This window comes from Erpetoichthys calabaricus, chromosome 4, assembly GCF_900747795.2.
Source record: "Erpetoichthys calabaricus chromosome 4, fErpCal1.3, whole genome shotgun sequence".
Taxonomy (NCBI): domain Eukaryota; kingdom Metazoa; phylum Chordata; class Cladistia; order Polypteriformes; family Polypteridae; genus Erpetoichthys; species Erpetoichthys calabaricus.
The window spans coordinates 162697413-162769501 of NC_041397.2; the positions used below are offsets into that span (position 1 = coordinate 162697413).

The window sequence follows — 72089 nt, forward strand, 5'->3', positions numbered from 1 at the left end:
GGTTACTTTACTTTGGTGACGTTAAAGCGACACAATTTGCAAGTGCACGTGAACGTGTTTTGTGATGGGTTGGTTGGTTCTTGCATTGTGCTTGATATTGCTGTGGCCTGTAAATTGGTATAAACAAGTTTATAAATTGTATGCATAGATTTGAACTGTACACAACTGAATTTTTTAATTGAATGCCCTTTTTAGTACATGAATGGTTTCCAACAGTGATTGCCTTTACATTGCTAATGATTACGGCTATTTATTAGTGTTCTAATGAAAAAATTGAGAAGTAAATAAGTGTTATGATATAACAACTGAGAAGCATTTTGTTATAAAATATATAGTGTAAAAGTAAACAAAACTTTTTTTTAAATTATTGCTTTAGAGTTCATTGTATATAAAACGTTTCAGATTCATTGAATGGCTAGTTTCACATCTGTGTGAGAATCCATCCTAAAATGGAATCATGTTTTTTTGCTTCTTTTTTACATAAATCTCACTCCTCACATAAAACCAGTAGGCTGTTATGCCCTGGGAGTAATCTAGGCCAACCAGGTGGGAGGTAACCTATGTTGTGATTTTGCTTTTTTATGTCCTTTTTTTATGTCCAATGCATCCTTCTTATCCGATCTGATTGAACTTTTGACCCACCTAAGCTCTTACTCTCAGAGACACCCCCACGTCTAAACTGAGAAATGAATTTCTATCCTTACTGAACTGTTTTGACTTGACACAACATGTTGATTTTCCAACCCACTCTGGCAGTCATATATTGGATCTGATCTGCACTTCAGTGCTGTAAATGTTGGCAACAGATAGTCCAGATTTTGGACTCTCTGACCATAAAGCAGTATTTTTCACTGTTTCACTGCCTTTCCCTCCTCATACCTATAAATGACAAATTTCTTACAGAAACCTTAAAAATATCTGTCCCTCTCTATCCTTTCTGGATCCATTTCTGATCTTTTACTGTCTTCAGCTATTCCATCAACACTAGATAGTCTTGTTGACCACTATAACTCAGCCCTTCATTCAGCATTAGATAAAACAGCTCCTTTAAAACATAAGGAGGTTTCCTTTAAACATTCAGCTCCTTGGTATAACTCAGAATTGCGATCTATGAAAGCAGTTGGCCGACGCCTTGAGAGAATGTCATGTAAGACTGGCCTTACCGTGCACATCCAGGCTTTCTCTGACCACCAAAAAGCTTACAGAGAAGCACTAACTTCTGCCAAGAACACCCATTATGGCAGAATAATAGAAAGTGGCCATGATAACCCAAGGGTTTTGTTCTCTGTAGTTAATAAACTACTCGAACCCGCATCTGGCCCAACTACCTCTTCTACTGAAGTCTGTGAGGAATTCCTCCACTTTTTCCGTAAGAAAATTAATGATCTAAATAATTCAACTAACATAAATACATCATCTGTTTATATCTCTCCCTGTTTTCCCACTCCATCCAGCTCCTTCTCTAAGTTCTCACCAGTCACATCTGCGTTTGTTAATAACCTGCTTTGTAAGATGAGGCCGACTACTTGTGTACTGGACCCCATCCCCACCACACTACTTAAATCCTGCCTTCATGCCATAATCCCGACTGTTATAACAATAATAAACTCATCCCTTGACACTGGCTCTGTGCCACTCACTTTTAAAATTGCTTCTGTAACCCCAATGTTAAAAAAGTCTGGTCTTGATGCTGACAATCTTGACAATTTCCGGCCAATTTCCCACTTACCTTTCCTGTCAAAAGTTCTTGAGCGTGTTGTAGCTTACCAACTCGCCAATTACCTAACCTCTAATAATTTGATGGAACCCTTTCAGTCTAGTTTCAGGGCGCGGCACAGCTGTGAAACTGCTCTGCTAGGGTAACCAATGATTTGCTTATGGCAGCAGACTCTGGACAAACCAGCATATTAATTCTGTTAGACCTCAGTGCAGCATTTGACACTGTCAGACATGACATGCTACTGTCCAGAATGAAGAACATGCTGGGTATCTCTGGCACTGCCCTCCAGTGGTTCAAGTCCTATCTGACTGATAGGCAAGAGTGTTAGTCTTGGCAACAGCAAATCCAGCTCAGCGCCGGTCACACAAGGAGTCCCTCAAGACTCTGTCCTCGGTCCTCTGCTTTTCTGTAGTTATATGCTTCCCCTTGGCCATATTATCCGTAGCTATGGACTGGGTTATCATTTTTATGCAGATGATACTCAACTCTACTTCAATGTTAAAAGTGGAACATCATCAGAGCTTTCTCAGCTCACAACCTGCCTTAGTGAAATTAAAACCTGGATGGAGCAGAACTCTTTAAAATTAAATTGCAATAAAACTGAACTCCTGCGAATTGGGATTAAAATGAAACTTAATAAAATGAGCTCCTTCCCAGTCTATCTTGGCGGGGATCTCATCAGACGTGCCTCTACTGTAAAAAATCTTGGTGTCATTTTTGATTCCTCCCTCTCTTATTCCGCCCACATAAATCACATTAAGAAACTTTCTTACTTTCACCTCCGTAACATATCCCGTGTTCGCTCCTTCCTCTCCTTCTGTAATGCTGAGAAACTTGTCCATGCTTTTATCACATCCCACATCGATTATTGTAATTCCCTACTGGCAGGTGCCTCTTCTAATCTTATATCACAGCTCCAGCTTATTCAAAACTCAGCTGCAAGAGTCCTTACACGGACCAGCAGCAGTGAGCATATCACACCCATCCTGCTCTGTCTTCACTGGCTCCCTGTGTCTTACAGAATCGAATATAAAATCCTACTAATAACCTACAAAGCCTTAAATAACCTCGTGCCAAACTACATCAGTGACCTTCTTCATCACTATGTGCCTGCCCGCCCACTAAGGTCCTCTGATTCTGGCAATGTTGTTGTACCCCACACTAATCTACACTCCATGGGTGACAGGGCCTTCAGCTGTACAGCGCCCAGACTCTGGAATGACCTACCGAAATTAATCAGGTCAGCTGACTCCATGAATTCTTTTAAAAAACAACTCAAAACTCGTCTGTTCAGGAAGGCTTTTAGCTCTACTTGACTTTATTACCCTTCTCTCAGTTTACCTCTCTGTCAAGATGCTAATGTAACCTGTGTGTGTGTGCTATGCCATCAATTATGTTGTCTGGTTTTTTTCCAGAATTCACTGTCTTGATATTCTTTATTTATTTATCTGGTTTGTACAATGCTATATACTGTATACACTGTCGTTCTTTATTATATTCTGTAAGTGCCTTGAGCATGGGAAAGGCACTATATAAATAAAATGTATTATTATTATTATTATTATTATTTGATGGACTGGTATTCTGTCCATAGCTGGTTTAATTTTAGCAAAATTCTGAACTGGAAAACTGGATAAAAATAATTAATGAAAAGTTGCTAACAAAAGATGGATGGTGCACAGACCTTCAAAGTTTATATCAACACAGAAATTAAACTACAAAAATGTTTCAGTTAATCACCACTGAACTAATTTAGATGAAATATATGGGAACTTTGACAATACTGTAATTTTAGTGAACCAAATCAAGTTTTTGTTTAGTTAAACAAGATATAGTGCTCTCTTTGTAATGAAAAAAACACTATTTTAAAAATGTGTATAGCACCCTTGACAGTACAATTCACTAATAATGGGCTAATTTAGAGTCGCCAAATCACTTAACATTTACATCTGTCCACATAGACTTGTACAATCTTTACACATTCAGCTGGGATTCAAACCAGAAGAATCTATAATGCATCAACATCAATACACCATGGTAAATACTGGAATTACAAATACAATTTCAAAAACCTGATTAGCTATATTCTTGCATGCTAGTGGTACAGTACATCCAGAAAGTATTCACAGCACATCACTTTTTCCACATTTTGTTATGTTACAGCCTTATTCCAAAATGGATTAAATTCATTTTTTTCCTCAGAATTCTACACACAACACCCCATAATGACAACGTGAAAAAAGTTTACTTGAGGTTTTTGCAAATTTATTAAAAATAAAAAAATTGAGAAAGCACATGTACATAAGTATTCACAGCCTTTGCCATGAAGCTCAAAATTGAGCTCAGGTGCATCCTGTTTCCCCTGATCATCCTTGAGATGTTTCTGCAGCTTAATTGGAGTCCACCTGTGGTATATTCAGTTGATTGGACATGATTTGGAAAGGCACACACCTGTCTATATAAGGTCCCACAGTTGACAGTTCATGTCAGGGCACAAACCAAGCATGAATTCAAAGGAATTGTCTGTAGACCTTCGAGACAGGATTGTCTCGAGGCACAAATCTGGGGAAGGTTACAGAAAAATTTCTGCTGCTTTGAAGGTCCCAATGACCACAGTGGCCTCCATCATCTGTTACTGGAAGAAGTTCGAAACCACCAGGACTCTTCCTAGAGCTGGCCGGCCATCTAAACTGAGCGATCAGGGGAGAAGGGCCTTAGTCAGGGAGGTGACCAAGAACCCGATGGTCACTCTGTCAGAGCTCCAGAGGTCCTCTGTGGAGAGAGGAGAAACTTCCAGAAGGACAACCATCTCTGCAGCAATCCACCAATCAGGCCTGTATGGCTGAGTGGCCAGACGGAAGCCACTCCTTAGTAAAAGGCACATGGCAGCCCGCCTGGTGTTTGCCAAAAGACACCTGAAGGACTCTCAGACCATGACAAAGAAAATTCTCTAGTCTGATGAGAAAAAGATTGAACTCTTTAGTGTGAATGCCAGGCGTCACATTTGGAGGAAACCAGGCACCGCTCATCACCAGGCCAATACCATCCCTACAGTGAAGCTATTGGGATTTTTTTCAGTGGCAGGAACTGGGAGACAAGACAGGATAAAGGGAACGATGACTGCAGCAATGTAAAGAGACATCCTGGATGAAAACCTGCTCCAGAGCGCTCTTGATCTCAAACTGGGGCGACGGTTCATCTTTCAGCAGGACAACGACCATAAGTACACAGCCAAGATATCAAAGGAGTGGCTGCAGGACAACTTTGTGAATGTCCTTGAGTGGCCCAGCCAGAGCCCAGACTTGAATCCGATTGAACATCACAGGAGAGATCTTAAAATGGCTGTGCACCGACGCTTCCCATCCAACCTGATGGAGCTTGAGACGTGCTGCAAAGAGGAATGGGCGAAACTGGCCAAGGATAGGTATGCCAAGCTTGTAGCATCATATTCAAAAAGACTTGAGGCTATAATTGGTGCCAAAGGTGCATCGACAAAGTATTGAGCAAAGGCTGTGAATACTTACAGTGGTGTGAAAAACTATTTGCACCCTTCCTGATTTCTTATTCTTTTGCATGTTTGTCACACAAAATGTTTCTGATCATCAAACACATTTAACCATTAGTCAAATATAACACAAGTAAACACAAAATGCAGTTTTTAAATGATGGTTTTTATTATTTAGGGAGAAAAAAAATCCAAACCTACATGGCCCTGTGTGAAAAAGTAATTGCCCCCTTGTTAAAAAATAACCTAACTGGTGTATCACACCGGAGTTCAATTTCCGTAGCCACCCCCAGGCCTGATTACTGCCACACCTGTTTCAATCAAGAAATCACTTAAATAGGAGCTGCCTGACACAGAGAAGTAGACCAAAATCACCTCAAAAGCTAGACATCATGCCAAGATCCAAAGAAATTCAGGAACAAATGAGAACAGAAGTAATTGAGATCTATCAGCTGGTAAAGGTTATAAAGCCATTTCTAAAGCTTTGGGACTCCAGCGAACCACAGTTAGAGCCATTATCCACAAATGGCAAAAACATGGAACAGTGGTGAACCTTCCCAGGAGTGGCCGGCTGACCAAAATTACCCCAAGAGCGCAGAGACGACTCATCCGAGAGGTCACAAAAGACCCCAGGACAACGTCTAAAGAACTGCAGGCCTCACTTGCCTCAATTAAGGTCAGTGTTCACGACTCCACCATAAGAAAGAGACTGGGCAAAAACGGCCTGCATGGCAGATTTCCAAGACGCAAACCACTGTTAAGCAAAAAGAACATTAGGGCTCGTCTCAATTTTGCTAAGAAACATCTCAATGATTGCCAAGACTTTTGGGGAAAATACCTTGTGGACTGATGAGACAAAAGTTGAACTTTTTGGAAGGCAAATGTCCCGTTACATCTGGCGTAAAAGGAACACAGCATTTCAGAAAAAGAACATCATACCAACAGTAAAATATGGTGGTGGTAGTGTGATGGTCTGGGGTTGTTTTGCTGCTTCAGGACCTGGAAGGCTTGCTGTGATAGATGGAACCATGAATTCTACTGTCTACCAAAAAATCCCGAAGGAGAATGTCCGGCCATCTGTTCGTCAACTCAAGCTGAAGCGATCTTGGGTGCTGCAACAGGACAATGACCCAAAACACACCAGCAAATCCACCTCTGAATGGCTGAAGAAAAACAAAATGAAGACTTTGGAGTGGCCTAGTCAAAGTCCTGACCTGAATCCAATTGAGATGCTATGGCATGACCTTAAAAAGGCGGTTCATGCTAGAAAACCCTCAAATAAAGCTGAATTACAACAATTTTGCAAAGATGAGTGGGCCAAAATTCCTCCAGAGCGCTGTAAAAGACTCATTGTAAGTTATCGCAAACGCTTGATTGCAGTTATTGCTGCTAAGGGTGGCCCAACCAGTTATTAGGTTCAGGGGGCAATTACTTTTTCACACAGGGCCATGTAGGTTTGGATTTTTTTTTCTCCCTAAATAATAAAAACCACCATTTACAAACTGCATTTTGTGTTTACTTGTGTTATATTTGACTAATGGTTAAATGTGTTTGATGATCAGAAACATTTTGTGTGACAAACATGCAAAAGAATAAGAAATCAGGAAGGGGGCAAATAGTTTTTCGCACCATTGTATGTACATGGGATTTCTCAGTTTTTTTATTTTTAATAAATTTGCAAAAACCTCAAGTAAACTTTTTTCACGTCATTATGGAGTGTTGTGTGTAGAATTCTGAGGAAAAAAATTAATTGAATCCATTTTGAAATAAGGCTGTAACATAACAAAATGTGGAAAAAGTGATGCGCTGTGCATACTTTCCGGATGCACTGTATGTCCTCTACGACTCTTTCCACCTACCAGTATCACTGCTATGTGATTGTATGTCTTCCTGATCAAGTGCTGAAGAAGAATGCACCACTGCTTGACCCATGATTTCATCCTCAGAAAGCTCCAGATTTTGGATCAGAAAGTAGGTGGACATTTTTCCTTTTCCTTTAACTTCTATTTCTCCTCTCTCATGTATTTCAAAAACTTTCTTTTTTAGAGCACTATGGAAAAAAACAATACATTGCCAACTATAAAGTGAAGTGTTTATCTGCTATATACTGTATGGTAGACATCAAAATTCAAGAATACAGTTACAAAAATATTTTTCTATGGCTGTTTTCATTAAGTCTGTATTGTAACAAAACTTCTCAAGTCATTTAAAAAAAATCCAGTCAATATTTTATATAGTCCATTTTGTGTAGAATATTATGACAAATTACCTTGCCATGACTATCTACATTATGCAAAGTACAAGGTATGCAAGATAAAAATAAGATACTCTGTTCTTTTTTAAAAATTAAAAAACATACATGCAGGAAAAATAACCTCTGGGTAACTATGCACTGAAACAATGTACAAAAAGTTATTATGCTGTCATATGTTTTTCTTGTTTGTGTATTGCTATTAGAGTAAGTGCTAAAGGCTTATAAATTGTTTGTGGCTTTTGTGATGAGTATGTTTGCTGCATCTAAATTAAATTTAGATGCATAGAGAGTCAGCTAATTAGCAAATTATTATAATAGATGTTTGCTGTGAGAAAGTGTAATTTCAGTCTGACATGCTGGCTTTTTGTGAACGGATTGCTGGTGACATTTACAAAAAAGCCTATCAGTTAGACCACAACTACCTGTTATTAGATGACTGGCTGTGTTACTAGGTCTACTGACCTTTCCTATGTAAGTGACTGATGATCTGTGGTCGGCCTCATTCAAACAAGTGACTATTTTAAAGTGGAATGCTAGTACTGTTTAATTTTGTGTGTAGTTCTGAGAGAAACTTTACATGACTAACTATTTAAGTTGTGCTGTAGTCTGCATGGTACCGAGCACTAGATGTGAATGAATATGCTGTGTCACAAACAGCAGCTCTGGTGTGGCTCTCACACATTCTGTAATAGTGGGTTGGACATATCCAAAAGAATCCTATAACCAATAAATGCTTATAGTACTTCTTATCTGTGCTAAGGCCAGAAATGGACAATAGATACAAACATCCAGTTTGTGCCAAGTAAACATTTGGAAATAACGGTTGTAATTTTAAAACTTAAATGCCCTCTTTGAAGACAATCTATCAAATCTCTTTTTCTCTCTCATTTTGTCATTCATGATGTGTCTTGTATTTCCATAGAAGAAAAACTTTCAGCAGTTTATCTAGATTCTCATTTACTGAAACTCTTTTGTCCTTCTTCCATCCAAGCATGACTTAGTTGGTTTATGCAGCCAAATTAAAGCTTTTCAGACATGGAATCAGCCATGTTCTTTTAGTGAGTTCTGTCAAAAACATTACATATCAATAGTTTGGTGATCAGAACTACACACACTACTCCAGGTCCCACATTATTAAATTTGCCATCACCCATTCAGGTTTATACTCCACCTAATTGTGGATATATCCCATAACTTGAATAGCTCTTAAAGTGCCCGCTGTAGCTACATACTGGAACTTGACTTTACTCCTCATGTATGGGGTTGTGTAAGTTGTGAAGTAGTAAAGTTCACACTTTTTCTACTATTTCTTAAGCACCATATAACTTTATATGAAGATATAATAAAAGGTGCATAAACAAATACCATGTATACTTGTGGGGAGGATGTCTTTGGGTGTCTGCAAAAGTCGATCACTTGTGCTTTTCTTCCCTATGGATTTTAAAGGAAACAATGCATCCATAATTATGTTTGACTTTAAAATTGAAAAGGGAATCACAAGGCCTGCACCAAGATATTGATACCCTAAAAAGAAGGTATGACTTTACATTGGAAAGGCATTCTAATCCATATATATATATATTATATAATATATATACATATACACACACATGAGGGACGTTCAAAAACTTTCCACACTTCTATATTTTCATTGGAAATGGTGAAGGCAGGAGAAATAGTAATTGAAGGTGACTATGTAGAAAAATGATGTAATTTGTTTTTGAAATTCTTAAGAGAGTGTATAAAAAAAAAAAAAAAAAGACGCAGAAACTTTTTGAACGTCCTTCGTATATATATGTTGTGGCACGCGGCTGGGGGTGGTATCCAGCCGGGACACCCAAGAGGACCGGAGGAGGGCTTGTGCCTCCTCCAAACTATGAGGGGGCGACCACTCTGATTGCTTTGGGGACCACAGGTACAGAGCTGTGAAGCTCAACCCTGTAGGGGCCCTTGGTCACCGCCAGGAGGCGCCCCAATGCCTTTGGAGCCCTGGACCTCAGCACTTCCGCCACACCCGGAAGTGCTGGGGAGAAGAGGATCGGGGACACCCGGAGTGCTTCTGGGTACGCAGCCGGCACTTCCACCACACTGGGGAATGCAGGTGGAAGATTGCCGGGAAGCACCTGGAGCACATCCGGGTGATTATAAAAGGGGCCGCCTCCCTTCATTCAGGGCTGCAGTCGGGTGAGGAGAAGGACAGAGCTTGGTGGAGAGTAGTGGAGGCGGCCTGAAGGGAAAGGCAGAGAGTGTGAGAGGCCTGGACTTTGGGGGAATCTTGGGGGTTTTTGTGTGTGCACTTATTAATTGTAAATATTAGTAACTGTAAATAAACGTGTGGTGGTGTCTAAAACATGTCTGCCTGTCTGTGTCCGGGGCTCATTCCACAATGTGTGCACTCTGAGCCTAGGTTCTGCTTTTGTGCTCATCCCACTAAATATGCTTTGCTCCCAGGTCCTTTACCTCTTCTGTGATGTCTCTTACTTTCCGCAATTGTTTCTATCTTTCTCCTCTCTTCTTCTTCTTGTTTTGGCTACTCCCGTTGGGGGTTGCCACAGCGGATCATCTTCTTCCATAACTTTCTATCCTCTGCATCTTGTTTTGTTACACCCATCACCTGCATGTCCTCTCTAACCACATCCATACACTTTCTCTTAGGCCTTCCTGTTTTCCTCTTTCCTGGCAGCTCTATGCCTAGTATCCTTCTCCCAATATAATCAGCATCTCTCCTCTGCACATGTCCAAACCAACGCAGTCTCGCCTCTCTGACTTTGTCTCCCAACCTTTCAACTTGAGCTGACCCTCTAATGTACTCATTTCTAATCCCATCCATCCTCGTCACACCCAGTGCAAATCTTAGCATCTTTAACTCTGCCACCTCCAGCTCTGTCTCCTGCTTTCTGTTCAGTGCCACCTTCTCCAACCCATAGAACATAGCTGGTTTCACTACCGTCTTGCAGACCTTCCCTTTCACTCTTGCTGATACCCGTCTGTCACAAATTACTCCTGGCACTCTCTTTTTCACCTCTCTTCCACAATCCCCATTACTCTGTACTGTTGATCCCAAGTATTTAAACTCATCCACCTTCGCCAACTCTACTCCTTACATCCTCACCATTCCACTGACCTCATTTACACACATGTATTCTGTCTTGTTCCTACTGACCTTCATTCCTTTCTAGAGCATATCTCCACCTCTCCAGGGCCTCCTCAACCTGCTCCCTACTATCGCTACAGATCACAATGTCATCAGCAAATATCATAGTCCACAGGGACTCCTGTCTAATCTCGTCTGTCAACCTGTCCATCACCATTGCAAATAAGAAAGGGCTCAAAGCCGATCCCTGATGTAATCCCACCTCCACCTTGAATGCATCCGTCACTCCTACTGCAGACCTTACCACTGTCACCCTCGTACATATCCTGTACAACTCTTACGTACTTCTCTGCCACTCCCGACTTCCTCATACAATACCACAGCTCCTCTCGATGCACTCTGTCATATGCTTTCTCCAGGTCCACAAAGACGCAATGCAACTCCTTCTGGCCTTCTCTATACTTCTCCATCAACATCCTCAGAGCAAACAACGCATCTGTGGTGCTCTTTCTTGGCATGAAACCATACTGCTGCTCACTAATCATCACCTCACTTCTTAACCTAGCTTCCACTACTCTTTCCCATAACTTCATGCTGTGGCTCATCAATTTTATCCCTCTGTAGTTACTACAGTCCTGCACATCCCCCTTATTCTTAAATATCGGCACCAGTACACTTCTTCTCCACTCCTCAGGCATCCTCTCACTTTCCAAGATTCCATTAAACAACCTGGTTAAAATTTCCACTGTCATCTCTCCTAAACACCTCCATGCTTCCACAGGTATGTCATCTGGACCAACGGCCTTTCCATTTTTCATCCTCTTCATAGCTGTCCTTACTTCCTCCTTGCTAATCCGTTACACTTCCTGATTCACTATCTCCACATCATCCAACCTCTTCTCTCTCTCTCTCTCTGTCATTCTCTTCATTCATCAGCCTCTCAAAGTACTCTTTCCATCTGCTCAACACACTCTCCTCGCTTGTGAGTATGTTTCCATGTTTATCCTTTATTACCCTAACCTGCCTCACATCTTTCCCAGCTCAGTCCCTCTGTCTAGCCAATCGGTACAGGTCCTTTTCTCCCTCCTTAGTGTCCAGCCTTTCATACAACTCATCATACACCTTTTCTTTAGCCTTCGCCACCTCTCTCTTTACCTTGCGCCTTATCTCCTTGTACTCTTGTCTACTTTCTGCATCTCTCCGACTATCCCACTTCTTCTTTGCCATCCTCTTCTTCTGTATACTCTCCTGTATTTCCCCATTCCATCAGCAAGTTTCCTTTTCCTCCTTCCTCAGTCCAGATGTCACGCCAAGCACTCTTCTTGTTGTCACCCTTACTTTTTCTGTTGTAGTTTCCCAACTGTCTGGTAACTCTTCACTACCACCCAGCTCCTGTTTCACCTTCTCTCTAAACTCAACCTTGCAGTCTTCCTTTTTCAAATTCCACCATTTGATCCTTGGCTCTGCCCTCACTCTCTTCCTCTTCTTGATCTCCAACGTTATCCTACAGACCACCATCCTATGCTGCTTAACTACACTTTCCCCTGCCATTTTCTCCTTTCTCGTGTCATCTGATTTATTGATGCTTCTTCTATTTAAGTTATATCTCATCATAGTTGAAAAGAAGTTTTATTTTGGCTACAATTGTTTATTGTATGATATTTATTTCCAGATGTAAATTCCATGAAGTGATTTAGTTACATCACTGGCTCACTTTTTTGGCAACTTAGCCTAATTGGTGCTCTCAGCAATAAGAATGCCAACAATGGCCTTTGGGAAAGGGCCACCTTGGCAGTACATTCCTCTGTTGTGCAACCCCTTTTGTCTCTTCATGGAGAAGTTAAGTAGTTTATTTCAGTTTGCCAGTTATCAGCCTTTGAGTACAGGAAGACTATTTACCTCTCAGGTTTCTCAACCTCTGTACAACCCTCTTTTATTGGTCTAGTTTTGAGACAAACAGATAAATCTCTCAATTTAATACCATAATTGGTTAATGAATGAGCCAAGTAGAAGAGCAGTGAAATAGCTCACTAATTTGAATAAATTCAGGTGAATGATTATGAAACCAAAAATGTACATCATAAACCAGCAATCATGAAAGAATCTGAAATTATTAATTTAATTTGAAATTCTTACAGGACGGAGCAAAGAGTATTTCCTATAATAATTTAAAATCCATACAGTGAACACAACTATCATTGTTATAGAAGTGTGTACAGAGTGCCTATCGAAGTAACAGCAAGGTGTAACTAGGAGCAAGTGAAAACTGAGGGGAAAAAAATCACGAAGCAAAAATAGAAAATTGTAGAAATAACACTTAGAGTGCCCTAAGCATGCTATGGCATACTTTTTTACAAGTGTGTGGGGAAGCCAATATGCAGACAACAGTTTTAGGAAAGATGAAATTCTAGTGTGCTAGCAGGAAAATATTAAATTCATTATTGAATGTTAAAATGATTGCCAAAAAGAAAACCTTGCTCCAGCATCTCTGTATCATGAAAAGAAGGATATGGAGAGATGATATAGATGTCTTCTTTAGGCTATTGGCGGGTGATGATAATAACACCGCTTCATGTTTTTTTTTTTTTCTCAGGACTCCAAATATGTACAACAAATAAGTAAATGGTGCTGAATAAACTCTGATAACACTTATATTTGTACATTTAGGGATTTTCAATATAAGAAATTTGAAGCTAAGTCATGTCTTTGGGCCAGAAGGTGCAAACAGAGACTGGTTCTCTTAAGCTTGTTATGTTCACATTAAATTTTCCTGTCTTCCTTTACTTCTCCTCAATTCATACACAGATAAAATTGAAAAAGTTATTTTCCTATCTTTTGTGACTTTTTTTATTCCTTCTCAAGTTGAAGTCTTATAGTAATGTGTAACATGTAAAATTAATATTGTATACCATAATGGAATACAATGAGTGATGCAATGTGGAGGTTTGATTGGTACACTATATGATGACAAGCAAGTGCATAAATTGAACCACCATGTTATTATATAAGGGGTGTGTAATTGCTATATGTGTAAAGTAAATGGTTCTAGTATTCACAATAAAGACATACATTATACTGTATTGATGCAAGGTACAATAAGACAATCTCTATAAGAAAAGGTGAATATTCAAAGACAGTGCACTTTTCATTGGACAATAATGTCTCTGCCAGATACATTATTTACTGCAGCTGCTTTAACGCTATACTTCACCTGTAGGCAGTAGGACTTAGATGTATTTTATCAGGCACCCCGTGGCTTTCCATTCTAGAAGCTGTGTTTACGGTGTCTCCAAACAAACAGTACCTAGGCATCTTTTCTCCAACCACTCCTGCTAGTACTGGCCCAGTGTGAATCCCGACTCTAATCTGTAAATAGAGAAGTACATCATTTTCTGTACTATGGCATCATCTTCTGAACACAAATAAGAACATGCCCATAAATGTAGTTAAATAATTGATGGAGGGAAAAATGCTTTGCATACATCAGTAAACTAAGAAAAAAATTAAAAATAAGAAATTTTGATCAATATGCAATAAGTTTTTGTTTTGTTTTATTTTAAATTTTAACATAAATCAGAGTAACCATGTAAAACTTTACTTTGTTGATGTACATAATACTATTGTATACTGATTAAATGGATACAAGTTTGAGCCTAAATTTTAAAAAAAACTTCATTTCTTACTTGTGTAAGTAGTGAAAACTGTTAAAAAGGTAAACATATTCTTGATTATGTTTAGAATATGCAATTAATTATTTTTAATTGTACCTTTGGTATTTTAATAAAGAAGTGATCTAAAGCTGACAATTATAATGTTTTACCTGGATGGGTTGTCCTGTGACTGGGCTCTTTACTTCTCGTGCAGCTATTCGCATACCCAGAGCAAAATTTGCAACTCGCTCAGCATGAGAATCGGCTGGAACTGGCACGCCACCTACCACCATGTAGGCATCCCCAATAGTTTCCACCTGAGAAAGCAATGCTAAAATTGATGTCCGTGTCTTATATTTTTGTTACAAAGATCACCTTAAATTACTGACAGAATTGCTTAAATAATACATGAAAGCTGGTGTAATATGACTTTTTTGCAGACCTTTATGACTACTTACACTGTTGATACAATAAATGGAATGGGTATAGTATTTATATGTGATTCTAAACAGCTAAAATGATTGCAATATTAAAGTTTCCAGCATGATTCTTTCTGTAAACCTTAAAGTTTATGGTTTATTATCATTCTTGACTTTCAAATTATGTAAAATTTTGTAAATTCTTTCTGTGATCATTGTGAATAAAAGATGTGTTTACAAAGTTATGTTAATAAACATTTTAAATTTATGCATTCATTTTATAATCTGCTCACTTCATTACAAAGTTATGAGGAGCAAGAGGCTATCCTGGTAGCACTGTGTACAAAGCAGAAACCAACTCCAGATGTAGCACCAGTAGGACATCGTCTCATACACACCAACATGATAAGTCATACTATAATAGGCTATTAGCATATGGAAAGAAACTACTAAAAATTTAAAAGTAAAATTACCCACCATTTATTCCTTCGTTTTCGTAACTATTTCATCATAAATTTTTAGTGTAACGCAAATCATTAAAATAGATTAAATTACAAGAACAGGTGCAAACTTGTATTCTTCATAAATAACACAGTTGCAAATGTAACTCTTCAGTAACATTCCACCTACTTTGTAGACATCATGAATGTTGGTTAATCTGTCAAACCTTGAGTACATTGAGTTCAGCATGTTCACAATTTGTATTGGCTCACAAGCAGCACATATGTTGGTAAAAGTTACAACATCACTAAACAGGATTGTGCAAACTTTGAACTCTCCTGTAAAAACCAGAAAAATAACAAATTCCAATTAATTCTTCAAAGAATTATCAGAAATTACTTTCTCACACAGATTATTTTAATTCTGAAAAATTACACTTAAGTGGAAGTATTGGCTACTTAAGGAAAAAACATTAAATATACTCAGCCTTAAAAAAGTGAATTAAACTAGTTTCTATAAATGCTCTTTAGCAAAACACATTTTAGCTATTTTGGAAAAATTATTGACTATTTAGCCTGAAATTATATATATGAATATTTCTTAATTAAAGATGACCAGATTATAGCTAGCAACACCATCACTTTAATTTTAATCATCTCAAGGCACATTCTTATTGAGAATTTGGCAATTAAATTTTGTAAAACCTGCAGTAAACCATTGTTTATAACATTACAGTGCTGTTAGACTGGAAAAATGACACCAGGGTGCTTTTAAAAGTTGGTATCCCAGTAATAAAGAATGACTATAGATCTTTACAGAATGAATCAAGATCAGTTTAGAATCTGTAGGTATCTGAAACATCTGACTTTGTTTATGTGTATATGTACTATATGTGTGTGTGTGTCTTAAAAAAAAGTATTCAACCCACAATCATTTTTCACATAAATGTTTGTCATAATATGATCAGTTTGCCTGGGATTATTAAAGCCCCATCACTCTATTGCATTTTTATTTAAAAACACATACATTTGTCTTAAGTTTCCACCCTTCATCCACACTACCCTGTCGTTCTTGATCCCTGATAACAAAAATCGCTCCACGGGGTCATGTACTCCTGAAAATGTAGTGTCAACGTTTCAGTGTGGATGGACATATGCAGTATTCCAGAAATGATTCTCAAATCGCATTCTGATTGGTTTATGCTTATTTCATGGCCTTTCCCTGATTGGATCCTGTTCATTAAGTCTAATTCCTTGACTAGACACCTTTCATGGGATAAATACATTTTTCAGCATAGCAATCATAGCACTTATTGTGCTGCTTACCTTTATGCTTCTTAATTGCGTTTTGTAAATTTTTAGTGCTACATACATGTGTAAAAGCAAATTGCACACTGGTTGCTACAGTGCAGTCAGTAACATTACCGTTATAGTGAATAATTAAGACCTCTGTGAAAATCAGATTGTAAATAACTCAGTTGACAGAATCTCATCAATATTTATTGCTTTAACTTAATTTGTTCAGTAAGTTGGAGCACATTCTGCCTCAAAATTAATAGCAAGGTGCTTAACAAAGTGTATGGGTGTAGCATGGTAGCCAAGGTTTCAATATTACAGAACACAGAGAGACAAGAAAGCACAAGCGATGATATAGGTGCACAAGCATTTTTTTTATAGCATTAGTTTCACAGATGTCCTTTGGAACAAGATGCACACTGTTGCTGTGGATTTTTATAATCATTCATCCTGTGAATGAACATAAGGCTGGCTAAACACTTATTTTTGTATCGCTTTAACATTTTTTTACTACACAGTCCCTTCAAAGAGTTTTCCACCAATGCGTACGTAGGCACAGGTCAGCATCATATGCGGTTTTGGCCATTTTAGTATTGACATGGATATTTTTGTAAACATTTTGAAAATGCCACTGTAGATGGAGATTGTTTTCACTTAAAAATTCAATTTTTTCATATTTCTTTCTTATTTGGAAAGCACTTGTAAAACTATATAAAGTTACATTCCAAAAGCTAAAATGTCAGAAATCACTCCTTTCAGTACTTGGTTGAACCACAACTCACAGCTGTTACAGCATGTAATCCATGCTCTGCACCTCTTTCTTTCATAGTAGGATGCTAACCCCTATTATTTTTTTAAGCTGGTCCATTCTTTAAATGGTTAAGAAAGAAATTCCCCACTATATCATATTCAGAGAAGATTGCCAAATGTTTGTTGTTGCATTCAGCCATAAAGAAGTTTATGTTCTTTCCTCCATATTGGGATATATATTTTATTATATTGAAAAGTGAAATTACTGGAAGAGCACAACATACCTGATGCTCTGTGCAGTTTTCTAAACAGGATGTTCAGCTAACCTTGTAATTAGGAGCAACAATTGTTTCTAAACTCTGTTAACTCGGTTCAATGAAATGAATGAATGAGTTTCACAAAAGTATAGAAGTGCATGCTTGGAGAATAATTGTGTCAGGTATTTGAGTTTTCAGCAATTCAGATAAATGGAAGCATGCATCAAATGCATTGATGTATTAACTTTTGAAATAAGGAAAATTGTTAAAACTTTTTTAAACAAAGGCTGGACTTTCGTAATTTTACAGTAATTATGATGTGCATGTATTAAATAACACTACACTGCTACAGTCAGGTGCTTTTACAATCCTAATTAAACCTGAATTAATGTACGAGTTAGAAAAACAAACCACCTTATCTCAATGTTTTAAGTCTCAGGGAGAATTAGCATTCCCATGTCTCCATTGTCTTTGAGTGGCTCTCAAGAAACCAGCAAATTTGGTTATTTTAGTACACCTAGTAAAATATATGTTTAGTTCATTCTTTTTTTTCCATGTCAATCATGCAGTTGTATTCTTTAAAGACTATTCTATTTAATATAATCTCAAATTCTCTGAATCCAGTTCAGGCTTGTGGGAGCCTTAGTCTATCTCAGAAGCATCAAGTGAAAGGAAGGTACCTTTACCAACTCAGTTAGAGGACAGTATAAATTTTATGGGAATGAGCATGAGGTAAACTTACTCAAGAATAAGCTAAATTCAAAATCGAAATTTAAGCTGATCAAGTGTCAGAACAGAATCAGCAACCAAAACTAGAACACTGATTACCAGAAATGCGCCAATTTACGTATGGTTGCTCTAGTGCAGGGGTCCTCAATCACAGTCCTGGATGGCCGCAGTGGCTGCTTGTTTTTGTTCTAACCCGGTTGCTTAATTAGAAAACAATTGTTGCCAATAATTTAATTTCATGGCTTGTTAGTGCTTTAACTTTGCCATGTCAAATCATTCTTGTATCCTATTTTTTTTTCCTTTCTAAGGATATCATCCAAATGATTTGAAGTCTAAAATGGAGGAGTAATTCTCAGTCCTTCACTTTCCTTCCAATTATTTAATTAAACCCAATAGTGCATGATAAACACAGGTGTAAATGGAAACAAGCTAAATGGAGAAATGCTGATCTCTTTTGTCATTTGTATGTTATTGCTAATTAGGAACAATTAAAAACCAAGACTACAGCTGTTTAAGACTAAAATAAGCAATAAGGGTTCAAAATCTTAACGAGCAAGACAACTAAAGTGAAGCAGAACTGTTACTTGAGCAGTAAGTGCTTCTTATTAAGCAATTGGGTTGGCGCAAAAACCTGCAGCCACTGCGGCCCTCCAGGACCGTGACTGAGGACCCCTGCTCTAGTGACGTACACATCACAGAATTCTGGGAAACAATCACCATGGAAACGTCCAACACCTTTGCCCTGAAATGGTGGCATCCATATTAAAACAAATGGTGTTGCAGCTTAAAATTAAAAATATTCAGCTTATCATAATAGATCTAGCCCAGGATAGGTTGCCTGTCCACTATAGTTGGATTAAGCAAAACTTAGTAAAATAAATTCAAGTATAAAAATATTTTCCTTTTAAAACTCTAAAAGTACACATTTATAAAAAGAGTCTACTCAAGTATAATTACATAATTGTAATTTATTACTTACTGTAGACTACTAGATTCCATCCATATTTGTGGTTTAATAAACTAGATGTTGCATACATCCATTAATTTTCATATATATTTTTTTCTTACTGAAGGGCATGGCACTACAAGGGAGGCTCCATTGAATTTAATGTCTTTACTGTTGTTTCCTGTTTCTCAGAGCTTTCCAAAAAGATCTGCTTAGGCCAGTTACTTCTCTATGAAGTGGATCCTTATATGGTAGGGCTATATGAAAAAACCATTCCTTTCAATTTTGGAGCTTATTTAGAAATCTGTATATACTAACTCTATATTTCTATTGTGGATAAAAATTCAGGGTGTTATATCAGTTTGTAAATCTAAAAAGGTCAGAATAAACAGAGGATGTGTTGATATGCTAGTCAGACTGCTTTACAATATAATGCCATAAATAAAAATAAAATGCTATTTTATTCTTAACTGTTAATGTATATGTTACAGGCTTTAAGTCCATTATAAAATAAATAAAGCAATTTTGATTAAAAACACGTGGTTTAGGCAATGAAAAATGTATTATTTTTTGTAGCTAATATTACTATTTTTAAAAATGAAAGCATGCCTTCAAAAACACATTATTATTAATATCTGCAATGAACGTAACAAGTCTTACACAACATAATCTAAATAGTTTTTTGTTTTTTTTTATAAAAAAGTATTTCTAGCCCCAAGCATTCAAAGCTGTGATATTTTTTGTCTGTTTACCTGCTTCCACCTTCTTCCCCTCTTTGAGCAGATTGGCCACATGTTGGGGTAACATAGCATAAAGCAATGTCTCAGTCTTCTTTTTTTCAATCTCCAAGTTTCTAGAGAGGATACGGAGTTCCTCCTTCTTCCTCTCAAGCTGATTGGAGAGCTCAATCTCAGCCAAACGCTGCTGATTCAGTAGAATTAGATCTCTGGTAGTGTCGTGCTGAGCAATATCAGAAATATACATCTTCCTGTCTTCCAGCTCTTTCAAGCTGCGCAACTTTGGAGAGCAGAGGTATATCATGCAGTCAACTGTCTCCATCCATAGCATTTGTCCTGCATGATAAACATGGAACAGTTGATAAAAGTGAAATTTACCCATGAAAGTAATGCAGAATAGTTTGCTATGTGCAGTTTGATTACTTTAACTGTGTACTGTATATTCATTATTGTCCAATACATTAAAAATAACAAAATTTTGCTTCTTGTTTGCAATTTCATTCTGTATCATCTATGATATAAGTTCACATTTATCCATTATAATTATTATCTTGCATTTTCTAGTAGTGCAATATGAGGATGGGTCATTTTCTCTAAGCAAACAAATTGTCTCAATTTTTAAAAATTAAATGTTACTTTTTTTTGTGATGGACTGGTGCATTACTGAAAGTTGATTCCTGCCTTGTAACTGACACCCCTAGAATACTCTGTGTTCCAGCCCCCTGCAACCCTCAACCTGTTTTGGAATAACCTGTTTTGTAAAATGACTGAATATAACATTTATTTAACAAATCCACTTTTCCAAATGCTATTATTGAAAATGCTGTACATGAGCTACTTAAACATATCCATCCATCAATTTACTGAATCTAGATAATACAGTGCTAGGTGTGTGGTGAGCACAAGGCTTTTCCAGGAATTTCAGGCACAAGGTAGAGGAGTTATCTCCAGAAAGAGTGCCTGCCCATTATAGGGTACACTCATGTACGAACCCAGGCCTACAGTCTGTCTATGGGATGTTGGAAGAAATTGAGAGAACCATCAACCCATAAGAACATCAGTTTTGCAAATAATAGGAGGTCATTCATTCAGCAGATTAACTAATAGTAAAAACAGTACCAGTATCTCATTCAACTGCTTACTAAAAATGGTTAAGGTTCCTGCTTCATCTAACATGACTCAGTATGTTTGCACAGACTTTGAAGAATTTGGCATTGAATCATAAATACACTTACCCTTAATTTCCATTAATGTCCTGTAGTACATGATTCACTCTTTAACTGAAATAAGTCAGTCTGTTGATTTTTCTTAAGACCTTGATTAGATCAGTGTACTGTAGCAAGGTAATCATACAAAATTCATGCTAGCATTGACCCAGCAGGAAATTTAACCAATTCTCTTGGAGTTTCGCACTGCAGCAACTTAAATATATGATAAATTACTTAAATAGGGCTTTTATTTGCATGTCTCATTATAAAAGACATTTCTTGCATTTGCAAAATAAAATGACACCCATTTTGTAAATTCAAATACATTGTTGACATTCATACCTCTTAATTTGAGCGCAGGCTGATTCCTATAGAATTCAGGCATCATTTCACTGCGTGCTTTCAGTACAAATTGGCTGTTGATAAATTTTCTAATGCCATCAATGGTAAAGGTTACAGCAGGGTGAACAATGCTAAAATACTCATCCAACTGAATATCTTTAGTCTGTAAACCTGGAACAAATTTTTGAATGTTGACTCCTGCATGTTTCACTTTGAGCTGCAGAAATGAAATATAAAAGGTGAGTGAATAGTTTTACTATTTTCCTTTATTTTTTTTAACCAGATAAGAAGATAGATGCACTTATAATATTTCTTTCTATCTGTTCATCTCTGTTTTTCAATATATGTAAGTGGAATGGTAGAACCTATCCCAGCACATTGTAAGAACACATCCTGGATTGGATGCCAGTCCATCCCAGGGCACATTCACATACACATGTCCACCTAAACTGGGCTTACTTTTGTTCAAGAAAACATTTTTGAGCCTGGGAACTCTGGGAGTGAACCGGTCATCAGAGAAAGAAAATATGTAAATTCCACACAAGCAATTATCATTGTCCGCTAACCACTATACCACTATACTATCCAAGTAATATTTCTGTAGAATGGAATTATTTATGAATTTGAAAATTTGTGCTTACTGAATTAAAAAATTAGGAATTAAGCTGAAATAACTTGAAAAGTAAAGAGACAAAAAAAAAGCTTACTGCATTATCAAAAACAATATGAAAAGGGAATGCATTGCAGAAGGTTTTTTCTTCAATCCAGAGCTTCTCTGGGTAGGATGGTGTAAAATAATTAGATAAATTACCTACAACAGAAAATAAACAGATATACTGTTCACATTTAATATACTAGTATAAATCTGAAAAACAATATCTGCAAAGTTGGTCATGCTGTAGTGTTTATTTATTTTGTGAAAATTTGTTTAATTGTGTAAAATGGAGATTGGAACACAGTGTCTAAGTAATCAAGCAAACAAATTAATAGTGCATATGTGCATTAAGTAGGGGTGAGCAATACTACAATCTGTACAGTCATTTTGTGTTTCTCTACCAGAATATATCTGGGCTGATAGCCATCAACCTAGATCATATACTGTCCATCATTATACCTGATTTAAAAAAAATAAATAATTAAAAACTAAATCTTATTACTGCTTCCTGTCTTGCTATTTCCCTAATAGCGGTGCCTGCAGACAGCAACTTTATACTATTTTATGATGTTTAGTATTCCTCACCTCAATGGCAGTGGAAAGACAGAGCCAATGCTTGGCACAAGGCACTATTGCCTGAAACTAACTGCATTATGAGTATTTATACTCATGATCATTAGTAAAGTATTGACTGGAAATTATTTTCATTTTAATTCAAACAAAAAGGATGTTTTGAATAAAATATTCCTTAAGTAGCATTTTATATTGCTCAATTATGAATACAAAATTTCAGGTAATACGGCACACTATATAAGTTATTATATTTTTTATAAGTTATTTTCCCTTCTTTCCAGTATCTTCTGCAGAAAAATGTACTGCAAACATTAAACAAAACAAACTGCACACTGCTAAAGGTAGGAGGGCTACTCTACTTCATATTGACTTGAAGTTAAATTTATTCTTCATTTTCAAAATGTAAAAATGAAATAAAATGTGTGAAGAAACAAACCGTGGCTAAACATAACAATGCTCCTCACAATATCCCAGTGTGTTCTTTTTACTGGGTAATTGGGCAAAACGGAATAATTTAACTTCATTTTCTTCAGAGCCTCCTCCATCTCCTATAAAGAAAAAATACAGAAAAGATACACATACCAAACAGTAAAAAGGCACCAACATTTGTAAATAAATTATTAGCAAATACTTAAAAAACAACGGATGAATGTGTTGAGACAATGTGGCATTATCCATCCATCCATCCATTTTCCAACCCGCTCAATCCAAACACAGGGTCACGGGGGTCTGCTGGAGCCAATCCCAGCCAACACAGGGCACAAGGCAGGAACCAATCCCGGGCAGGGTGCCAACCCACCGCAGGACACACACAAACACACCCACACACCAGGGCCAATTTAGAATCGCCAATCCATCTAACCTGCATGTCTTTGGACTGTGGGAGGAAACCGGAGCGCCCAGAGGAAACCCACGCAGACACAGGGAGAACATGCAAACTCCACGCAGGGAGGACCCGGTAAGCGAACCCGGGTCCCCAGGTCTCCCAACTGCGAGGCAGCAGCGCTACCCACTGCGCCACCGTGCCGCCCTGTGGCATTATATTCTAAAATATTTAGCATTTAGTGAGTATTATTAATGACCTAATAAAGTGAACATGCAGTTTTAAATGATATACTTTTTTTATCTGGCTATTCATTTAAAGCAAAATTGTGCTTAGTCCTATAACCTACTCTCTTAAAAATAAAGGTGCTAAAATGGTTCTTCAATGTGACGCAATTGGGAAACACATTTTGGTCCCCAAAAGAACCATTCATAGGAACAGCCTTTATTTATTTAGATGCATAATAGACTCTATAAGGTAAATAATCATAAATAGGTGATCATAAATGTGTAAAATAGCAAAAGATTTCTGATTTTAAAAGAATCTTGCTGCATACAATAACACAGGCTAAGGTTTATTTATTCTTGATCTGCTGGTATTCCTGCTAGGTAGCCAAATATACACTAAAGATTTCTCGTTTGTCCACATACTAGGAACCTTTTCAAAGCCCAAAGAACCAATTTCATATGCAAAGAACCCTTCCCAGAATTATTTTTTCCTTGTCAATCAATAGTTCTACAAGTAACCACAACCCGTTATTTGTGAACTGTAGTGAATTAGAATATAGTCACCATTATTCTGTTAGTCATTAATGTGGATGAAGTAGATAAATCTCATAAAAAGCTCTGGCCATAAAAACTCTGTTCCATCCTACCAAAAGCCAACTTAGACCAAGGAGTCCAATGGCTGTTCTCTACAGTCTACAAGAAAAAGGAAGCTGACAATCATTGAAGCATTCCATGACTCTAGTGGAACAATTTACTTCAAAGGGTGAGTAGCATTTGTGTGTGTTATTTACATGTTTTAGTTTGACAGCCCATAATATAAGTAGCTGCATGTTACAAAATGGAGTTAACAATGTTTAATATTAATTATCAAATCTTAAGTAGTATTTTTTGGGAGTCCAGCACCTTGCTAATTTGCAATCATCATTAAGTTGTGTTGCTTAGGATTCATCTGCAGTAAGTCCATATAGTCCCTATGAGCAAATCAATGTAAACAGACATCTCTAATTTAACTACCAGGATATAATTTTCTTCATGCAGACCTGAAAATTACCACAATATGAAGTATATGTCAACTTTAAGTCTAGCCTTTAGTGTCTTTTGGAAGTTATCTGCATTGTCTTCTGATCAAAGATCAAAGACAGACATAAGGGTGTTGTAAGAGATAGTATCTGTACTCACTGCACACCATATTACATTTCACTGCAAAATATTCAAGGGTAAATGCATCCATCCTCGTAATTCATGTGATATATAGTACACATATATTACAAAATGGGTTAATATTACTTTTATTAATTTATTTCATATAGATCATGTCAGGTAAATTGTCAATTTTTGTAAATTTCCCTGTTGATTCTGGGGTTAATCAGGGATTGTATTTTTGTTACTACCCTGTTCACTGCTTGCATGGACTGGATGTTGGGCAGGGTCATGAAGTCCAGTGGCTGTTTGGCATCTGTTAATGAAGAAAGATTCACTGATCTTGACTTTGTCCGTGATGCAGAGGGACTTGCACAACACAAAGGATTGGGCAGAATTGTGGCAGGTGGAATTTAATATAATTAAATGTAAGGTACTACACATAGGAAGAAGAAATGATAGCTCTTTAACTTGAAAGTGTATCTTATGAAACTAGCCTATGAGTTATAGTGGAATCAATATACAAAAGTGATCAAGTAAACTAACAGGATGGTATGATATAAATCACATTGTGTGAAGTACAAGTCAAGGGACTTCAACTGAAGACATAGCAGCGCTAGAAAACATTCCAGAGAATAGTGACTAGGCTCATTTTGGGACTGAGAAGTATGAGCTATGAGAAGAGGTCAAAGGAACTGAACCATCTTTACTTTTAAGCAAATGGAGATTAAGAGATGACATCATTGAAATGCTTAAAATGATTAAAATAATTAGTACACAGGATCCCAGCTGTTACTTTAAAATAAATTCTGCAACAAGAACATGGGAACACAGTTGGAAACTTGTTAAGGGTAGATTTTGCACAAATATTTTTCTTCATGCAAAAAAACCACAGGCACATGAAATAAATGACCAAGTAGTATGATGGAGAGTAGGGCTTTAGGGACCTTCAGATCTTGACTTGATGTTATTTAGGTGAATAGGACTGATGCGATTATTGGACTGAATACCCTGTTTTTGTCACAGTTTTCTAATGTCCACAAAAACTGCCTGTAGGCCTATTTTGAGTACTGAGAAAAGCGCTATATAAATGTAATGAATTATTATTATTATTATTATTACTGTGTGATGAATATGTTGTACTGGTGGCAAAACACATAGTGAAGTTGAAAGAAAAGATAGAAAATAGAAAGTTGGTATGAACTGAAGGAGAATGCAGGATAGTCAATGGTGATGATTTTGACAGAAATTGATACTTTTTTATCAAGGTACCGGTAAATGTATTTAAAAATATAGGCAAGATGTTATTAATGTTGTAAATGACTATTACTTGAAATGGCTGATTTCTAATTTAATATACATACATGACTAATATTCTAGAGTTAGAATAGAATTTTAATTATTTTGCTCAAATGAACCAGGATAAACTGATTTTACAGGACTTTAATTACGGCATTGCAAGCATCATTGTGTGTTGTACTTGTTAATTAGCCATTTGTTCCAGTTAGTACTTTATGACCTGGGAACTGGAAATAAGTACAGAAGCCACAGAACCTGTTTTAATTAATGTATATCCTTGGAACAGATGGATGGCATAGGGTTAATTACAGAATTTACAGCTTGAGAAAGGAAGGAGAGTGGAAGTACTTAAAAGATCAAACATTTTAGTCGGAGGCATTCATCATTAGGACAAAACAGCCAAAATGTGTGATGTTTTAACACCAGCGTGGCTTGTCTGATGCATCAAAAGAAGAAAAATTACAGAAGGCGACAAAGGAGGCAACATCAGAGATTGAGACCTGTTACCATTTTATCTGGATGTCAGAAAATGCAGCCTATGGATAACACCAATCATTAAATCAAAAGTCACCCAGTACAACATCCACCCCTTGACATTTCTCACATTCAGTAAACTTTTCTAAGATTGTTTATATCCAGACTTTGCTATCCATTTTATTCTAGAATATATTTTCTTCTATTTGGTATTGTTATACAGTACATTAATAAATGTCACATTGTTTTTTATGTTTTCCATATTTTGTCTTTTATCTAGACTAATTGAAATAATAAGAGGGCGCCAAGTGTGGACAATATTGCCACTTTTTTGCCTGTGTGGTTTATCAAGGATATTGAGGTCATGACTCAATAATTAGAACAACTGTGGTAAAAGTTAGACAGCTTGGTTAGTAAGTGCTACATAACCTAAAGAGTCTTGTGTATCGTGATGACACCTGCATTTTTGTTAGTACTGGTGATAGTGAGTCCCTCTGTAGAGAATATGCAGAATATTGCAGAGTGACTGGCAATCAGCAACACTTGATTCTTTGTCTGGCTAAGATCTCTGTATGTGTTTGTGTATAACTGTGTCCTACATAGAATATTGTGGAGTGACTGGAAATTGGCACAACTTGAGACTATATCTGGATAGGATCGCTAGGTGTACTGTATGTGTGCATAGCTGTGTGCCAGTTATTCTTCAACGGTAAGAGTAGATAAATCCAATAAACATTTCTGGTAAGTCTCACAAACTTCACAATAATATACCGTATTAAGTGAGCCTTGTGATCATTGTATCCTTTTCTTCTGTTAAGTTTTTAATGAGGGGGGCATATTGAATCGAAGAAGGTGAAGTAAAAGCTCAGTTTACAATATATAATCATACTTCAAATTTGTAGTTAGCTCAGACTGATACAAAAGTTTAAAATAACCATAGATTAGTGATAGAATGGTTTGACCAAACTGAATTAAAATAGATGTACTATGAACTACAGTGAGAAAGCCCAACCTTGAAAGCATGTGGATTGTTTGACATATGCACTAAGTGTGAATTTAGACATCAAGAGTTCAGTTTTTTGTGGAAAGTTCTATTAATTATGTTGTATGTCTTTACAGCTGTGAATTCAGCAGTGTTAGAAAAGGTGAGATGTACACGCCCTGTAACGGCAGTTCTACTAGTTGCTGTTGTTATAGTAAAAGGCAGATGAGCTATACATAACTACTAGCAAAATGTCAATATGTAAAAAAAATATTATGCTTTCAAAAAAAAAAGTATATAAAATACTTTCCACCTGTAATTTTACATTAATTACTAAATAATTGTATAATTAAGGTAAACCTCTTTCTCTTCTTGTTTGCTTATGATTTTGGCATCCTTTGCTTTCCTTTTTTTCGTAGTCTTCCTTTGAGTTACTAGAAATACAACATGTTCCTTTTTGCCAGTTTGCTCCTCCTCTTCAAATTGATTCAGAACTTTCATATCCACTTCACTACTAAAGAAATCCTTTGCAACTGCTTCAATAATACCTTTGTTAATAAAAAAAACAGATAGGTAATATTGAGTTAAGTTGATATATTGTTTATTCTACAATCACTTTAAATTTAAAATTAATTTTGCAAAATATAATGCATTTACACATTATGTCCTTTTTTAGAGTATTTACTGTATGTTGGAAAAAGGCTACACAACTTTTTTCATTACTCTGCATTGCATGACAGAAAAATCATCACTGCTATTCAGCATTGCACTCTCTTAAATATTAAATGTTACTTTTATCAACTTCCTTTCTGTTAAGAATGCTGCATTGCTTACTTTTATTCAACTTCTGTCTCCACAATCACTTAATTGAGAGCACTCAATAGTCCCTGAAAATTCAGAAACGTGCCTCTTTAAGAATTTAGAGGGTATCTCATACCATAATTCCTATGTACAGAGCTTGACCAATTTTTCAGGAAATACTGCATTAAACATTATTTTGGTTTATCCAACCATTGGTGCTCTTAGTCCTCTTTATTCAGTGCAGGTTTTAGAATTAAAACAGTATCAATATAAGGATAATTAAATTGAAAATAGTCATTTATTCTTTATTACTTCTGATGTCACTTTTGCCACTCAGTATTCACCAGTGTCTGGATTTATAGAGCTCACCTAACAAAGGTAATAAAAATGAGCTTCCAAAGAATAATTATTGGCAAATGGTCTTCAATAACTAAAATATAGAAATTTTTGTATGCTTGTTCTATGCAATCTCAGAAGAAAGCAAAAGCAAAAAGTGAAACAAAAAAAAAAACCACTACAAAGACTTATGTGGAATTGAACAGAATGTTCTCATAAATACACGCATATACACAGCATAAGATATTGATATAAAGAGCTCTGTAGTACTTAAAAGACTTAAGTTGATGCCCATTTTCTGCTATCAGTCTCATGGTTTGTTTTAAGTTTAGTAGTGAGTTGGGGAAAGCTGGGAGAAAAAAGTTCATTTTCCATGGTTCAGCAAATGTGACAGTGGCTTCCCAGACCAATAACAACTTTTGCTGGATAAGCTATAACTTAGTAAACCTTCATTCATTGAAAACAATTCCCAGCTTAATAGCAGCTGATTTCAGAGAGAGAGAGAGTTATGTTGTGAGCAAAGAGGCAATCATGGTACAAGTGTGTCTGGTAAAGTTTCTATCTGTCATGAAAGCATAGAAGCCCAGAAATGTTTGGCATCTTAGCAACATTGAAAGTTTTAGAGGCTTCAATTTCAAATGAACACAGGAGCCACAGGATTACGCTTTAAGAACCTTAGCTCATTTTGTAGAAGTTGCCTTGTCAAGAACATTTAACTTACTGTTTCCAGGTGAATCGGACAAAGTGTCCACTCTTTTGGTTACTATACCAAGTATAAAAATATAAATATATATGCACACAATAACACCATGAAGGCCCAAATGTAAACTAAAACTACACTAAATGCAAAGAGATGGATGGAAAAAAATGAATTCACAGTGCAAACTCAACATGGCAGATGACCCCTATCTATAAGGGGAGGTTGATTCACGCCAAAGAACCAACAAGCACTCATATTCTCACTTCCTACCTCTCTCTAATTCTCTCTCTTAGTCAGGCCATATATTAGGTTCATATTTTAATTATTAGAATAATTAATGTCTTTTTTTCAGTTTCTATACAAATGCCTTTTCTTTGTTGGGCTGAAGTTCAGATGCCTGCTTAACATTACCTGCCATCTTGTATATCACGACTGCCATGAGATGACGGTTACATGTGTCAATCAATAATGCAGTATCATAGAAACCAGACACACAAAATAGCTACTACTGTTTTATACTTTCCTTTCCATGATACCAGCTGTGTATGTCAAGACACAACACATACTCTCTATAACATCAGCAAGCCATTGCGACCTTTCTCAGCCTTAACTTTGAGTATAGTATAACTAACCAATATACAGGGCTATTCAATATGAAAGAGCAGGTTTCAAAAAATTATTTCAAACAAACTGTATAAGACAGAAACATATTCTGCACATCACTGGATAGAGGAAAGTTCAAAGTTTGGTCCTGTGGTCCTTGAGGTTGCATGCCCTCGACATGATGCCAAACATCAAAACGGTAGACCATTTCTTGCCACAAACGAGTCAACTGGTTCCTAGTTACTGAATTCACAGCTTCCTCAATTCAGTGTCACAAATCTTGAAGATTAGCAGGCATAGGTGGAACAAACACTCTTTCTTTAATGTACCCCCAGAGATAAAAATTGCAGGGAATAAGTTCTGGGGACCTGGGAGGCCATAGATGATGAGCAAAATCTTGTTATCCACCTCTTCCAATCCATCATCCTGGAATGGTGTCGTTCAGGTAACGCAGGACCTCCAAAATGGTTTCTCTTGTGCTGTTGTCGCCATTTTACTATAAACGAGAAAAAGCACTCAGTGGCATTCACTGGTACTTTTAGACGGCTTTTAAACTTTGAACTTTCCCCCATCCAGTGATGTGTGGAATTTGTTTCTGTCTTATGCAGTTTGTTAGAAATAAATTTTTGAAATCTGCTCTTTCATTTTGAATAGCCCGAACTAGAGATGGTAAAAAAATTATCAAATACACCTATAGATATCAGTTATCACTGTCTGTATCAGAAGACTACCATGAAACTGTCCTTTAATTAAATCATTAATTTTGCTACTAAGTAATTCATTTGATTGTCACAGGAATGCCAATTTAAAACTCATGTTTAATCATCTCAGGTAAAAAAAAAAGCTAGCTTTGTTTTTGCAGAGGTTGATTACCTCAGAGATTATTCACCTCATGGTACTGGAAGTCACTTTACAATGTCCACCTTATTTGGAAAACATATTCAGTCATATACTTTTCAGATCTTCAGATATTTTGTATTGATCACAGTCAGCATCAACAGGAAAAGTAAAAAAAAACAAAAAAAACGTGTATTAAACAAGCCTACAGCCCTGTTAAAATGTATATATGTTAATGATATGCATTAACTCAAAACTTAAAAAAAAAAAAAAAACTGCAAACAAGTCAAAATCTGAACTGTGGGGTAATATGCCATGAAGCTAAAACTGATTAAAAAGCCAACAATCCATACACTTGAATGTGTACCTTTTTCTACAAACAAGGCTTATTTCAGTTAAACTGCCTTAAAGTGAAACAGATTGCAATCATCTCAAGTTGAACTACAGACTATTGGACTCTGAATCTCACTTCAGACAAGCAAGCTCTTTTTCTGAAATATTTGTTATTTCTTAACTTACTGCTATGTAATGATTGTGTCTTTATTAATTAAATCCTTGTATATGTAGATCATTTATTTTGTATCCTAACAATCATTTCTAGACATATTTTTGGAATTTATTTGTCTTGATTAATTAGGATCAGAAGGGACAGCAGCCTGGAAAATAAAATATTGATGTAATGCAAACATGACAGTTGGTTTTAAGATTATTGATTATTCAAGTATTCATTGTTAATTCCACATAGAGAGAAGCCTTTAAATTTGAGCTACATGATACACAGAATAAAGGGAGAAAGAACAGAAACAACAGGACGAGCACCCAAACAAGGCATCTGTACTTTCCAATAAAACTGGCAAAATATAAGACCTCTGCAGAGTGAAAAAACTTAAGCAGCTATGCACCTAGACTTGAAGAGACTGATCTTCACCATCTTCTGTATCTTATTATAAGTATCTCTCACTACAACTCTTTTTAAATACTTTTGCTACTATTGGTATTACTGAGTTTTGTTAATTTTGTTTTATTGTAAGAGGATGTTTATATTAGGTTGGGACAAAGTATAGTGTAAAGAGCATATACTGTAGTGTGGGTAGTTGCCATATTACAAAAGGGTTTCGTAACTGAGAAATACAAAAAAAAATTCGAAAAGTAGCTGCATAGTGAGTGGCACAGTTGTAGCTTAGGTGTAAGACAAAGTGGACATTGCCCATTCTGCTAGGCTTTCGTGGCACACCAGGCATGCTGAGAAAGCATATTTAACAGGAATGCAGGCATCCAGCTGAGCCTTCCTCCACTTGCATTCCAAGTTAAATAACTGAACTCCAGCTTGTACCAGGATCTGCCTGAACCTCATCTGATAAGAAAAGTGTAAATCAGAATTGCACTGACATCTCTCCAGATGCCCTTTTGCAGACCTCTTGTGCCAGACGGCGTGAAATGGACTCAAGCAAGGACAAAGATCTATAATTCAAAGGATGAGAACTAAAATGGATAGAAGAACCCATATATTAAAAAAAACACTGATTCTGTACCTGGAAGGTTCCACCTTCCTTTGAAGCCACATGCACCCCATCTGTCAAATGTGGGAAGAAGAAAAGAGAGAAGACAATGGCAAGTTGAGAGAAGTTCAGGGATTCTATCGGGGAGGACGAAATATGCAAAATTACCTTCTGAAACCTGATCTCTAAAACCTAAAAAGATATAACCTGCTCTTCCTTGGATACCCAAATCCAACAAACTGTTCTCTTTGTGCATCAAAGAGCTGAGATCCAGTTTGCCAAGCTAAACACTGAGCCAGTATGTAGGCTGAGAAGCGGCCATCACTTCAAGAAGGGAAATTCAGCATCTAAACTCTTGTGCCAGAAAGAGTAATGCTTTTCCCTAAGTTTCAGACAACACAGCAAAGGGCCTAACATCAGAAGCAAGTTGAGAAAGCAGTAGCACAGCAGTGACAAGAATCATGCAGCACAAAGACAGAGTGCATTGCAATGTATGAGCAATCCTACATTTGAACCCAGATCAAGAACAAAGTAACAACTCCACACAATATTAGACATCATCCATAAAGACTTGGTATTGTAAAACAATAGTGCCAAGAAAACTAGAACTCTAAATACCATTAAATAGCCATCCCTTGTTATATATTTTTCTGTTTAGTGTATCTGCTTCCAGTCTTATATGTCAATATATACATGCACTTATCATACTTCTGTAATATTTGTGTTTATCAATAAATTGTATTATTGTTTCGTAAAATGAATGTGTCCTCAATTACCTTGATATAGGTCTAAAAGTTGGAGATCCACTTCCAAAAGCAGAGGAAGATGAGGTAAATAAATTAAGAGCCTTACCGAATTATTAGATTAATTACCAGTATTGCCAAAGGCAAAACTGTTAAATAATTAACCAAGTTAGAATTTTTTTTTTATTTTTTTAAAATCCCACATTATTATAGCACCCTCTTGGGAGGGCGACTTATTGATCAAAAAATCCTACATAGGTTTGAAGACAACTGTTTGGTCTGCTTATGCAGTAAGCGACTTTGCTTGAAGCAGCCGTTTACATGCAGGAAAAAGCTATACACATGGGGCAATACAAAAATGCTACATTAAAGTTCAAGTAAATTTCCACAATAATACAATCAATAACCATATACTTTAGTTTATATTTGGCATTTGTTTGAACTTAGGTGAATATTCATTTTCTCCAGAAATAAAATATCTCATTGCATGTTGCTATTTTTTTTTTTTTCTTTAAAATTGTTACAATGGTAATACTAAGCTCTTTTAAATGTATTCTTTCATAACTTATCCCTATTAACAAGCACAGAGCTCAGGATACATTTATAAATTTAGTTAAAACAAACCACAAAATAACATTTGATTAAAAAAAACTACATGCACAAAACTACTAATACAGTATAAATATACTACATACAGTATAGTACATATGCATGTAATTATAATTAATTTGCTTACCTGGCACTATGTGATAGAGACCTCGTCTGTCAGAATAATAATGCAGCAGCATCTCTCCATCTGCCGTCCTTTCCACTCTAAAAGATGGTGCATTCATTTCCTGTTTACAAAGATACTTCTTATAATATTTATACTTACTGCTCTCCAGTTAAAACCCAAAGATATAATGAAATATGCATAGGGCCAATTAAAATCATATATATAAGCAAGAAGGAATAAAATAAATAAAAGATACTGGAGAAGTTCAGAAACGAAAAATGTTGGAAGGTCATGTAAAACCTTAATTGTCAAAATTTGATTTACTTTCTTCTTATAAATATATTCATAGAAAATTAATTAAATGTCATATTTTTTATTTCCTAATTATTTTTATCTTCTAATTACATTAGATTTAGTGAGAAAAGAATTACCTTCAGACGTTCCGTTAATCAGAATTTAATGCTCACTGTAGAAGTATCTTCAGATATTTATGAATACTGTAAATTATGTGAAAACTATCTAAGAGCAGTGTCCTACATTCCATCTAAATTTTGAAGTCTATGTACTATTGTTTAAATCCAGGTACTGGCACTGCTCATGTGGCATTTCTATATTGTCCTCACAGTGATATAACTTTTTTTCCTAACTACACCAGTTTCCTTCCCACATCTCAAAGATTTTCATGTTAAGTGTAGTGACTAAGTGGACATGCATGTGTGACTTTGTCCTACAATGGACTGCACACCACAAAAATTTGCTCCTACCTAGCATCCAGTGTTGCAGGAATAGCCAATGGCTTCCCATTTGTACAAACTGGATAAGTGAGTTACAAAACAATGAATGGCTACTGTAGTAGAATGGTGTGATCAATGTATTTCAACAGAATAAAAATGGAACATTTACCTGCAACACTGGAAAAAAAAGTCTAATTTTAAACACCAAATAAGGTTGTTTCCTTGCTGTGACGAAAAAGAAAGACAGACTGAAATATCTCATAAACAGTCTGTGTTTTTTATGTTTAATAAGATTTCATAGTTTGCATTTTTGTTAAAAAAAAAAAAAAAAAAAAAAATTTTTCTAGAAATCTTAAGAACAGGATGGCATGGTAGTACAATGGTGGTGCGGCTTCCTCCCAACAAGGAGAGTCACTGGTGCTCCCTGCATGTCCATGTGAATTTCTTCAAAGTGCTCTGGTTTACTCCCACAGTCCTAACATGCAGGTTAGGTGAATTGGTGTAGCTAGATTATCCCAAGTGTGTGTTTAAGTGTAAGGGTGTTCACACTGCGACAGACTGGTGCCCTGTCAACGGGTTGTTCCTTCTTTGCACCTAATGATTACTTGGATGGGCTCCAGCTTCCCCAAGACCCTGGTCAGGATCAGTGGGTTTGAAAATGGATAAATGCATTCTGATTTATTTAATAACAGGTTAAAGCCTACTTTAAATGAGCTACAGAAAATATCATTTAATGAAGTTTTATTAATGGAAGTGATGTGAAGAAGTAAGCACACCCCTTGAAATGTTTTTTTCATTTTTAGCATATGTGGTACAACAAGTATCTATAGATAAAGGTGGTAAAATAGAACAAAGCCACTTGACTTGACATGAGGGCCACAATGATGTCATGGGCCATTCTGCATGCGGAATGAAAAGTTCCTCCGCACATTAGAAGGCAGCAGGGAAACCTATTGTTATATACAGTACCTAGTAAATATATATGTGCATTAGTGATGCTGAAATAGACTGATCCATCTTCTCTAATTATAATACCGTTAAGGTAGTTATTTAAGATAAGGAAGGAATAAGTTTCAAGGTAAAGTAGTAATACTCACTGATCAAGGTGCTGGACAATGGTGACATTTTACATGTTGATTCGCAAATCCAAGTAAGAATTTCACTGTACCCTTTACATGTGGCAATAATGAACTTATTAGCCTCTGTGCCTGAGGTGCCTAACAACCGCACACACACAAAACTTCAGCACCAATTACTGTTACTCATGTCCAAGGAGTGTGCATTTTCAAGTGAGCTTGCCCCCCAAAATTCTATTTACCTATATCTTACAGCATAATAAACCTCTGAACTGTATAGAGAATATATATTTTCAGTAGTGAGCTTAAGTTAATATATACATTTTAACTATATTTCTGTATCTCAAAAACAAATCATTTAATAAGAATAAATTTTGCTGCGTTGTTAGCATTGTAAAATGCTAGAAATCTGTCAATTTTAAGTAAAACAGCCCCATTGGATTTTATTCTACATAGATAACTACATATTCTGCAGATTTGTACAATAATGTATTACATTTTTATTTGTGCAAAAAAGTTTGCAAAATGTACATGAAAAAGATAATACATAATGGTCTATCACCTTTGCTGATACTTGAAGTATTGATTGTATGATTGATCAAAGAATCTAAGGAGTGGTAATAGTTTTGCAAACATTGTACCAGACTGTGGTCAGGTTTTAAACCAGAAGCTAGACTCAAGTGGTAGCTTTCAATCTAATATCCATCCTCACCTATGGTCACCACTGGATAGTGAATAAAAGAATTACACTGAAAATACAAGTGGCTGAATTTACAGTATGTTTCTGTGCAGGTTTTCTGAGCCTACTCTACATTGCTGAATTTAAAGTTTGACAATATGTAAGGAGCTTGTGTGCAATCTCAGCTATGGGAGGACACGGCTGAGATGGTTTGAGCATGTAGTGAGATTGATCTGGGTGCCTCCCATAAAAGGTCTGCCAGGCACAGCTCTTTGGGAGCAAACACCAGAACAGATGCAGGACACCCAGCAAGGATAGTATAGAAGGGCTGGAGATATCTCTATAAGTATCTGCAAATGTGTGCAGGTTTTTTCCTTCTAATGAGGCTGCTTAATGTGAAAGTTTAGACCACAGCTTACAAGGATGATTTTAACTTTCTGAACATTGACTGAGAAGCACCTATTGGGAAAAGCTAAAGAGGAAACTGAAATGGTGCAGATGGCAAATGACTGTTTTTCACCCAGTTTGTCTCAAGCTCAGCACTAAAGACAGAGTAATAAGAGCAAAAGTTACTGATACTTTAAGCAATAGTGATCACAATATGGTCAAATTTGAGATAATCTTTGAAAACACAGAAATGTACATCAAAATGAAGACTTCTAACTTGAGGAAAGCAGACTTTATGGGGACAAGGATGCATCTACAAAATATCAAATGGAAAAGCAAAAACTCAGCAACTATAAATGACAGTGTCACTTCAGAGATCTTCTGATCCAGGATCAAAATAAGTTTATTCCAAAAAGCAAAAAAACTAAAAAAAAAAATGGCCAAAATGGATAAATAGTAGTATCATTAAAAAAGTAAAACTGAAAAGATTACAAGAAAATTTTTAAAATGGCAGATAATTCTGTCATAGAGGAATACTGAAAACTACAGCAAGAGATCAAAAAAGCATTTGGTATACGTCAAAGGTGAAACTAAAACAAAAATTGTCATAGAAGTCAAAATGAACAGCAATCAGTTTTTTCAGTACTACTCCTGGAAAAAAAGGTAAAAGAGAATTTTAAAAACCTTATGGCCACAAATGGAGTAATTGTTGAAAATGAAAAGAATATAGCAAATGAACTGAACAAATATTCCACCCAAGTAATTATAATGGAAGAAACCAGTAAAATGTCTCATGCAGAAGTAAAAACAAATTCTGAGTTCATAGATTTTAAAATCAAGGATTCAGATTGCCTTCAAACCTTCAATACATTGAAGACTAATCATCATCAGAATTCCCTCTATTGGCACAGTACAATAATGTGTACTATAAATTTGTCGATAGTATTGGTGCAACATACAAGGACAACACTGAATACAAAAAGATTTATATAAGAAGGTAAAATGATAAAGTTAGATGCCGCATACAAGGGTGATACAAAAAAATATAGAGATAGTAGGATTAAAATGTCCAGGCAGTCTAGTGTGCAGGTATATATACAGTAGATACTGAGTAGAACCTCAACCCTGATTAGTAAGGATAACTACCGTATATGTGGAAAAAACTGTTTAGGTGACATGTTGTTTTAGCTTTCACTGCACAAACACATTTGCCGGAAGGAAGTCTTTGCAACAGGTGATGCCATGAGTGAGACAGATCGGAAATGATCTTTGTGACCCTCTTCCTTACCCTGGACTCATATAGGACTTTAATGTGCAGTATGTTATAGTTTATGATCCTTTCACAGGCTTTAATAATGTGATGTAGATTGGCCTTAGCCTGCACAGAGGCAGCACCAAACCGAATAGTTATAGATAGGGTCACAATGGACTCAATGATGACTGTGTAGAATTGGACAAATATTGCTTGTGTGAGACTGAATTTCCTCAGCTGATGTAAAAAGAACATTTTCTGATGGACTTTGTTAATGCATGTGATGCTATTGATCCACTTAAGGTTTTATGACAGCACAGTGCCAGGAAACTCAAAATGATTCTTTCATTCTAATGGCTAAGCCATTTATAGCAAGTGATAACTAAGCAGGTGACTGTTTCCTGAAATCTGTGATCATCTCCTGAGTTTTTTGAATGTTAAGGTCCAAATTATTATGGCAGATTTTCTTCCTCTTGTCTGTATATGGATTCATCATTGTTGAGTCCTATTAATTGAGTCCTATTGAGGCTTATTAATGTTATGTCATCTGCAAATTTAAGAAATTTCACAAATAAAATCGGTAGAGGTACAGTCATTTGTTTAAAGTGAGAAGAGTATGAGGAAAGGACATATACCTACTGTGCAACAGTATTAAGGGTTAATGGGTCAGATATGTGTGCCCAACTGCATATACTGTTTCTTCTTTGTTAGAATGTCTGTCAAAAGTCTGTGATCCAATGGCAAATTGAAACCCTGGACTTGATGGGTTCTTACCAATTGTATTGAAAGAAAGAAAGAACGATGTCATGTAAACCCTTATTAGACATATTTCAGCAGTCACTTCAGAAAGTAGATGTACCGGAGGACTGGAAAGTTGCAATTAATTGTGACTCGACTCTTCAAGAAGGGTGACAAAATGGATCCTAGTAATTACAAACTAATTAGTCTTACATCTGTGCTATACAAAATTATGGAAACTATAATAAGTAACAAATTAGAAAATTATCTAAAATAATATTCTAAATAGCAGCCATCATGGGTTTATGAGAGGAAGATTCTGCCAAACCAGTCTTTTAGATTTTTTTGAAGAAGCAACTGGAATAGTTGACAAAATCAAAGCATACAACATAGTTTCCCTAAACTTTCAAAAAGCATTTGATACAGTCTTACACCAAAGATTAATTCTGAAACTAGAAGCAGTAGGCATCAGATGTAACTTACAAAACTGGATCTCTAGTTCAGTGTTTCCCAGCCTCAGTCCTGGGGACCCCCTGTGACTGCAGGTTTTTGTTCCAACCAGATTCCTAATCAGTGACAACACCTGATAACACTGTTCTCATTTAATTAGCTGGTGTTATTTTTCTTTTATTCTACATTCAGTAAAGCACAGCAGCATGACATTTTACATTTATAAGACATTTAGAAATATTTCTGCTTTTGCTATAGATTTAAATGCTTAACTCTCTTTTGTTGATTTAATTTATATTTTTTTAAGTTTTTCCCCTTCGTTGTATCTTATTAATGACAATTAAAAATGAGCAGAGCAGATACGCTGGCAAACAACACTGAATAATCAAAGGCTGCAAGTACTTTAGCATCAGACCAACTAATTAGTAAATAATGGATTAATTAAACAATTAGAACACCTAGAAATGTAGAATGAAAATCAAGATGAAAATATTGTTCAAAAGATAAAAATACATTCCCCCCCATTTAACTGCTTGGTACATTTCTCTCTCTCTCTCTCTCTCTCTCTCTCTCTCTCTCTCTCTCTCTCTCTCTCTCTCTCTATATATATATATATATATATATATATATATATATATATTTACCAAACTTAGTTTTCTAATTTCTATATTCTTCCCAAAACACAGAACTTGGGAAATAACACATCACTTATTTAGCCCAGGAGTCCAATTAAAAACAGAAGCTGACTGGAACAAAAACCTGCAGCAACAGTGTGCCCTCAGGACCGAGGTTGGGAAACACTGGCCTAGTTAGTTAACTGTCAGGAGACAAAAAACACAAAGAACAGGAGAATGCTCCATATGGCGTAAGGTCATCATTGGAGTCCCTAAGGGGTCTGTCCTTGGACCATTACTTTTTGTGATTTATATTAATGACGTTGATTCTCGTATAGTTAGTAAACTTGTTAAATTTGCAGATGACACTAAAATTGGAGATATGTCAGAGACTGAGGAGGCAGCAAAAAGAATTCAAAATGACCTGGACAACCTTCAAAACTGTACAAACACCTGGAAAATGCAGTTTAATGTAGGAAGGTGTAAAGTGTTACACGTAGGCAAAAGGAACATTAATTATAAATACAAGATGGAAGACACTGTAATACAGGGAGCAACCCATGAAAATGATTTATGGGGTTATGATGATGCAACATTTTCATCAACTAAACAATGCACAGAAGCAATTAAAAAGGCAAATAAAATGTTAGGTTATATCATAAAAACTGTTGAATTTAAGTCAAGGAACATTATGCTCAAACTATATAATACACTAGTAAGACTGCATCTGGAGTTTTGTGTGCAGTTCTGGTCACCACAGTACAAGAAAGACATAGCAGCACTAAAAGCTGTCCCAGGACTTAAGGGCATGCCCTACTTTGACATACTCAGAAAATTAAACCTGTTTAATTGCAAGCAGAGGAGACTGCTAATGAGGACCTAATCCAGGTATTTAAAATCCTCAAAGACATTGATAAAGTGGAGCCAGCAACATTCTTTCAGTTTAAGGGTGAATTACATACTCCATACATCAGTGGAAATTAAGGGGAAGTGCATTTAAAACTGATGCCAGGAAGCACATCTTTACACAAAGAGTTGTGGGACTCCGGAACAAACTACTGAGGCATGTAGTTGCAGCAACCTTGATAACCTTTAAGAAAAATATGGATGAGATATTGGGATAGCTTAGCTATTAGCTAAACAAATGGGCTTGTTGGAATGAATGTTTGTCAAATTTCTTATTTTTTAAGCCCAAATAGAGCTGTCATAAATAAGAGAAGAAAAAACAAATACAGATCTAATAAAGGCCTCACAGCACAAAGTGGCTTAAAATAATGGCAGAAACAAATAAACTCCAGAGGCTGTGAGTATGTCTAATACCTCCAGTACCATAGCTTAGGGTATATACTGTAGAGTACAAGAATAAATGTGCCATTTTCAGACCATGCTGGATTTCTCTACCCTGCCAATGTGCTTGCATGGTTATTTCCACTTTTCCTACTGAAAATGAATCAGAAAATACATTTTTGCGATGGATATTTTTAGCAAGAGACAACTATAACCCAAAGTTGACCATAAATGTCACCTTTAATGAAAAATGGGATTTCTTTACAGAGTGTATTTTTCCCAGAATAGCAGTGAGCTACCTTATAAAGCAGTGTCTCTATATAAATTGGAAGCAGATTTTATTAGGTTATAATTCCTTCCAGCATTTGTCTCCTAGTTTATTGCTGTGTTAGATCTATGTGAAGGAATTACAACTTGAAACTGACATTAGTTATCCTGCTATCAGAACTTAATACAATATACAGTAGATTACTTTATGTGTATCCTTACACAGTCCTACACTGTAAAGTCCTTCCACAATATGCATCTGATTCTATTTCAGTCTTTTGTGTTTAGGACAGGAGCTCCTTATTTTCTGTGTTAGACATACTGGCATAGTTACAATATAAACACTTGGTTAGAGCAACCTGCAAAATTATGTTAATGTTGCTTACATTTTACAACAGCTTTGTGATTTAGTTGAGGTAAAAAATGTATATGTATGAAGGTAACAACATTTCAGCTAAAGGAACTATTCTTCTATTTATGATCCCAGATAATTTGATATATTTCAACTCCTCAGATTTCAAGGGTAGAATTATTCCTGTTTTAATAGTTTATTGCAGAAATTGAATATACTTTACAAGTAAACTTTACCAGTAAGCCTGTTAATTTAAAATATTCATTTGCTAGCTTTCTCTTTTCATCTTTTTAATTCAGTAGCAAATTATGGTGGGTCAGCATGTCAAACTGAGGTTTAATATACTGGAAAATACAAATTATATTTCCATTTGTTTTTTGTTTTGTAATACTACTCAACACATTTTAACAAAATGAGCCATTTGAATATCAGTGTGCATTTTACCTGATATGAGAGGGCAAGGTAACTATGAAGAGCATCTAGATTTTCAATGAATTCCATGAGGCTTCTTCCAAGCGTACGCAGCATTCTGTCATAACCAGACATCTTGCAAAAACTAAAGAAAAACTCACCAAAGAGTTTCAGCACAGCTTCTGCAGACACGTCTGTAAAATATGAAGGTTCACTGACAAATCACAACATTACCAATCCATAAAAATAAACACAGTTGAAATTTCCTACTCCATTTATAACTATTGATACCTTAGTTTAAACAAAAGGTTGACTATTTGCACAGAGAACTGATCCATTCCTTAAAAGCTTGTTTAATACAAGCCCTCTTTAGAACTAATTGGCAATTCTCAAGCACCTAACAAGCTGAATAGGTGATAATAGTTGATTCTTCATAGGTATACAAATTAGAATTTAAATATACAGTAAATTCATACTCTGGTGATACTACAGTTATGCTTTTTAAAATGCAGATACATTCTGATTTTCTTCATTTGTTCATTTTCACAAGGCACCTTGCTACCACTGTTAAGCATCCCAAATAAATTCTCTTAGAAAGTCCCCTTATGTTATTTGGATCCTGTTTTAAGACCACTGCAGAATACCATTATTCCATTATATATCATACCAAGCAGTAATTAAATGTAAGACAACTAAATTATTGAACCAAAATAAAATAATGAAACATTTCAAAATAATTTGATGACTTTTATTTAAGTATGCATTTTTTTACGTTTATATATATATAATATATTGAGAAAAGGCGCTATATAGGCGCCCGACCCGACACAGACTGACACGGAGGCACACGTAAAAATAAAACAGAAATGTATTCTTCTTTAGCTGGTGTGGGGGGCACGTCTTCCCCGTCTTCCCCAGCCACAGCACAGTCCCAAAAACAGCAACACAAAAACCACACTAATTCTTTTTTTCCTCCACCACTCCTCCCAAGCAACCTCGTCCTCCTCCTCGTGATTCCAGCTCCCGGAGTGGTGGCTGCTGGCCCCTTTTTATAGTTCACCCGGAAGTGCTCCAGGTGCTTGATTGCCGAGTTCCGGCTGCACTTCCAGGTGTGGTAAATACGCTGCCCATACGGGCTCAGGAGTCCCAGCTGCAGCACCCCCTGGCAGTGCCTGCAGGACCCAACAGGGCTGCACCCAACTCCAATTCCCATGGAGCCCTGCGGGAAACCGAGGCACCGCTCCAACCCAGGGGGGCGGCCATCTAGCATCCAGGGGGAGGTATTGCACTGCCCAAGGCTTCTCCCCCTGAATATAGAGTGCAGGGGTGACCCGGCCGGGCATGAACCCTGGCCACCTGCCACATTGCCCCTCTCTCAGCTGAGCCCCATTTGGCACAGTGGCACGTCCTGCAAGGGCTGGTCTTCTCCAGGTTGGGGAGTCGGTGTCTTCCAGTCCAGGAAACACAAGCAACAGGCCTGGGGGTGTTGCCCCGATGTTCACGCACTTCTGACGTCCTCTCTGGACAACACCGTCAGCCATGACCAAAGCGGCCGCAGTTATAGCAATGCCACTCCCCTCCAAGCCGACCTCTGCAGGATCGGAAGCAGGACGGGAATTCCAGCCCCAACGTCCACCCAGCTGAGGGCTCATGAAGTCTCCGCCCCTCTGCAGCACAGCCCTCAACTATCTGCTCGCAGACGGGCTCACGCTGCGCCCTGTCAGGAGTCCTCGTCTTCTTTTCCCGGGTTCTCCTTCTGTGCTCTGGGGTACACTGACGTTCTGGGTCCCCTTACGGGAAGAAGAGGGACCCCATGTTGCCTGCACCCTTTTAGACACTCGCGAGACCGGTGCCGGCAGTTGAGGCAAGGCTGTTTGGCAGCCAATGTCTACTAGCTGCCTACCCGCGCACTCCTCTACTGCACTGTCAGTCATCGCGGTTGCGTCTCATGTAGGAGGAGGGGCGGCTTGGTAAGCAGAACTGACCAATACCACCGCCATTGCACTCCGCCCTCCCCTTTCCTGTACGGCACAGGCGTCACTCACCTGTACCGCCACATCCTGCTGGCTGGAGAAAGCAGTGCCGCGCCAAGTTTCTTCTCCAGCCTCTCCTTCGTCTCCTGCAAGGTCTGAAAAACCTGAAAGAGGGCCTGCAGGGGTAGGAGGATGCCCTCCAACTCCCGTGCAGCCAGAAGCAGGTTAGTCTCCTCTGGCCGACCGTGAGCCATCGAGGCCCCTTCGGGTGTTCTTCAGATTCGGGGTGGAGGTTCGTTGTTTCTGCCTGTGAGTTTTTATCGGCGGGGAGCCAACACACATCCTCCACCCCCTTACCTGACATGGTGAGGTCTTCCTGGCTCTCCACCGCCCCCACCTCCCATGACATGACATCATCGGGGTGAGATTCCAGGCATTTGACCTCCAGCTGTTGTCTTTCGGCAAGCATCAGGCCCAGGTCAAAATCTCGCGATTGCTCGCCTCGCTGTCGTCCCACGGATCGACGAGCTTAGGCCAACAGCACGGACCCGATGGTTCACCATCTAGGAAGTAGGCATGTGAAAAAGCGGAATATCCCCAGGGCCAATCACTCCCAGGTCCAACACCTACCTCCTGACGGATCCCACCTCCCGGAGTTTGTGTATTCCGGGTGGCCTCACATTGCAGCATGCCGACCTGGGCTTCCTTGGCAACAGCTTGCGAGTTGGCACCCACTGCTTTGGGAACCCTCCTGGCTTTCTTCTTCTCCATGAATGGTGCGGTAGATTTTCAGAGCCCTTTTGTATTTTGCGGCTTCCTTGCCACATGCATTTGCCTCGTACTGCTGTGCCAGGTCGTCACACAAATGTAAATGCAGGTCCCTGCCTTCCAGACAGCCAGGAATCCTGCTGGCTATGCCATAGTGTTGACGGAGTTGAACACCCCGTCATGTATCTGAGTCGGAAACTATTGGACCGAGAAACCAGGTATGCGGCAGTGGAGTGGGAAGCCCTGGCGATTAAGTGGGCTATTACTCAGCTGAGATACTACCTCTTAAGCCGGGAGTTCACCCTTGTTACGAACCATGCACCATTACAGTGGATGGCCTTGCACAAGGAGTCAAACCCTCGTGTCACGAGGTGGTTTTTGGATCTGCAGCCTTACAAGTATTCGGTCGTTTATTGTTGGGGTTCCCTGCAAGCCAATGCCGATGCACTTTCTAGGTGTCATGACCTCACGGCCAGATACGCCCGACCCGAGGGGTCTGGGCTGAGGGGGGCTTGTGTCACACACGTGCACATGGGAGCCAGCCACAGGGACCAAAAGAAAGGAATTCCATGCCCAGCCAGAGGGTGGTGGGGTGCATTCAACCCTCTTATTTTGTCCCCGCAGACCAGACACGGGAAATTCCACCTGAATACAAAGACATCACTTCCACCTCAGTTCTGAAGACATCACTTCCTGTCCCAGCCCCAAGGACCACAGCACTTCCACCAACCTCCCTATAAAAACCCACTCCCTTCCTCTGTTGATCAGTTCTGTTTTGGACTCCGTTCTGTACACTATTGTGTTCAATATTTTGCTTATTTTGCAGCCAAGGTCAAGTACACGGGTGGCTGCCCCAAACCTTTGTCTTGTGTCAAGGTGTCTTATTTTACAATATATATTAATGTACTTTTTCATGTGGTAATTTATTTTGTATTTGCTATTTATTTTTTTCATTTTGGGACAAATGGTATTCCATAGACAACAAGAGGACGCTCATTAAAAGACAAAGAAAGACATCAATTAAACAATCTGCAGCTTCCCCAAATACAGGTCAGGATATCTGTGCATTGAAGTGGACAAATAAAACTCACTTGAAAATAAATTTACTTTAATATGTACCAAATATGAATTTGACCAGAGATTCAATCTTATTAATAATTAATACTGAAAGTCAGTGTGTATTTAACAGTAGAATATCAGTGTATATTCAAAGGTAACAACTTAATCAATAAAATAAAATGGCAAATTTAGCTTTTTGAATGGATGTGGATGTGTAGCAGTGCTAGCATCTTATAGAATGAGAAAACCATGATAGTACTGTATATACTGTGACTATGCAAAGTATTCACCTCTTGGATGTCTTCACTTTATTTTTATACAAATTTGAATCACAATGGATATAACTTTTTTTTCAGCAATTAACAGAAAAAGACCTGCAAAATGATCTGAATTAATTACAAATATAAAACATAAAATAATTGATCACATAAGTTTTTACTCACTTTAATACAATGCACCAAAATCATCAATGGTGCAGACTTGCTTTTAGAAGTCACATAATTAGTTAAATGGAGATCTCCTGTCTGTAGTCAAGGGGTTTCCATTGACTTGTGTATAAATGCTCCTTTATCTGGAAGGTGCAACTTGTGGTGAGTCAATAGTGTGGTGTGGTCTAATCTACACAATGAAGACAAAAGACATCCATGAAAAGGTGACAGAAAAGCACAAGACAGGGGATAGACATAGGAAAATGTCCAACTCACTGAATATTGCTAGAACTACAGGTAAAACAGTTTATAAGAAATAGAAAGAGTATGGCACATCTGTAAATCTGGCCAGAGCAGGTCATCTACAAGAAGTGAATGATTGTGCAAGAATTAAAACAAAATAAAATTTTAAAAAATGGACTAGAGAGGGAAATGACCAAGACACTTATGACGACTGTGAAGAAGTTTACAAGCCACAATGACTGAGATTGGAGAAATTCTGCATACAACGACTGTTGCCCATGTGCTTCACCAGTTGCAGCTTTATACAGAGCAGCAAAGAGATAGCCAGTGAGAGAAGCACACATGAAATCTCAGCTAGAGTTTGCTAGAAGTCTCATAAGAGGCTTTGACATCAGCTGGAAAAAGGTTCTTTGGACTGATGAGATTAAAATTTAAAAAAGCTTTTTTTGCCAAAAAGATAAAAAACATATTTGAACACTGCACATCACTGCATACCAAAAATACCATTCCCACCATGCAATATGATCGAGGCAGAGTTATGTTCTGAGCACATGTCTCTGGAGCAGGGTAGGGAGTAAAATGAATGCAGCAAAGTACATGGAAATCCTGGAGAAAAACCTGATACAGTCAGCAAGAAACCTGTACTGTGGGAGAAGATTTGTTTTCCAGCAAGACAATGATGCCAAGTGTAAAGTCAAAGTTACAGAAGAAAACCTTAAAAACAACAATGGTAACATCCTGGACTGGCTAAGATACACTTCAGATGTCAACGCAATTGTGAATTTGTGCCTGGACTTGAAAAAGGCTGTTAATTTTCTAGCCCCATGCAAAAGAGCTTGAGCAAAAAATAAGAAAAATTGCAGTACCCAGATGTCCAAAGGTTACAGAAACATCATTACAGAAATTCAAGAATGTCATGGCTGCCAAAGATGTCTATACTGTATTAATATATTATTTTGTGCATTATATTTGTATTTAATTTAGACCACCATGCAGAAATCTGTACATATTTGTTCTTTTTTCAGTTGATCAATGTCAAAAAGTCTAATTAAATCCACTGTGATTAAATGTTGTATAATAGTAAAATAAGAAAACTCCCAAGGTGGTATAATTTTATATTTACTGTATTATTTATAAACAGATGTTTTTAGTTTTTTGTTGCCTGATTTTTTTCTCTGATTTATTAACTTTATTTATTATTTTTATAGTGAATATATTTTATGCAATTTATATTCTCACAGACTTGCACTGATTTGTTGTAGTTCCAGGATTGTACCACACTGGGGTGATTGTACAAAACAAAATTTACATCAGGAGTTTTATACTTAATTACAGTAAAATATTTTCAGAGATGTGGCACACATAGTGCTTTTAAAATAATTTTCTAAACATTTTGTGTAAAGAAACACACACTAAAATATCTTAATAAAATAGGGGTTGTTTACTTGTACTGTATTGAGACAACCTTCTGAGACATCATGAGACACACATTTTAGGTATAAGCATTGCCAGAAGCTGAGCAGTACTTCAGGGGCATTGTTATCACTAGCATTCTGTTTGTGAGCATAGTCTTTTTTTTTTTTTTTCTTTGTTATGTTGGAAACAAGATACTTGGTGTAAAATGCTCATTTATTAGCTTCTCACCTTTGCTTCCTGCCCAAACCCCTCGAGCTTCTTATTCAATCACTTCAGACATTGCCTTTCTTTGCTGTCAAATGTCCTGTACCTACTGTACAAGGGCTTGTTTGGCCTCCTTTTAGTAATTAATTTAAGAAGCCAGTGTGAGGGTTCAGACAAAGACAAAAAGCTACACAGGCTGTTTCTTCGCTGTTTCATGCTTCCTAGTTGGAGGACAATAATTGTTTCTCCAGCCACTATCATTGATAGATTACCAGCTACCTTTAATGGTCCTTTATGCTTTCCACATCCCTATAGTTAGTATGCTACCTCTTAAACAACACATAGTCAACCATCATCACCTATAGGATTAAATATGTAATATTACGAATTCAGCAGCATGTATTTGAACTGGAGATCCCTGGGATTTCACAATAATTGAAATGTATATATTTTTAAACACATCACCTTATTTTATCCATCCATTTAATCAGCTTTCAGAACAAGAATCACAATGCAAGTTTTGTCCATTCTTAGGGTCATGCCTAGTCAGGGCCACTGCCATTTTCATTGGGAGTAGAGCAACAACCAACTGATCTTATACCATATTTTAAGTAATTGTTTACTTATTGGCTGTATGATGGTATGTGATCCCAACAAAAAAAATGAACTGCAGAATAGACTTATATCCCTAAAGTACTCCTATCTGTCCCCAACTACACTGCTTATTAACTTATTTGGTGCATGAATTGTTCTTCGTGTGAAGGCATTATTGCCTTAATGCAAACTTTAACCTTAATCTGTATTAGTTACTGTCCTTATGAAAATCTAATTTTAAAATAACAGCTGGCATCAGTGGTGAGTCCACCACAGCTCCTAAATCCTTCTCACAAGGTGATCTTAATCATACATAACTTTTTTACTTCTACTGTGTCACACACATGCGAGTAGGAGGACGTTGTATGGACCACATGAAGGTAATTCCACGCTGTTGTTTTCTTACACAATCATTTCTAATTCTTTTCATGTAAAAATCACATCGATATCATGTTTTATTCAGGAGATATTGAAGTTAAAAGGAGAAATGGTCCAGTGAAAGTGGTAATTTTTATTCAGGTTGTCTCAGGTTTTTATTTCTCTCTAGATATTAATGCTTAGAAAGTCTAAAATTTTATTTACCTGTATTCAATATTAGAATATATCGGAAACAACTGCAAAGTTTTGTAGAAATCGGCATGTTGGTTTTCAAGTGATGATAAGTGATGTTTTCTCAGTTTTTAATTTTTCCATATATTTTTATGTATAAAATTTAACATTTGAATTGCCTATATCCTAAATTAGATTAAACTGGAAATAAGAGCAATGTTTTATAGAAATAGGTACAGTGGTTTTCGTGATGTTCTAACAGACAGAAATTCAGTTTTATATATTTACAAACACACACACATATATGTTTGGGTGTGTGCATAATGTATATACATACAACTTGTGTTCAATACTATTCAAGCCAAGAACAGTCATTGGCACAGAGTTACTGATATCTAAGAAATCAGCAGACAAAACTGAAAGACCATAAGACCTCAAAGATAAAAATAAAACTGTCAAAAGCAAATATCCAAAAACCTCAACAAGAAATAAATAGATATCCCTAGCTAGCTAAAGGTCTTTAAATAAATCTGTAGTTTTCGGTCTTAAACAGAATGGCAACCAAAACCACATGAGTATATCCAATGATTTTACACCCATGTGTGTAGTCATAGCATCTGAAAAACAACATTATGACATCATCACGACATCCAAATGGCAAAAGAATCAACAAAAGCACACAAAAATAAAATAACTCCTATGCTTATGTAACCTAGCTCTGTGTAATGTATTGAAGGTTACTAATTAACAACCATGGGTACCTGGCAGTGGTACTTACCCTACATTAACTAGTGAGGTTTTCTAACACATACTAATACCGTGAGTCCTTTTTTTAAATGAACTTCATTGTGATGAGGCCAGTTTGGCTGTTCTTTCTTCCTCTTTATAATGTCAGTCATCCACAGTATGTACATGTAATTCATTGTTTCTTTCATTCTTACTGGATACCAGAACATTTGCAAATTTCCCTTCTAATTCCTCTGTATTTGAGTCTATTCATTTTGTGCATGTGAGTGAGTTTGTTCCTATGTAGCATCAAAAGCTTCAAAGCAGGTTTCTTACTGAGGAATTGGAGTATGAATTGGTTTGAGTACATATTAACGGACAGATTTTTATTTTATTATCATCATCAATAATACTAACATCATTTTAAGAGTTTTCCAAAATGCAGCAAATAAAACAAGAAATGCAATCTAATTCACCTTCCTTTCTTATGTGTCTTTATCAACTTCCAGTGACAGCTGATGAGAAAAATTTCGTCGGGGCCCAGTTTTTCAGTGGACAATCTGAAGCAGAACTTATCTATTATATAGTGCCTATCACTTCTATTATTCTATCTATCCGGTTATTCCACATGCTCTCGTGGTCCTCAACATAGTGGTAATGCACATCTTAGCCTGTCCAGTACTAGACCCATAGGACAAATCCAGGATAAAATGTATTATATCCTTTTCACCATGTTTCTCAATCTGATGCCAGCTTTCCCATTTCTACTGTTCTCCAAAACTTCAATCCATGACATCCACAGTCCCTTTATTCTTCCCATAACTTTCTCTATAGATGTGGAAAGGAACAGGTGCACCTGCCACCCAAATTTTATACTGTACCTGTCTCTGAATTACCCATTCTGATTTAGTTCCCCATTCTGCCAAAATCCACACAATAATTCCTCACACTCCCACTGCCATAATCTTCCAGTAACATTGACTTCCTATAACACATTGCATAAGTCCAATCCAAATTTTATTCTGCCTTTTCTAATAGAGTCCCAGTCCTTGGCCATTTCCACTGTATTCCATAAATCCACATCATACAATCACTAGTTCTTTACTTTTTCTTAAGTCTTACATTCCAGTTTATCATTTGCCACACCCCACAAAGTCATTACCACCCTAATTTTTTTTCTACACTTACGGCCAGTCTGCCCAGTCCTATACAAGTTTGTCAGGCTTACCTCAACAGGGCACAAATGCACATTGTAAGTCCACAGACCCCATCTTAATAAATAGCCACTCAACTTGTCTTGTACTACACCCACAGGACAAGTCCAACCTAAATGTTACTCTGCCTCTACGATCAGGGTGCGTGTATTTCCTTGAACATATGTTTTGCCCCCCTTTCCTTCAGGCCTGAAAATTTCTCAATTACTTTCAGATTGAATTGAGTCATTTCACTAAGCCTACCAAAAATTCACCCTCATACTATTGTCTAGATCAGTGTTTCCCAACATTTTTTCTGTAGTGGCACTTCCTCAGGACTCCCAGAGAAGCCAGTAAAAAATGAGCTGTGAGACCAGCATTTGTAAACACAGCACTTAGTTAGCACTTTGGTGGATTCTCCAAGCTGTTTCGCCCCTTTGCCTGCCCCTCTCTACCTTAGTGGCAACTTGTATGCCCACTATCACCCAGCCATTTGAGACTCACTGGTGACCAAACACCAAGGGCAGGTGGACTTTAGCAGTAAGGAGACACATCCAAAGTGCTCTAACATGGCAATCACAGAGCTGCTTTTATACCAGCTTCTCCAGGCAGTCCAATCCTCTTCAGGCAGGTCTCGACTACCTGCGGAGCTTGTGTGGGAAAAAGTCCACGTGTATGTTTGTCCGCCATCACTTGCCTGCTGAAAAACTCTTAAGTCAGGTTGGTTCAATCCAAGCTCCTTTATCTTCTTTTTTCTTCAAGTGAACAATTTATGAAGGGGTGTTTCATTAAAGAAATAACCAAATTTTCTTTGATTTCTGAAGTTCCAGTTGAAGTTGCCATTTTCTAAAGTTGCGCTCTCTTATCTATAGTTATGTTAATGGGCGGGCATAAACTGTGAACCATTGACATGAACATAAAACAGTGCTTTGACGATTGTCCAATCATATTAGATTAAAAAAAACTAATACAATAGTAATTCACTGCTAATAAATGTGAGAGTACAGAGAAGAAAAATCTGAAAGCAACCAAAAGAACAAGGACTTACATACACTTTCATTTGGCCTCTGCCCTTCACTCAGGAGATGTAGGGTTTCACACAGAAATTTAAACAAATACAAACTGAAACCAATTTTTAATGGATGTTGACATGCACTGACACCAGGCACACTATGCAAATAAACACATTTATTTTATGATTATTTCTCATTACCTAATTAATTTAGCTAGAGTTTTTAAAATATTTTGGGTGGGGAGGTTGCAGCACCCCAGTGTCCCACATTACAAACGGCCAATGTTTAGTTTCCAGTTAAAAGCTGAATTGAAAGTCCATTTTTAAATGTATAAAGCTTGGAAAACTTCTATTTACTCATCTTCCATAGTTAATGCTTACACATCATAATTACCAGGGCACTATTTATGCATTCATTGTATTCTGCAATACACATATTTAGCTTGTGTTAAACTAATACAACTAAAACTTCTTGTTACTTTATTTTTATAGTCCTTATATGTTTACTGTGATTTCTTTGTATTTTGCTGAATGTTATCACATACTTCTTTATTCAGTAACATGAGCTGTACCTACAAGGCTATGTGCATGCAGTGATTCTGTCTTACCTAAAAAGTCTTTTACAGTTTTATTGACCTTTTTCACAAAGCACTGTGAATCAGAAAACAAGATTATTTTTGTATTCCAGACATTAGAATTAGTCTTCTTTTTAACTTTTCTTGGAAAATTGATCTAATACTAACCTTGAATCCTCACTGGAAGCCCCATTCATAAACTTGATGCAAATTGATAATAATGACAGTCTAATATCAAAACCTGTCTGTTTTTATGAATTAGTTGTTTTTATCACACTCTGCAAGTGAGCCAGAACCTCTAACTGGCAGCATTAGGCTCAATGCACCAGCCCACAGTAGTGCATACTTACACACACATACACTCATTCACTCACTCATAAAAGGCCAATATGGACTGAGCAAGTTTAGTAAGTTCATACAAAGTTTTGATGGGAAATCTGCAATATTTGTAGAAAGGAAATTTAAACTCTGTATAGTTTGTGCAAAGTCAAAACAGGCAGTGGCTAGAGCAGAAATTCAAGTCATTCTAGATGAATGTCACCAGAGTCTTACTAATACAAAAAAGATATTATTGCATTTTATTGATGCCTGATGGCCTTAACAAAAAGGATCGTCCTTTTTAGAAGCTGCCAATTAAAGCTGACTTAAAGTTTTTCCTTCTATTGCCTTATATCCTGTACTGAATTTTAAAAAGTAAAGTGTTTGGACACAAACAAGAAAGTGACCTTTTATACTGTACATACAAATATGGATATAAAGTATATATACATACTGTATATACTGTCATTGTAATAAAATGTTTTAATAATTTAAAAATGACAATTGCAGCTGTACTTCCATTATTCATTTTAAGTGTCTATTATTGTATAAAAGAGCAACTAGTACTTAAAAGCAAGGACAAAAATATTACTTACTTAACATTTTACAAGACTCTTGAACCAGTCTAAGTGTAATAGCATCCTCATAAACTTCATAAGTCATAAATGTATCTTGAACTTCAGCCTGCATTCTGCCAAAGCACCAAGAAAAAAGTTGAATGCAATAAATCTTATTCGGTAAGATGATATATCAGTTTTCTATCTGTAACTTGCCCTAGCTAGAGTCTCAAGAAATTAACATCTGTAAGAAAGATCTTGACTGAAAAGATATATTCACGTATTAGTTTTCTGAATTTATTCTTTTGTCCATTCACCTTTTTTTGGATCTTGTGTCTGGATTAATAGGATGGCAGCAAAATGGCTGGCAGTCCATCATTTTGCAAACACAAAGTCATTCTAATGCATACATGGACTCATTAGGTTTATCAGTTAATTTAACATTTATAGCATTGAGATGTGTAAAAAAAATCCTTTTCATTTTGTAAGCTTGAGGAAAACCAGAGCCTAGTCCAGGAGCATCAGGAGCAAAGCAAGAAATAACCATTGATGGCTATGCCATTCCATTGTCGTTCATGCTGGTCTCATTTTGCTATATTTAAACATAGATATTTATTTTTATTTTATTTACCTTGGCATGTAAGTTTAAGTGTGCAAATATTTAATCCTGTTATATTAATATTTTTGTATTATAAATATCTGTAACTACTGAATGAACTGAAAAGAACTAAAAACTTACTGATGCAGAGGGAATTTAGAATTACCTTATCATGAGGAAGAGTTCTACAACCTCAGATCAGAAAAAGTTGAGATGGTATGGAAAATTCAAATAAAAATATTTTTACAAACAAAATGAAGTTGATCAGACAACACATGAAATATCTTGGGTTTCTACTATCTGCAATGAATTAAAAATCAAAGTAAACTGAGTAATCGCTGTGTTTTGTTTTTCTTTTTTTTGCGTTTTCCATACCGCCCCAACTTTTTCTGTAAAAATTGAATTCCACTGAATATACACTATTTTAAAATAAACACAGAACTACATATTGTACATTGAATTAAATGTTTATGTATGAAATAATTACATTCAAAAGAAATGAAGTGTAAGTCTTGTTGTGCAAACATACAGATCTTTTTAGTGCAATGCTTATAAGTACAGTGTGGTCTATGAAGAAGAGAAAAACTGTGCCATTGGTGAGCTCAGTAAGTGTTGCAGTTTTTCCTCTTTATGTATCTGAAATCACCTTAAGTTTTATTCCCTTGGTGCAGTGATGTTTTCTGTATTTACACAGTAATTTGCTTATTTGCTTTAAAGTGAGAAAAGTTATTAAAAATTCATTTTCAATACTCTTAATTTTCTTCCAGGAGTTTGATATCCATGACATTTAAAGCAAGACAAAGCTTAACATTCAGCAGTCACACTATAGAAAATTACAACATATAAAAAGTTATATCATTTTAATGTTAAGAACACAAAAACAAATGCCTGTCTGCTTTTTAAATGGTGCCTTTAATAACACTTTCACCAAGAACAATTCAACAGAGATGCATTTAACATTACAAGTTAAACTTTGAAATCCCACTATGGCAGAGAAATTTTTAATCTTCATTGCCTACTGGAAATTTTGTTTTAAAAGAAAATCTCTCAGTCCATCTATCTATCTATGTGTGAGCATATGCATGTTTGAATGTATAAATTTAAAAGAAGAATTTTCAAAACTGTGTGCCTATAACTAATTTTACACTTTGCTTACCTTATTATTGTAAGAAGAAATTTCAAACAGTCATTTAATCTTTAAAGATAATTGCAATTGCGCATCTCAGCGTTCACCAGAATCTATTGAAGAAATCTGGATAAATATTCGATCAAGCTATTATAAATACCTTGAATACTTTGAATACATATTTGAATCTTACATTACGCAATATGGAAAAAAGCAGACATTTATTCATTTTCTATTGAACTTAGCCTGGTAAGATTTGCAATTAAAAAAAACACACAAGAAGTTCTTGCTTACTCAGTGAATCTTATGTAGATCTTGTAAAAGAAAAAAACTTTCACAGCAACATGACACATGTGATGCTTTGTTTTCAAACTTTGTGATTTCTAGTTATATCCCTATTGTTTACACCTACATCCACAATACATACCTTAGTTTCTCCCATGTTTCTTCCCCAAACTTTTCAACAACAAGTGATTTCAAACAGGTGTTAATGAAACCATACTAGAAAAAATAAAATACCGTATAAATCAGTAAAAACTCAGCTTTTGTCTTTTGGCTCTATCTTCTTTCTTTCTGGATTTGCCATAAAATTATTTTGAGCAACTTCAAAAATTGCACTTGCATGTTTCTAAACATATTTTTGTCTGATATTCATGCATTTGATTAATTAAAAAAATAAATAAACATGGGCTAATATATTGCAATCAATATTTAGAGTTCTGCTAGTGCAGATGAAGGGAAGCTAAAAATCCCCAACTTCGAGATTTAATTGGCTCTGATCCCCATTGTATTCCTTACTTTAACTTCTTTAGTATTAATTTGTTTAATTTTAAGCATAAATATATTAAAAAATACAATTATACTTCTACCATAATAAATCAGCAAACAGGTCTGTCCACATATAAGTACTGCCAGTAGTGTTTACTCACCATTTCTGTATCACAAGTACAGTGCCAAGGGCTTGTTGCATAGCTCTGTTTATATCAAATGCAGCCGGGTAAATTTATTTTCTTGAGGCTCAAGCTTTAAAAATACCCTTGTGTTCCTAATGGTCACCTACTGGGAAATTAATATTTGCTCTTGGAACAAAAACAAAGTAGTACTGAAAAAGATACCACAATAGTCCTAAAAGAGAAGAGTGGAGTTGCAGTGTAATTTAAGCACTTTATTGACCTCAAATTTTATTTTGTTGGTTCTAAAAATGTTTCTCATGGGTGATGTATTTCTAATATGCTTGACATGCATTTTATGTACATAAGTATGAAACTGCAGATTTATGTTTATCCATATACAGTATATGGAACATGTATGTATTCTGTTCCCCATCATATCACAGGTTAGCTTGTAGTTAACATTAGGCCATGCCAATGGCAGAGACCACCCAAACGAAGCATACCATATTGTGAGGTGGAAAGAGACTGAAAATCAATGAAGAGTGTGGTCTGAAAGGTCAATTCTGCACCAGAAGACATCAAAACAGAATGTAGTGCATTACTAGAATGTGACTAGCTTTAATTTTCTTCTCTCTCCATCCATCATTTGTTGTGGCAATGCAATAAAGCTACTTATCCCCTACTGATTTCTTAGTGAATTTTGTACTTTTTTTCCAATCGCTTGATTTTGATTGATTCAGATATCAGTGCTCTTTACAAAAACTGTTCATGTGAATCATCACTTTGTACTGTGTTACCCTCATGGCACTAATTAAATTTAACATATTTTCCTAATCTTGTACAACCTTGTTATTGGGCAAGTTCAAGCCAACTAACAGTGTGACACTGCGTTTATACCCAATTGAATTCTTTACAAAGAAATGCATGATACAGTACAACTTTACCTAGATGTAACATTTAGTTTTTATCCTCTCTTTATGTTTTTTTGCCTAAATCATCCTATCATGTGTTCTTGATAAATTACTGACTTTGAAAAAGAACAGACATTACAAAGCATTTTTAATTAATATTACTAATTGATGGATAAAACATAATTCTCCCTTTATAATTGTGTAGAAAGTCATGCTTTGGATTAAATACCTACAGTATGTTTATTGTACTAAAGTAACTTATAGAGAAAAGGCTTGATTATTATGGTAGAAGCATGGCCCGTGGCTAGTTATGCTGCCTTGCTTGGATTCCCAATGCCATTTACTATTTGTAGAGTTTGTATGTTCTCCCAGTGTTTTTCTGACATCCCAGAGATATACTGTATGTTATTCTAAATTTGTTTCATGCAAGTGAGTATGCCCTGTGATGCACTACCATCTTGTATAGGGTTGGTAATCCTCCTCTAATAGAAAAGATGGTTTAGATCATCAATTTGGGGATTTCGTTCTAACCCTTTTCCTAATCAGTGCCCAGTTTTCACTGCTAATTAACTCCTTTCCCTTCATTTCAATAGCCCTGTTTTTAAGGATTTAGTCCTCTGAATTGATTTGTTTCTTCATTAAATGGCAGCCAAACAGAAATGGGATGTGAAACGAGCTAACAGATGACCAGCTAAACTGGGATTTCAAACTCCAACCAATTTCACTCCAAACAGTCTCTTAATGAGAAGCTGATTCTTGATGTTAATTAAGCCCGTTATTTAATTCAATGGCTTGTTGCTGCTCTCATTCTGCCACAGCAGATATTTTCAAATTTGTTGATTTTTCTGTTTTTTCTAAGAACACTGTCAAAATGTTTTGGTGACCTGAGAGACCAACCTTACTCAGACCTTCACCTTTCTTTATTTTCAGATATCGTGTGATGGGCACAGGTGAGCTGGTCATATGATGGCTTGTTTGTCTCATTATTGTTTGGCTACTAATTAAGGAAAAGGAGACAATTAAGGGGCCTGAGTCAAGTTAATTAAAACTAATGCAAAAGAAGTTAATTAGCAGTAAAAATGGCTCACTAATGAAGAAGATGGTTAGAATGAAAACATGCAGCCACTGCGGCCCTCGAGGACCGGAGTTCGACACCTGTGAATTGGTGTAATAAAGGATGGTCATCTTGGAGGCTCATAACTATTCTTTATTATCTGAGAATTTTCCACAGTGGTTTTTGTTATTTAAAGCAATAAAATGTATCTTCTCACTTCTGCAGTATTCTAAGTAGTAAAATATTGTAAACATTGATAGCCAAGATGCTGCAATAAATGTTGGAGCACCATAGGTGCCTTGTCTAATGAAGAGATTGTTTGATGGAATAAAGAAAAGTGCTGACTGGGAGAACACTAGTGTGTCTTGCTTCTTGCTTCACAAATGATAAGTACTTCATATTCTGAAAGCATTTTAAGCTTAACATGCCTGGAGGCTCAGGCTGTTGGTAACATCACTGGTCTTCTTCCTTCAGCTCCTTCATAAATGAGGGCAGAACTGGAAAACAGGTGAGCTTTTATGGATTCTTCAAATCCCTCTTCCATGTACTCTTACTACAGATCCTCTAAGAGACTCCTCAACTTTGTACATGGGAGAATTAGTGTGTTTACATGCACTTTAATAACCCAGTTTTTTCGCAGAACTCTGGTTTCTAAAATGACATGTAAACCTCTTATTTTGGTTAGAGAAACCTGGTTAACAGGCACAGATTCCTTTGCAAGTAACCCAGTTACTTGGCCTTGTAAACCTTTAACCAGGTTACAGTAAAGGATTTTGTGGTCTGCTCATGTTTGTACGTTCTGTTCCCTTGCTTAGTTTCATATACATTTTTAGCAGCCAAGGGTAAAATTATTCACACCAATAAATTTCCTTGGGCAAGAACTCGGACAATCATATTGTTCCTTCTCCAATTTCTCTCTCTCTCTCTCTTTCTCTCTCACAATATTTCAGAAATCTCTAAATTTATATTGATGAGCTGAACATACATTGTTAAGCTCAGCAGCACAATCTTGAGAGTTGTCTTGTGAGTAACGCTTGAAAAGTAAGGTGTGTTGTGTAGTCAGATAACTTTTTAAAGGTGTAAGGCAAGAAGCACATGTACCGGTACATCACTATTTTTGCAGAGTGTGCTGCGTGCAATCCAGTAACAAAAAACATATTAATAAAGTGTTGGTTTAGTTTTAATTCAACAATTTGCTATAAATATGTTGGTTACAGTGTGATCGGGTGACACAGTGGCCTGTGTTCATATTGCAAATCCATCACTGGCTCATGTCGGTCGATGATGTAAAAAAGGGATGGATGTTATTTATTTCCCTGCTCATGAAAGACTAAGCGTATTTGTAAAACACAAGAAAATGATCACAGGCTTTATGGTTATTTTCATGTTCATGTGGGATGATGATTACATTTGACTGTTTTTTTGCAGTTTAATGACATTGGAGCATCTGGGAAAGGAGGAACTCCAGAAGCATACTGCCCATGTAAACATGGATTTTTAAGAAAATAGGTTTCTGCCTTAACTAGGTTACTCACCTTATGTTGGTTTTATGTGTGCATATAAATGTACTGTATATTTCAGGTGTCAATCTGTCTATTGACTATATTTTAATTTTTCCTCACATTAAGGCAGTCCTTTATCAAATTCCAAAAAATAATAACCCGGCAGAGTATAATGTTGTAAGTATATCTGGATTCACTTATGAAGTTACCCTTCAATTTGAAGGGTGAATAGATTAATTTATTATTTTGCCCAATTTGTTTTTAATGGTTTTTTTTGCTTACTTCATTTTGAATTCTTTCTCTTTAGCTTTGTAATGGTGCTCATGGTAGAAGGTATCTAAATAAAATACTGTTTGCATTGGTGCTGAAGTCTTAACCTTTAACTCTAAATCAGATAACAAAATAGATAGATCACTCAATGGATGCTTTTCTTGTTCTATATGGGAACAAGTCAGTTCTCCCCACAGTCAAGCTGTTATTGTTATTTTTATGTGCTTTGGTGCTAATGTCTAACTTTGTATGTATTGTGTAAGAAATTGATAGCCAGTACGTTAGTGAAACATAAAAGTGGAGGTTTGAAAAGCTGAAAAATCTGTAGAACAAAGAGGCAATTTGATGAAAAAGAGAAACCACCACTGACAGTCAGAGCAAACTTCAGCATGTCCGTGAGATGGGGATCACCATGTGATGATGTAATGCTGCATGGGTACCTTAAAAATAAATTTCAAAGGTATGATCCTGAGGATTGGAAGGAGGCCAGTCCCTACCCTTAACCCTGAATCAGATAAGAGGGGTACACAAAATAGATGGATCGCTCTGTTGGTCCTTTTCTTGTTCTGTATGGGAACAAGTCAATTATCTCCACAGTGAAGATGTTATTGTACTTAAAGCTGACTTTTTCAAGCTACATTTGGTTTGTTTCCCTTAGTTTCATCAATATACGGTAGCAGTTTAGTTTTCACACTGAACAGGTTGTAGCAGTCTGGTGCCGCTCAGATTCACACCGTCATAGGGACAGTGATTTGTGTATTTTTTTGGTAGGAATGCACCCAGCCTTGGCCCAATTCACACTACTCATACACAGAGACATGAAATACAGAAAATCAAAATAAATAAATAAATACAGTCATGGCCGAAATTATCGGCACCCCTAGAATTTTCCCAGAAAATGCACCATTTCTCCCAGAAAATTGTTGCAATTACAAATGTTTTGGTATACACGTTTATTTCCTTTATGTGCATTGGAACAACACAAAAAACAGAGAAAAAAAGCCAAATCTGACATCATGTCACACAGAACTCCAAAAATGGGCCGGACAAAATTATTGGCACCTTTTCAAAATTGTGGGTAAATCATTTTATTTAAAGCATATGATACTCGTTTGAACTCACCTGTGGCAAGAAACAGGTGCTGGCAATACAGGTGCTGGTCATAAAATTAGACTATCATGACAAAGTTGATTTATTTCAGTAATTCCATTCAAAAAGTGAAAGTTGTATATTAGATTCATTCATTCATTACACACAGACTGATGTATTTCAAATGTTTATTTCTTTTAATGTTGATGATTATAACTGACAACTAATGAAAGTCCCAAATTCAGTATCTCGGAAAATTAGAATATTGTGAAAAGGTTCAATATTGAAGACACCTGGTGCCACACTCTAATCAGCTAATTAACTCAAAACACCTGCAAACTTGACTTGACAGTTGTCCAAAAGACGACCATTGACACCTTGCACAAGGAGGGCAAGACAGAAAAGGTCATTGCTAAAGAGGCTGGCTGTTCACAGAGCTCTGTGTCCAAGCACATTAATAGAGAGGCGAAGGGAAGGACAAGATGTGGTAGAAAAAAGTGTACAAGCAATAGGGATAACCGCACCCTGGAGAGGATTGTGAAACAAAACCCATTCAAAAATGTGGGGGAGATTCACAAAGAGTGGACTGCAGCTGGAGTCAGTGCTTCAAGAACCACCACGCACAGACGTATGCAAGACATGGGTTTCAGCTGTCGCATTCCTTGTGTCAAGCCACTCTTGAACAAGAGACAGCGTCAGAAGCGTCTCGCCTGGGCTAAAGACAAAAAGGACTGGACTGCTGCTGAGTGGTCCAAAGTTATGTTCTCTGATGAAAGTAAATTTTGCATTTCCTTTGGAAGTCAAGGTCCCAGAGTCTGGAGGAAGAGAGGAGAGGCACAGAATCCATGTTGCGTGAGGTCCAGTGTAAAGTTTCCACAGTCAGTGATGGTTTGGGGTGCCATGTCATCTGCTGGTGTTGGTCCATTGTGTTCTCTGAGGTCCAAGGTCAACGCAGCCATCTACCAGGAAGTTTTAGAGCACTTCATGCTTCCTGCTGCTGACGAACTTTATGGAGATGCAGATTTCATTTTCCAACAGGACCTGGCACCTGCACACAGTGCCAAAGCTACCAGTACCTGGTTTAAGGACCATGGTATCCCTGTTCTTGATTGGCCAGCAAACTCGCCTGACCTTAACCCCATAGAAAATCTATGGGGTATTGTGAAGAGGAGGATGCAATACGCCAGACCCAACAATTCAGAAGAGCTGAAGGCCACTATCAGAGCAACATGGGCTCTCATAACACCTGAGCAGTGCCACAGACTGATTGACTCCATGCCACGCCGCATTGCTGCAGTAATCCAGGCAAAGGAGCCCCAACTAAATATTGAGTGCTGTACATGCTCATACTTTTCATGTTCATACCTTTCAGTTGGCCAACATTTCTAAAAATCCTTTTTTTGCATTGGTCTTAATTGATATTCTAATTTTCCGAGATACTGAATTTGGGACTTTCATTAGTTGTCAGTTATAATCATCAACATTAAAAGAAAATAAACATTTGAAATACATCAGTCTGTGTGTAATGAATGAATCTAATATACAAGTTTCACTTTTTGAATGGAATTACTGAAATAAATCAACTTTGTCCTGATATTCTAATTTTATGACCTGCACCTGTATAGCAATCACACCTTAAGCCAGTTAAAATGGAGAAAAGTTGACTCAACCTTTCTGTTGTGTGTCTGAGTGTGCCACACTAAGCATGGAGAACAGAAAGAAGAGCAGAGAATTGTCTGAGGACTTGAGAACAAAAATTGTGGAAAAATATCAACAATCTCAAGGCTACAAGTCCATCTCCAGAGATCTTCATGTTCCTTTGTCCACTGTGCGCAACTTAATCAAGACGTTCACAACACATGGCACTGTAGCTAATCTCCCTGGACGTGGACGGAAGAGAAAAATTGATAAAAGACTGCAACAAAGAATAGTCTGAATGGTGGATAAACAGCCCCAATCAACTTCAAAACATATTCAAGCTGTTCTGCAGACTCAGGGTGCACTGGACAGACATGAGCCAGTGCTCGATCTATCCGTCGACATCTGAATGAAATGAAACACTATGGCAGGAGAGCAAGGAGGACCCCACTGCTGACACAGAAACATAAAAAAGCCAGACTGGAGTTTGCCAAAATGCACTTGAGGAAGCCAAAATCCTTCTGGGCGAACATCTTGTGGACAGATGAGACCAAGGTAGAGCTTTTTGGTAAAGCTCATCATTCTACTGTTTACAGAAAATGGAATGAGGCCTACGAAGAAAAGAACACAGTACCTACAGACAAACATGGTGGAGGTTCTAAGATGTTTTGGGGATGTTTAGCTACAGTACCTCTGGCACTGGGTGCCTTGACTGTGTGCAAGGCATCATGAAATCTGAAGACTACCAAAAGATATTGGGGCACAATGTAAGGCCCAGTGTCAGAAAGCTGGGTCTGCGTCAGAGGTCATGGGTGTTCCAGCACGACAATGACCCCAAACATACCTCTAAAAGCACCCAGAAACGGTTGAAGACAAAGCACTGGAGAGTTCTGAAGTGGCCAGCAATGAGTCCGGATCTAAATCCGATTGGATACTTATGGAGAGATCTCAAAATTGCTGTTGGGAGAAGGCGCCCTTCAAATCTGAGAAACCTTGAGCAGTTTGCAAAAGAAGAGTGGTCGGAAATTCCAGTTGAGAGGTGTAACAAGCTTGTTGATGGTTATAGTAAGCGCTTGATTTCAGTTATTTTTTCCAAAGGGCGTGCAACCAAATATTAAGTTGAGGGTGCCAATAATTTTGTCCAGCCCGGTTTTTTGAGTTGTGTGAAATTATGTCAGATTTGGCTTTTTTTCTGGTTTTTTTGTGTTGTTCCAATGCACATAAAGGAAATGAACATGTGTATACCAAAACATTTGTAATTGCAACAACAATTTTCTGGGAGAAATGGTGCATTTTCTGGGAAAATTCCAGGGGTGCCGATAATTTCGGCCATGACTGTAACAGCAATATATTAAATGAGAAGGAAATGTAAACAACTAATAAGCAGGTAGCCCTCCCCTTCCCTACAATGATAATGAATATTAAAACACCACAATAAACACCTAACAATACACACTCATGACAAAGTCCTTAGCACAGTTCAAATGCAGTGGTAACGGATGAAGTGGAATGGAGGAAAAGAAGACGATCCAGGGAACAGCTTTCGGTAAGTAATGTAATAAACAATCCTGCCGGTAGTCATGGTGTATTTAGGGGTGATGAGATTTGGGGAGCGCTTCCTCTGATGAAGCATAATGACCAGTCTAACACTACTCACACAACAGGCATGCACAAGACAGTCCATACATCTTTACAGGTTTGATGATCCAGGATAGAACCGATATTTCACAGAAGGTATTGGAGACGAGACAGATGGGCGGAAACACACACAAAACAACAGGGGGACCCTTGCTGCTTAACCAGCTCCCTTTTAAAGTTCCCGCTGGCCCTTCTTGTCAGGGCAGTACCCTCGGCGCAGCTGGGAAATTAAGATTAAAGAAAATATAAATACTTCTGGGTGCTTTTAAACCAGAGTCTGCATCTGTCTGTTGGGTTTCACGGGGCAACAGCGCCCTACAATGCTGTAGTAAACAGTATATGCTCGTACGGATGTTGACTATATGAGTGAGGCACGCCAAATGACGATTGCCCACAATCCCCCAGCGAGAGAGAGAAGAACCATCAGCTCAGCTGTGATCACGTGACGCTCGGCAGACAAAGTATAAATCGGACTACTCGTATTGCAAGACCTCGCTTGTTTATCAAGTCAAAATTTATTAACAATTTTAGCTCGTCTTGCAAACCAAGTTACTTGCAATCCAAGGTTCCACTTGTACATGAAAAATGAGAGTAATTCGTGCTGAAGCTTATCCATCACTTCACTGAGTGAAGAACAAGCACGTTTTAACCAAATATGCACAGACACAGACAGTCAAGGTAAAGTGAGACTTCTTGTACGTGCACAAGCTGTCTTATTCTAATGTTATTTTCTAGCAACTGTGCTATTTGAAGGGCAAGTGAATATGCAGCATTATGCAGCATTATACTGTCAGTGTACAGTATATCTTGTCACTGTAAGTAGTTTGCACTGTTCAAACATACATGTTACCTACTGTAGGTATAGGCTTCAAAAGCTTTGTTGTGAAAAACTGAGATTTGGAACTTTGTGTTATTTGTGCATCTTTATTTTGTAAAGATGTTATTTATTTTTACTCAATTTTTATTTTATTATTTGTAAATAACACAATTTGCACATTATTACAACATTTCTAAAAAAATAAATCATTTATTATGATCAAACAATTACTCAGTACTTGAGTAGTCTTTTCACCAAATACTTTTTTACTCTTACTTGAGTAATTTTTTAGATGACTACTTTTTTCTTATTTTGAAGTAACGCTACCCTTACTTGAGTACAATTTTTGGCTGCTCTACCCCCCTCTGACCCTGACACGCCTGGATAATAACAACTCCTATGTCAGGGTGTTATTTGTTAATTTTAACTACGCATTTAATACCACCATCCTCTCCATTCTGGTAACTAAACTCAGCAAAGACCAACACTGGACTTTCTGACAAACAGACTCCAGTCTGTCAGGATAAATGATCAGACATCCTCTACCCTGATCCTGAATATTGGTGCCCCAAAGGGCTGTGTACTCAGCCCACTCCTCTACTCCCTCTTCCTCCAATGACTGCGTCCCTTTATATAGCCCCAGCTCCATCATAAAGTTTGCAGGCAACACTACAGTAATAGGACTGATGAGTGATAATGAGTCAGCCTACAGATAGGAGGTTCAGCGTCTGGCAACATAGTGTGCTGACAATAACCTCACCCTCAACACCATTAAAACTAAAGGAACCAGACATGCTCACATCCATATAAATGGGGCTGAGATGCAGTGTGTTTCCACCTTCAAATTCCTGGGCATCCACATCTCCGAGGACCTTTCTTGAACAATAAACACTTCTAGTCTTGTTAAAAAAGTGCAACAGCGACTTTACTTTCTGAGGAGGCTAAAGCCTGCCTGTCTCCTCAGATTCTGTTGAACTTTTACCTCTGCACTGTTGATAACATATTGACAAACTGTATTACGGTGTAGTATGGCAACTGCTCTGTAGCTGACAGGAAGGCCCTGCAACGGATGGTGAAAACTGCCTAGGGCATCATTGGCATCCTGCTGCCAACTATTGCTGCCCTGCAGCATAAACAATGTTTGCAACGGGCTTGCGGCATCATCAAGGATGCCTCATACCCAATCATGGGCTGTTTACCCTCCTCCTATCAGGAAGGCACATCAGGAGCCTTTGGTCCCACACCAGCAGGCTCAGGAACAATTTCTTTCACAACACCATCACCATTCTGAACTCTCAACCCTTACCACTCAATAGCTGACCTTTCTAAATATCAGTAACTTCTGACTGTACTCTATGTATATTTTCACCTGTTTACATATATCTATTCTGTATATAAAAATATTTCATATATCTATATTTTTTCATACCATGTATCCATAGTATTGATCAGTATTCACATCTATATACACTTCCTTTTAAATACTTCTTCTTTCAGCTGCACTCATTAGGGGTTTCCATAGTGGATCATCTTTTTCTATATTTAAATTTCCTCTACATCTTACTCTGTTACACACATCACCTGTATGTCCTCTCTCATCACATCCATAAATCTTTTCTTAGACTTTCTTCTTTTCCTCTTGCCTGGCAGCTATATCCTTAGCATCCTTTATCCAAAATACCCAGCATCTCTCCCTGCAAATGTTCAAAAAAAGCAATCTCACCTCTCTGACTTTGTCTTCAAACCGTCCAACCTGAACTGACCCTCTAATGTACTCATTTCTAATCCTGTCTATCCTCGTCACACCCAATGCAAATCTTAACCCATTTAACTCTGCCACGTCGAACTCTGTTTTCTGTTTTTTGGTCAGTGCCACCGTCTCCAACTCATATAACATAGCTGGTCTCACTACTGTCCTGTAGAACTTCCCTTTCACTCTTATTGACACCAATCTGTCACAAATTACTCCTGACACTCTTCTCCACCCGTTCCACTCTGCCTGCACCCTCTTTTTCACCTCTCTTCCACAATCCTTGTTACTCTGTACTGTTCATCACAAGTATTTAAATTCATCCACCTTTGCCAACTCTACTCCCTGCATCCTCACCATTCCACTGACCTCCCTCTGATATACATACATGTATTTTCTCTTGGTCCTACTGACCTTCATTCCTCTCCTCTCAAGAGCATATCTCTACCTCTCTTGAGGCTCCTCGATCTGCTCCCTACTCTTGCTACAGATCACAGTGTCATCACCAAACATCATAGTCCACGGGGACTCCTGTCTAATCTCGTCTGTCAATCTGTCCATTACCGTTTCAAATAAGAAAGGGCTCAGATCCGATCCCTGATGTAATCCCACCTTCACGTTGAATGCATCCATCACTCCTACCGCAGACTTTACCACAGTCACACTTCCCATGTACATATCATGTATAACTCTTACATACTTCTCTGCCTCTCCCGACTTCCTCATACAATACCACAACTCCTCTTGAGGCACCCTGCAGGCCCACAAAAAAGCAATGCAACTCCTTCTGGCCTTCTCTATACTTCTCCATCAACACCCTCAGAGCAAACATTGCATCTGTGGTGCTCTTTCCTGGCATGAAACAATACTGCTGCTCACTAATCATCACTTCACTTCTTAACCTAGTTTCCACTACTATTTCCCATAACTTCATGCTGTGGCTCATCAATGTTATCCCTCTGTAGTTACTACAGCTCTGCACATCCCCCTTATTCTTAAAAATCAGTACCAGCACACTTCTTCTTCGCTCCTCAGACATCCTCTCACTTTCCAAGATTCCATTAATAAATATGTTTAAAAACTCCACTGCCATCTCTCCTAAACATCTCCATGCTTCCACAGGTACAGTGGTGTGAAAAACTATTTGCCCCCTTCCTGATTTCTTATTCTTTTGCATGTTTGTCACACAAAATGTTTCTGATCATCAAACACATTTAACCATTAGTCAAATATAACACAAGTAAACACAAAATGCAGTTTGTAAATGGTGGTTTTTTATTATTTAGGGAGAAAAAAAAATCCAAACCTACATGGCCCTGTGTGAAAAAGTAATTGCCCGCCTGAACCTAATAACTGGTTGGGCCACCCTTAGCAGCAATAACTGCAATCAAGCGTTTGCGATAACTTGCAATGAGTCTTTTACAGCGCTCTGGAGGAATTTTGGCCCACTCATCTTTGCAAAATTGTTGTAATTCAGCTTTATTTGAGGGTTTTCTAGCATGAATCGCCTTTTTAAGGTCATGCCATAGCATCTCAATTGGATTCAGGTCAGGACTTTGACTAGGCCACTCCAAAGTCTTCATTTTGTTTTTCTTCAGCCATTCAGAGGTGGATTTGCTGGTGTGTTTTGGGTCATTGTCCTGTTGCAGCACCCAAGATCGCTTCAGCTTGAGTTGACGAACAGATGGCCAGACATTCTCCTTCAGGATTTTTGGTAGACAGTAGAATTCATGGTTCCATCTATCACAGTAAGCCTTCCAGGTCCTGAAGCAGCAAAACAACCCCAGACCCTCACACTACCACCACCATATTTTACTGTTGGTATGATGTTCTTTTTCTGAAATGCTGTGTTCCTTTTACGCCAGATGTAATGGGACATTTGCCTTCCAAAAAGTTAAACTTTTGACTCATCAGTCCACAAGGTATTTTCCCAAAAGTCTGGCAATCATTGAGATGTTTCTTAGCAAAATTGAGACGAGCCCTAATGTTCTTTTTGCTTAACAGTGGTTTGCGTCTTGGAAATCTGCCATGCAGGCCGTTTTTGCCCAGTCTCTTTCTTATGGTGGAGTCGTGAACACTGACCTTAATTGAGGCAAGTGAGGCCTGCAGTTCTTTAGACGTTGTCCTGGGGTCTTTTGTGACCTCTCGGCATGAGTCGTCTCTGCGCTCTTGGGGTAATTTTGGTCGGGCCGGCCACTCCTGGGAAGGTTCACCACTGTTCCATGTTTTTGCCATTTGTGGATAATGGCTCTCACTGTGGTTCCTGGAGTCCCAAAGCTTTAGAAATGGCTTTATAACCTTTACCAGACTGATAGATCTCATTACTTCTGTTCTCATTTGTTCCTGAATTTCTTTGGATCTTGGCATGATGTCTAGCTTTTGAGGTTCTTTTGGTCTACTTCTCTGTGTCAGGCAGCTCCTATTTAAGTGATTTCTTGATTGAAACAGGAGTGGCGGTAATCAGGCCTGGGGGGTGGCTACGGAAATTGAACTCAGGTGTGATACACCACTGTTAGGTTATTTTTTAACAAGGGGGCAATTACTTTTTCACACAGGGCCATGTAGGTTTTGGATTTTTTTTCTCCCTAAATAATAAAAACCATCATTTTAAAAACTGCATTTTGTGTTTACTTGTGTTATATTTGACTAATAGTTAAATGTGTTTGATGATCAGAAACATTTTGTGTGACAAACATGCAAAAGAATAAGAAATCAGGAAGGGGGCAAATAGTTTTTCACACCACTGTATGTCATCTGGACCTATGGCCTTTACATTCTTCATCCTGTTCATAGCTGTCCTTACTTCCTCCTTGCTAATCCGTTGCACTTCCTGATTCACTATCGCCAAATATCCCACCTTCTCTCTCATTCTCTTCATTCATCAGCCTCCCAAAGTACTCTTTCCATCTGCTCAACACACTCTCCTCACTTGTGAGAATGTTTCCATCATTATCCTTTAACTCTTCCTTTTAAATACAATTACCTGTAAATTCAAGTATCTATTGCAGGCACGGAGCTGGACAGTTTGACATCCATGGTAGAGCGACGGGCGCTGTGCAGGCTCCTGTCAATCATGGAGAATCCACTGCATCCACTTAACAGTATCATCTCCAGACAGAGGAGCAGCTTCAGCGACAGACTGCTGTCACTGTCCTGCACCACTGAAAGACTGAGGAGATCGTTCCTCCCCCACACTATATGACTCTTCAATTCCACCCTGGGATGGGGGGGGGGGGGGGCGGGGGGGGGGGGGGGGGGGGGGGGGGGGGGGTAAACATTAACATTATACAAAGTTATTGTCTGTTATTTTTATCAGTATGCTGCTACTGGAGTATGTGAATTTCCCCTTGGGATTAATAAAGTATCTATCTATCTATCTATCTATCTATCTATCTATCTATCTATCTATCTATCTATCTATCTATCTATCTATCTATCTATCTATCTATCTATCTATCTATCTATCTATCTATCTATCTATCTATCTATCTATCTATCTATCTATCTATCTATCTTTTGAGTGCCTGGCTCTTAAACTAACAACGGAATCAGGTCCTGTCTCACTCATTGTTCTTTATTGTCCCCCAAAATACAATGCATCCTTCTTATCAGATCTGATTGAACTTTTGACCCACCTAAGCTCTTACTCTCAGAGAATTATCCTTCTTGGTGATTTCAACATCCATATTGACACCCCCACATCTAAACTGAGAAATGAATTCCTGTCCTTACTGGACTGTTTTGACTTGACACAACATGTTGATTTTCCAACCCATTGTGGCGGTCATATATTGGACCTGATCTGCACTTCTGGACTATCTGTTGCCAACATTTACAGCACTGATTTGGGACTCTCTGACCATAAAGCAGTATTTTTCACTGTCTCATTACCTCTCCCACCTCTTACCTGTAAACGACAAATTTCTTACAGAAACCTTAAAAATATCTGTCCCTCTATCCTTTCTGGATCCATTTCTGATCTTTTACTGTCTGCACCTATTCCATCAACACTAGATAGTTTTGTTCACCACTATAACACAGCCCTTCACTCAGCATTAGATAAAACAGCTCCTTTAAAACATAAGGAGGTTTCCTTTAAACGTTCAGCTCCTTGGTATAACTCAGAATTGCGATCTATGAAAGCAGCTGGCCGACACCTTGAGAGAATGTCACGTAAGACTGGCCTCACCGTGCACATCCAGGCTTTCTCTGACCACCAAAGAGCTTACAGAGAAGCACTAACTTCTGCCAAGAACACCCATTATGGCAGAATAATAGAAAGTAGCCATGATAACCCAAGGGTTTTGTTCTCTGTAGTTAATAAACTACTCGAACCCGCATCTGGTCCAACTACCTTTTCTACTGAAGTCTGTGAGGAATTCCTCCACTTTTTCCGTAACAAAATTAAAGATCTAAATAATTCAACCAACATAAATACATCATCTGTTTATATCTCTCCCTGTTTTCCCACTCCATCCAGCTCCTTCTCTAAGTTCTCACCAGTCACATCTGCGTTTGTTAATGACCTGCTTTATAAGATGAGGCCGACTACTTGTGTACTGGACCCCATCCCCACCACACTACTTAAATCCTGCCTTCATGCCATAATCCCGACTGTTACAACAATAATAAACTCATCCCTTGACACTGGCTCTGTGCCGCTCACTTTTAAAATTGCTTCTGTAAACCCCAACGTTAAAAAAGTCTGGCCTTGATGCTGACAATCTTAACAATTTCCGGCCTATTTCCCACTTACCTTTCCTGTCAAAAGTTCTTGAGCGTGTTGTAGCTTCCCAACTCACCAATTACCTAACCTCTAATAATTTGATGGAACCCTTTCAGTCTGGTTTCAGGGCGCGGCACAGCTGTGAAACTGCTCTGCTACGGGTAACCAATGATTTGCTTATGGCAGCAGACTCTGGACAAACCAGCATATTAATTCTGTTAGACCTCAGTGCAGCATTTGACACTGTCAGACATGACATCCTACTGTTCAGAATGGAGAACATGCTGGGTATCTCTGGCACTGCCCTCCAGTGGTTCAAGTCCTATCTGACTGATAGGCAAGAGTTTGTTAGTCTTGGCAACAGTAGATCCAGCTCAGCGCCAGTCACACAAGGAGTCCCTCAGGGCTCTGTCCTCGGTCCTCTGCTTTTCTGTATTTATATGCTTCCCCTTGGCCATATT

At 37.5% G+C, this 72089-nt stretch overlaps 1 protein-coding gene across 1 annotated transcript; it reads right to left on the reverse strand.

Annotated features, from left to right (window-relative positions):
* Positions 1-7064: 7064 nt before the first annotated feature.
* Positions 7065-58742, reverse strand: gucy1b2 (guanylate cyclase 1, soluble, beta 2). The gene is made up of 15 exons (XM_051926625.1): positions 58656-58742; positions 55768-55841; positions 53656-53750; positions 42035-42195; positions 33776-33875; positions 27881-28068; positions 23693-23701; positions 23012-23123; positions 22055-22158; positions 21348-21564; positions 19813-20133; positions 15273-15421; positions 14394-14540; positions 13785-13939; positions 7065-7275 (listed from the first exon to the last, which is right to left on the reverse strand). The coding sequence occupies exons 1-15, from the start codon at positions 58740-58742 to the stop codon at positions 7065-7067; spliced, it is 2130 nt and encodes a 709-aa protein (XP_051782585.1).
* Positions 58743-72089: the final 13347 nt, after the last annotated feature.

Excerpts from the sequence above, each read along its gene's own strand:
- gucy1b2 (XM_051926625.1), bottom strand. The coding sequence starts at position 58,742 with ATGGAAGAGGGATTTGAAGAATCCATAAAAGCTCACCTGTTTTCCAGT. Across the intron at positions 22,159-23,011 it reads CATTGTTATGTTTAGCCACG|GTAATTTATCTAATTATTTT; the intron begins GTTTGTTTCTTC and ends TTTCTGTTGTAG. Across the intron at positions 13,940-14,393 it reads TCACAGGACAACCCATCCAG|ATTAGAGTCGGGATTCACAC; the intron begins GTAAAACATTAT and ends CTCTATTTACAG.